Raw genomic sequence first — 72,089 nt, forward strand, 5'->3', positions numbered from 1 at the left:
CAAAGCCTTCTTGGTTTTAATTGTCAATTTATTCATTCTTGCACATTCTAATATTTATTCATTTTCATATCTTTGTTTTTTCCACTGTTGTGCAAACACAATTCCAACAGCTGTTAACATGTGTAAAATTAAATATGTATTTATTTCCTTTGAAATGCAAGTAGTAAGTAGTAAGCTACTTACCTTCTGTAAGTATCTCTTTTATTGTTTTGTGTACTTATTTTAATCTTATTTAAGTAGTAAGTGCACAAAATAATAAATTTCCTTTTTGATATCTTCTTTTTGTAGATCATTCATTGGGGCAAAAAATTCAGTGACATTGTCTTGGCCACTCCCATCCGGTCACATGACTGCCAAGCCACTCCCACCCGGTCACATGGCCGGCAAGCCACTCCCACCCGGTCACATGGCCGGCAAGCCACTCCCACCAGGTCACATGGCTGGCAAGCCACTCCCACAAAGGAGGCCACACCCACAGAGTAGGTTCCAAAAATTTTTGAAACCCACCACTGTTCCTGACTCTAGGGGGTGGTGCTCATCTCCGTTTCAAAGCCGAAGAGCCAGCGCTGTCTGAAGATGTCTCTGTGGTCAGGTGGCCGGCAGGACTAAACACCAAAGGCATACAGAATGCTGTTACCTTCCCACTAAAGTTGGTTCCTATTTTTCTACTTGCATTTTTACGTGCTTTCGAACTGCTAGGTTGGCAGAAGCTGGGACAAGTAATGGGAGCTCTAAGGATTCGAACCTCCGAACTGCCAATCTTTCTGATTGATGAGCTCAGCGTCATAGCCATCGAGTCACCGTGCCCCTATAAATATGTATATGTATGTATGTATAAATATGCATATATATACAGAGAGAGGGAGGGAGGGAGGGAGGGAGGGACAGAGAGACAGACAGACAAATAGGACATTGAAGGGAAGGATGTTTTATTCTGTCCTCTCCAAAAATCTTTTCAATTGCCTTTGAACATATATGATTGACAACTGCCAAGTCCCAAACGAAGTCAGCAATTATTTCACTTCCTAAGAGACACTCCTATTTTTCTCTTTTCTTTTTTTAGATCCTGACATTTTACCCTGGAGTTCAGGGTTTGGATATAAGCAAATAATAAGAAAATGGATGGGACCTGACTCCCATGTTGCAGCATTCCCGCGCTAACCCTGAAAGGAAGGGCTGGGTACAGAATGAGCATCACACCAGCATTACTTTGTGGCTCACAAAACATCTTACAAAGTGGGGAAAGCAAAATATCTGGATCCCTTTAACATGAAAAAACGAGGACTTTTGAAAGATTCTAAACATGATTTCCTGAACTTCAAAAGGAGGCATGAACCATCATCATCATCTTCTTCTTTAGATGACCCCATAATCCCTTGTGGGGTAGAGTCTGGGCGCCTGAATGGAGCTAGCAGAGTGTTAACTGGCTGGATGCCTTGCCTGTCACCAATGCGGAATTTTGTTCAGCAGATAAATTCTCAGTGTGCCCTGAGAGAGAAATATTTGCCTCTACTTAGGATTCGAACTCACAGCCTCCTGATTGTCAGGGGAGAGCTCCACTTCTAGGCCACTGCACCACTCCAAATGGAGGCATGAATGCTATGATAAAATATTATTATTACCTTTATTAAAAAGCCCAAAATGTAGCCTAACATTCCTGTTAATAGCAAATAAAAGATGCATCTCCCTGGAGAGACACAACAGGAGATTCTTATTTCCCTATTGTGACCAGTCATGTCATAGTGTTGGGATTTGATTGTGATGCATTCATGTTTGCTGTGCAGGGGAGAACTAAAAATCATGCCATTAAAAAAGGAAGGAAGGAAGGAAGGAAGGAAGGAAGGAAGGAAGGAAGGAAGGAGGAAAGAAAGAAAGAAAGAAAGAAAGAAAGAAAATAAAAGGAAAGACTATAAAGGACTCAGCTGCCTCTGTCTCATTCAACATCTCCTGGGACCTCATGAACAAATATTTTATGCCATTAAATTCTTTTTCAAAGAGAAGAGCTCCAATCGTTGATAAGGGTGCCATTTGGAAGAGAAAAATTGCAAATTGCAGATAGGAGAGACTAGCACTCTTTCACTCAATTTTGGGAGATAAATGTAACCCTTTGGGACCAGCCGTTACCTCCCTAATGCCCTACAATTGTTGATGTCCATCCTACTCAACATGTACAATATTTCATCGCAGTGTATTATTTTTCGATAGGTTTCTTGATAAGCAGATCTACTCATCATTATATTCTGCTCTGCATCTTGGCAACTGTTTCTCTTTTGCTTTGTTACATTTACACCTGGGGTTTAATTTGAAAATGAACTCACAAGGAGTCTAAATCCAGAACATATTTGACAGTGCCAGGAAGAAACTGTCCAGATTTGTGTAAAGTGATCAAGAAAAGAGCCCCCATGCATGCATAGCTATATTTTGCTCAAGCATGTGAACAGGAATCCAGAATGAAAGGTCTACCTAAACTGCATCATCTATGAATGATGATTGGTTGCATAGCAAATGTCAAAATGTGTTGGCTCCTTATTATTCTGAGTAAAAACATTTCCCTTTCTTTTTTAACTCATGCACAAATCTATTCAGCAAATGCCTGAGCATATCCATATTGTCTTTGGGGAAACTTTCTACCATATTTCCTATTAGACCCAGTTGAGTTTAAGAAAACTTTCCAAATACAATGTTGATGACTTGCAAGTTTATAACCATGCCACACTATCATTGGCTGACTTCTCTGTGCTTAGATAGTCCAGTTATTACTAATGGTGCTCTCCATGAACTCTAAACCTGCAAGCAGGTGACAATGCCCTATAAATGAGAGGATAAAGCCATAGGTTGCTAGAAATGAATTTCCTGAGAAAGTTAGTGGGGAGGGTGTCACTACGTTATTTTGGTTTGTCTACTTGAGCCTCTATTATGAGTTGGAGAAGTTATAAGTTAGAAAACTTCTGTAGAGAAGTTTTTCTTATCTGACAATGATTTACTGCGCATGCTTCTTAACACGTTTCTTAATACGTCACAATTTCTTGAACTTTCCTTCTGATCTTCGTCTGCCTACTGAAGAAGGTGGGCAGTAATTGCTCTTGCCAGAATGTAAGAATTTAGATAGATGTTTTATTTTATTTTTCATATTAAAGTTTGTTTTTCATTAGAGCATGTTATCGGGTTTTATTTCTTATCAAGAGATAAGCTTCTTGGAAGGGCTGGCGATCCGCACCTCAATCAAAGGTGGAAGGGAAACTTTCCATTCCTTCACAGAGGGAGGGTTGTGAGAACGCATACAAGGACTAACAAAACCTCAGAGTTTGTATAGTATTTACAATAATGAAAAATGCATTCCATGTGGCATGCTGCTACTCATGATCAATATAATCAGAGTGTATTAAGGGTGATTTGCATCAAATTGGGCCTAATCCGATTGCGGCATTGGGAAATGCTTTTCATCTTAACCAAGTGACAATTCACAGGACTCTAAAGGACATAGCTAAATGTCTGTGGAATTCTCAGTCATCCAGGTCATGGTTGTCAGCTCTGAAGAAGCTTCTTGGATGAAAAGAGAAAAGTCTTCAAAGAAAAAACAGGGAAAAAACACCTTTGGGACTCTAAAGGACATTTCAGGGATGCTTCTGAACCTGTCCAACCTCCTTTTCGACTGTTGTCCCATTCTTCTCCTTGCTTCATTCACCAAGGATAGTAATTCCTTTTTTAGTAAATTTGTTGCTTGAATTGCACGCCCGCAACTTGTGGATTTCTACTTGCTGACCATTTCCTCAAGGGAGCTGTCAGTCATTATTTCATTCAGACTGATTGATTGGTTATTTTTATGCTACTGTTTGTAACTGTCTCCAAATTTGTAATGTGAAGCCATCCATCTCTTTTCTCCTACTTTTTCTCAATGTCCAGCTTTCAGAGACTTATCTTAGCACTAGGAAAAATACATTGCTCTTCTGATCTCTGTTGTTATAGAAATATCCTTATCCTTCATGATCTTGTCAAAGTTTGTCATGACCTTCCAGTGTAGGATTAATCTTTTCTTTACGTCTCTAGTGTGCTGTCCATCTTTATATTTCTAGAGCCCTCTCCAAATGATCACCTTTATGCTGGTTGACATACTTCTGATCCTCTAGTCATCTCATCTTTCTTTTTTCATAGATGGCCTTTTTCTTCTCAATAGATTTTTTCGACAGAACTTTGTTTACATGAGGAATTGGTAAAATTGACAATCTGCATGTATCTCCTTCAACATAAGTACAACTGCATTCGAATATTTAGCGACCCCTGCTCAAATGGTATGATTCAATGAATTCCCAAGAGAAGATAGGTAATCCTCGACTTGTGACCATAATTGACCTTAAAATTTCTGCTGCTAAGACAAGATAGTGGTCAAGTGAATCTTGTCCCATTTTACAACCTTTCTTGCCCCAGTTTGTTAACTGCATCATGCAGTTGTTAAGCTAGTAACATGGTTGTTATGTGAATCTGACTTCTCCATTGACTTTTCTTGTCAGAAGGTTGCAGAAAGTGATCACATCACCCTGGGACACTGCAACTGTCAACTTCATGCCAGTATTGTGATCTTCCAGTGGCCAGCAGAGCTGGTGGCAGTCCCAGACAGTGAGGAGGTTGGGGAGGAACACAGACCTTTCCTGGAGTCTGGGGAAGGCTCTAAGGAGGGCTCTGCATCAAAGGCAGAAATGGGGCCAGGGCTATCTTTGGAGTTGGATATCAGTGGAGCAGAAGAACAGCTGGAGCCTGTTCCCGATGTGCACATGCAAAGAGCTGCCAGGAGGCAGGAACAAGGGCCGACTCAGGAGTTAAGGCACAGGTGGACCATGAATGGCCCCTCCCATAGGGAATAAAGAGGGGAGGGGAGTTTGCAGGCGACAATTAGTTCTATTCATTAGGGTGAAGATCTGCTCCTCACTTCTTGCCAAGTAATTGCTACAGCATGGCATTTGGAAGATATTAGCCTGGCAGCTCTCCAAGCCTGATAAAGGTCTGTTGTTGTGAAATCTCTTGAAAGACTTTTGGCTGGGACTTTGCTGGAGAGGAATTCCCTTTAACCTAGATAAAAGAGGTTTTATCAGGATGAGGAGTCTGCTTCATGATCTTGGGAAGCCTAGGTCAGAACAGGCAGTTGCCAGGAGTCCAAATTTTCATCCTCTGACTACGGGGATGCTACAATCATCATAAACGTGGAAAATGGTTACTGTCAGCTCCGGTCAGCCCAGAGGCCTGGAGCTGCCATTCAGGAAGAATACAAACTGCATTTACAAACCGTTTCTGTGTTTCTGGAATGTGGAAAATGGTTACTTTTTTATAGTACTATTGTGAATTCGAACGGTCAACAAACAAATGATGGCAAGTCAAGGATACCTGTAGAAGTGGACACATCTGCTACATGGCACAGAGTAATCTGAAGGAAACATACTTAGGTGTACAATGTACAGTTGATTCAAAATAAGAAAATTATATCTAGAAAGTGTTCTTCATCTGCCACTCAGATGTGGATAAATGTTTCAGCTACATTCTGTAGGGGTTGTTTTGGAAACAGTACAAAGGTGGAGTTCTTTCTTGTAGATGATCTTTTCTGGTCTGACCCCCATATGGATTCTTCCTAGCTTAGAATAGAATAGAATAACAGAGTTGGAAGGGATCTTGGAGGTCTTCTAGCCCAACCCCCTGCCTAGGCAGGAAACCCTATACTACTTCAGACAAATGGTTATCCAACATCTTAAAAACTTCCAGTGTTGGAGCACCCACAACTTCTGGAGGCAAGTTGTTCCACTGATAATTGTTCCAACTGTCAGGAAATGTCTCCTCAGTTCTAAGTTGCTTCTCTCCTTGATTAGTTTCCACCCATTGCTTCTTGTTTTACCCTCAGATGCTTTGGAGAATAGTTTGATTCCCTCTTCTTTGTGGCAACCCCCGAGGTATTGGAACACTGCTATCTTGTCTCCCCTAGTCCTTCTTTCTCTTAAGCTAAACATACCCAGTTCCTGCAACCGTTCTTCATATGTTTTAGTCTCCAGTCCCCTAATCATCTTTGTTGCTCTTCTCTGCACTCTTTCTAGAGTCTCAACATCATTTTTACACCATGGTGACCAAAACTGAATGCAGTATTCCAAGTGTGGCCTTACCAAGGCATTATAAAGTGGTATTAACACTTCATGTGATCTTGATTCTATCCCTCTGTTGATGCAGCCTAGAACTGTGTTGGCTTTTTTGACAGCTGCTGCACACTGCTGGCTCATATTTAAATGGTTGTCCACTAGGATTTCAAGATCCCTCTCATGGTTACTACTATTGAGCAAAGTACCACATATAGTGTACATTTTGTTTCATTCTTCCTCTTTGACTTAGTGAGGTTAACTCTAGCAAAAGCTTCTATGTCTGCCAGTATCACTCTTAGGTTTCAATGGATTTGACTTCTTTTGAATAAGAGTGAGAGAGGGGGGGGGAATAGGGTTCATCCTCATGTACTGTGGCCACAGCAGGAAGATGTTTTGTTATTTTTTTTGGGAGCCTCACCAAGTTGCCTTCATGTCATCACCAGCCCACCAGTCCTCCCAGGACAAATCTGACTGAATGAGTTACCTGCAACATTTATTAGCACATTGGTGATGACATGTGTTAGATATTAACATATATCGGAGGAAGTCTCCTCTCTGGTCCGCTGCTACAGCGGGAAACAGGTATTACTCTGATTGGTCGAGAGGCGTACCCGAGTACTATAAAAGGGGAACCCTCCGGCCACAGAGCAAGCTGGATCACTACTACTATTAATAAAGAGCTGTTAAGTCACTTCGTGTCTGCAGTCTGTCTCTCGTTGCCCAGATCTAACATTGGCGACGAGGGTGGGATCGAGAGGCAGATAGGACGAAGAACGCTACTTCAGAATCTCAGGATTCTATCCAGCCCAGGGTTTCGGCAGAAATTCCGGCAGCCATCTCGGGTCACCGCAGCGCGGCAAATTCAAACAAGAGAAGATGGCGATGCACACTCCCCCCGCTCCATTCGACCCAGCGAACAACGAGTGGGAAGCCTTCATGATTCGATTCGAGTGTTTTCTCGAAGCGAACGAGTACACGGGGATCACTGATGCCCGGAAGAAAAACATTTTCCTTGGCTACTGCGGAAAAGAAGTCTTCAACACGGCCAGAGACCTCACCGCGCCTACTCCGATACAGGCAGTATCATGGACGGCGTTGCAACAGGCGCTACAGACTCATTACGCGCCAAAACCTTCCCGCCATGTTTACCGCAAGGAATTCAACACGCGGAACCAGAGAGCGGGAGAATCAATCAATCAATATGTTGCAGCCCTGCGTAAAGCAGCAACTCACTGCGAGTTCAGGCATCTGGACGAGCATATCTTAGCGCAGCTTATCTGTGGGTTAAGAGACATTTCACTACAAAAGAAGCTGTTGGCAAACCCAAATTTAACCCTACAGATAGCGCTAAACGAAGCAAGAGCGTCAGAGTCAGCGGAGAAATCATTGGTAACCATACAACGCGGTTTCAGCGTAAACCAACCAGGACCAAGGCAAACCAGAGTTCACTACGAGGACACAAGCCCTGACTACGAGGATCCCGAGTTCGAGGACAGTCACCGGATGCGGAGCAGTCACGTGAGGCCTGGGGGGAAACCTGGATTCAGTTTGCCGCCCTGCGCAAGCTGCGGAGGGAATCACCCCAGGTCTACCTGTAGGTTCAGGAACGTTGTTTGTTCACACTGCAACAAATTTGGGCACATCGCACGAGTGTGCCGGAGCGAAGTCCCTGCCTCACGGCAGCCACCCATGTACCGCCAACAGAAGCCCAACCCAGGGGCTTGGCGAAATCAAAAAGGGCGCCCAGAGAGAAATCCACAAGTGTTTACCCAGAGAGAAAATGCACAAAGAGCTGAGCGAGCGTATTCCCAGAGAGATTACACACAAGGAGCTGAGCGAGCGTATTCCCAGAGAGACTACACACAAAGAGCTGAAAGAGCGTTCTATCAAGACGCTCAACAAGAGTATTTTCAGGATACAGATCCTGAGATAGAGTTGACCCAGAGAGAGGAATTGCGAACGTATCTCACAACAATAAGCCAGGTGCGCACCAAGCGGCCTAAAAAGCTGAAAGTCACAGTCCTCTTGGAGGGCTCACCTTGCGAGCTGGAAGTTGACACAGGATCGTCCTTGACGATCATTTCATGGGCGTCCATGAAACAGGCTATCTCTAGCCTCAAAAAGAGCCAACTACGCACTCCAGACATCCTGCTACGAGACTACCAGGGGAACCGAGTCCCCATCGTGGGCCAAGGCACGTTCCAGATCCGGTTCAAGGACATCGCAGCCCAGCTGCCCGTGACCATCGACAGCGCACCATTACAAAACCTCCTAGGACTGGATTGGTTTGAATCCTTGGGGCTAGAGGTCACCGGAATCAACGCTGTGGAAAACAGCAGTGCTGAACAGATTTTTAAGGAGTTCGAGGATGTGTTCAACCCCGGTCTTGGTAAGTATGTGGGTAAACCGATCTCATTCAATTTAGACCCCAAAGTGGCGCCAATCCGACTTAAACCGAGACGAGTGCCTTTTGCACTCCGCCCAAAAATAGATAAGGAAATAGATAAGTTAGTGGAGCAAGGAATCCTTGAGCCGGTGGATCACGCGTGCTGGGAAACGCCCATTGTGACCCCAGTCAAACCAGACGGATCAGTCCGCATCTGCGCGGACTATAAATGCACAATTAATGTCGTGCTACAACAAAGCGCATATCCTGTGCCTGTAGTACAGCACTTATTGCACTCGTTGGGACCAGGAAAGGTATTTGCTAAATTAGACATGGCAGAAGCTTACCAGCAGTTGCCCGTAGATAGCGCCACAGCGGAGGCCCAAACTATAGTGACGCATAGAGGAGCATTCAAATGCAACCGGCTACAATTCGGCGTGAGTATTGCTCCAGGATTGTTCCAGAGCGTCATGGAACGACTTTTGCAAGGGATACCGGGAGTCGTCCCCTATTTTGACGACATCTTGGTGTCCGCTGCAAACGAGGAGCAATTAAATAAAAGAGTCAGAACTGTTTTGGCCAGAATCAGAGAGAAGGGCCTCCGCCTGAAAAAGGAAAAATGCCAAATTAACGTGCCGAGGGTAGAATTCCTGGGTTATAGAATTGATGGTCAGGGAATACACCCCACTTCAAAGAAAATTAAGGCGATCCAGGATGCCCCCACACCACGGAATCAGACCGAGTTGCAGGCCTTCCTCGGACTACTTAATTTCTACAGCGTTTTTCTGAGACAGAAGGCGACCGTTGCTGAGCCATTACACCGTCTACTCCAGAGGAACGCACCATGGAAATGGGGACGATCCGAAGCAGCAGCTTTCGCCGGAGTAAAACGCCTGCTCACCACTGACTCGCTGTTAGTCCAATACAGCCAGATACTACCGCTGGTATTGACCTGCGACGCATCACCTTTTGGAGTCGGCGCAGTCCTCAGCCACCGGATGCCAGACGGGAAAGAAGCACCCATCGCCTTCTACTCCAGGACTCTTTCATCGGCCGAGAGAAATTACAGCCAGATGGACAGGGAAGCGTTAGCTGCTGTAGCTGGAGTAAAACGTTTCCACGAATACCTCTACGGCCGCGACTTTGAACTGATTACAGATCACAAACCGCTGTTGGGACTTTTGGCGGGAAACCGCCCCACTCCAGTCTCCCTTTCTCCACGCATGACCAGGTGGACTGTTTTCCTGGCTGCGTACTCATACAAGTTAATTCATCGACCGGGCTCCACTCTAGGACACGCAGACGCACTCAGCCGTTGCCCACTACTGGACCTTTTGCCAGACCCCACTCCCGAAGTGCCGGTGCTGCTCATTGATTGTTTGGACTCAGGACCGGTTTCTTCCTACGATGTTGCAAGGTTCTCTTCTAAAGACAATTTAATAAAGCAAGTTCAAACTTGGGTTTGGAGGGGGTGGCCGAAGGGAAACGTGGGCCCGGAATTCAAAGTGTTTTGGTCAAAACGGGACGAACTCTCAGTGTTACAAGGTTGTTTATTGTGGGGGGATCGAGTTGTTATTCCGTATGCTTTACGTAGGAATGTATTAGATGCTTTACATGTTGGTCATCCGGGGATTGTTAGGATGAAGGCGTTAGCAAGAAGTTACGTTTGGTGGCCAAACATGGACAAAGAGATAGAGGAATGGGTGGCCATTTGCGACCCATGCCAGGAATCGAGACCAGCACCCCCGGAAGCGCCCGCCACAGAATGGGAGAAGCCTAAAGCACCCTGGTCGCGAATACACATCGACTTCGCAGGGCCATTCCAAGGTCAGATTTTCCTTATAGTTGTGGATGCATACTCGAAATGGCTAGAAGTAGTCCTAATGACTTCAACCACGGCAGAGGCAGTCATTAAGGTTCTACGGCGACTTTTCGCCACTCATGGCCTGCCCGACCTCCTGGTCTCCAATAACGGGCCCCAATTCACGGCCATGCAATTTGAGACATATCTAGCAGGTCAGGGAATTCGGCACACCCTCGTTGCGCCATTCCATCCGGCATCAAATGGACAGGCGGAAAGAATGGTGCGATTCGCAAAAGAGGCCCTCGCTAGGATGGGTCCAGGTGATTGGCAAACACGCATTGACCATTACCTATTGATCCAACACATTACTCCCAGCGCAACGACGGGTAGGAGCCCCGCTGAGCTACTCATGGGCCGCCGTCTACGGTCTCACCTGGACCGTCTTCACCCAAATTACTCTGCCACAGCACCCCCAGACTCCACAAGCAAAATTCGGAGTTTTAGCATAGGGGATTCAGTATACGCCCACAACTATGCAGGGGGGACATTGTGGATGCCGGCAAGGGTCATTGGCATCACGGGTCCACGATCATATCTGTTGGAACTGGAAGATGGGCGGAACTGGAAAAGGCACATTGATCAACTTCGGGGTCGTCTAGCACACTCAGACCTACGAACTGAAGAAGAGAGCTACCAACCAACGCAAAGCCAGCCACTCGAGAGCCCCAACACAGAGAACTACGACACCTACGAGCCCAGGTCAGAACAAGGGACCGAGCACGAAGCAGAGCAAAACCCAAGCAACGTCAGCGAGCAGACCCCGGAACGCCCAAGCAAAGAAAACGCGAAACCCCCTGAACGCGAAGCAGAGAAAGCAACTGATCCTGCAACTACTCCTAACCAACCCGAACTGCGACGCTCCTCCCGAGTAAGACAAACACCAACGTACCTAAAGGACTATGTTACTAACCGCAACGTTCCGTCTAGGAGGGGAGGGGTGTTAGATATTAACATGTATCGGAGGAAGTCTCCTCTCTGGTCCGCTGCTACAGCGGGAAACAGGTATTACTCTGATTGGTCGAGAGGCGTACCCGAGTACTATAAAAGGGGAACCCTCCGGCCACAGAGCAAGCTGGATCACTACTACTATTAATAAAGAGCTGTTAAGTCACTTCATGTCCGCAGTCTGTCTCTCGTTGCCCAGATCCAACAACATGTTAGGACTTAAGTTCTATTCAATTCCTACTGGCCATTTGTGGCTGCTATAGACAACTTTCCTTTCCTTTCATCTCTGGGCACTGCCCTTCATGGGCATTTTGAATTGGATTGTAGTTAAAGCAGGATTCCTGGCTTCTGCAGAGGTATCTACCCCACATGTGTCTGATGGGACATTCTGCAGTTCTTGCCAGATCTTACTTAAACTCCTTATCTACACAGAGTGAACATTGCTTTGAAAGTACTAGACTGTTTATTAAACAAAGGTTTAGTAGTATTTGAAAGCCTGCTGGACTTATACCTTTTTTAAAAAAAGCATTAATGCTCCCTAGTGTGATTGCTAATCTGGGAGGCCCATTTAAAACCGGAAAGATAACCAGCTGTGAAAAGCTGATTATCTCTCAAATGAATGAAATTTCAGGTTCTCCATTGCCTCTGCTAAGAACGAATGTTGTGTGGCTGTGCTGTCTACTGATTTTCTTATTCTTGAGTATGACAGTATCAGAAGTTACTTCTGAAAGCTACCAATCAACACATATTGATTTGGGATATATTGAAAGCAGGATAAATTTGACGAATGATGAACAGTTGCAGGAACTGGATATATCTAATCTAAAGAAGAGAAGGACGAGGGAGGACAAGCAGTGAAGACTTAAAAGACCGGTAAGGAGCTTGTGGGTGGGTGGGCCCTCCGGAGCACCGTTCCGGAATGGTATCCTGTACTCTGGGCAGGCTCCGGTACGCACATACTGGGGTGTATTGCCTGCAACCCACCACTGTATTGCAATCTAACCACTGCGCCCCCCTGGCTCATGGTATAAGTTTTCTACTTGAGTAGGGTGTTATTCTAGAAGACCTCCAAAGTCCCTTTCAACTCTATTATTCTGTATTCTATTGGCTTCTCTTGTTAACTAGGCTCTTTTTGGATAAGGTTTTAGCATTCTTTCAGAAGACCAAAAGACCCATGTTCAGAAATAGCTTCACTGACAAGTCATTGGCATTAGACAGCACTCTGGCTGGAAACATGTCATAGGTAACTTGTAAAGTATCTGACACCCCTGTCCAAACAGCTACTGTTAAAGGATGACAGTGATTTGTGTTTTCTTCTTCTGTCAACACAAGATAGTTTGTGTTAGGGAAAGTAGCTGTAGATATCGACCAATTGTTATCCTTTGTCAAGGGTGGGCTTCAAAAGTTTCAGCAAAGGGTTCTCTGCCCTGTTGCTGGGTGGGTGTGGCTATGGTGGGTTTGGCCTAGTCAGCCTCCACCACCCCATGGTGGGTGTGGGGGGGTTTTCACATTCCCTAGGCTTTCTTTAAGCCTCTGGGAGGGCAAAACCTCTTTCCCCCGGGCTCTGGAGACACCCAGGAGGCCAGAAGGGGGCCCATTTCCAGCTTTCCGGAACTTCTAGGAGGCTCATTTCCCCCACTCCCCAAGCCTCCACATGGGCCCTGCACTTACCTTGTATCCAAAATGGGCCACGTGGAGACTCCTGGGAGGGAAGGAGTAGGGTGGGAGGGGCAGGGCGTGGTGGGCGGGACCAGCCAGGGGTGGGATTTGGAGATTCTCTGAAATGGCCATAACGTTAGCTACTGGTTCTCCCAAACCTGGGCGAACCCATAACAGCTCACCCCTGCCCTTTGTATTATTCTGCGTTAAAAGTGGAAAGACACCTGCCTATCAGCAAAGGAGGTTAAGGCTGGGGTGTCTGGACAGTGCAAGACCTGTCAACATACTTTTCTGCCAGGGCAAGGACTACAGGCCGGTATGTTAGCATAACTGCGTGAGAGAAAGCCCTTAGGCTATTCCTGCGGTCTTGCTCCATATACGAAAGGGGCTTGACTCTTCTCTAACACATAGTTTTACAGCTAAGGAGAGAGATATTTTGGGTGGGAAAATTCTATGAATATTATTTTGGGGTGGTCTCATATAGAAATAATATATAGCCCACCTTTAAATAAAATAACATAGATTTCCCCTACCCCCTGCCACATTTTTTTCCAAGCAGTATCTTGGTTGACCCTAGCAGCCAGTTTCTGAAAAACAAAATGCCCTTGGAAATAACAACATGCTATTGCGATGTTCTGCTTTTGTTGAGAAAAACACAGGAAATAAATAAATAAGTGGCAGGGTGAATTCAGACTGGCCATTACTGTTTCTACAGGCTTAATCTAAATTAACTGCTTGGGTTTTTAAAAAATTCAAAGTTTGCATATATCCGTTATATTCTCCGCCCCTTTCCCCCAATTAAGTTTCTTCTCTTAAAATATGGACCTCTTGAAATAATTTTAATCAATGATAGAAGGCAAAAGATGAATTTCATAAGAAGATATCCCACCGAGCTTCACTTCCAGGAATACTTCTGAGGATTTTATTTTCATCCTGTTAGCTGAAGTGCAGGCCTTAAAAGTCAACAGAAGCTCAGAAAATAATTAAGGATGCACCATGAGAAGTCTAGTCTTTCTTGGTTATTAAAATGATGTGAGGACGAGATATTTGCCTTTACCCATTGTTAGCTGTTTAGCTGGGGACATTGTGTTCAGTAGGAGGAGGAATGAAAAGTCCACATGAAAGGAAAGGAGAATTGTCCTAGCCCCATGGCTACGATGCTTGCGTTGTAAGTTTTAAATTCATTGGGTGACCTTAAGAAAGCCACTGTATTCTTTTACCTCTTTTTAAATTGAAAAAACCTTGTTGGAAAAAAAAAAACCCTGGTCATGGTGCCTTCATGGTTTACCGAGATCTAAGCTTATTGGAGGTAGTGCTATATCTTTCTTAAATTTATCCACCTGGCATGGAGGAGCAGTTTGTGTAACCAAACTTTAATTTCTGGCACTTACATTTCAGAGGCAAATTATATTTTTTTGGCTGAGGGGAGACATCCTTATTTTTATTTACCATATTTTTCGGATTATAAGACGCACCTTTTTCCCTCAGAAGAGAGCCTGAAAATCTGGGTGCATCTAATACACTGAATACAGCATTTTTTTTGCCTACTGAAACCCCGCCCCATCACCAAAATGGCCGTGCATAGCTCGTAGGAGGCTTTCAGAGAGCTCCTAGGGACTGGGGAGGACAGAAATGAGCAAAACACGGGCCATTGTTCAAATTTTCCCCCCAGCCCCCAGGAGCACTCTATAAGTTTCCTAATTCCATTTTTTTGGACAAAAAACAGGCCCCTTTTGCTCATTTTTGCCCCCCCCCCTCCCCGGAACACTCTACAAGCCTCCTAAGGACTATTCATGCCCTTTTTGTAAAAGAAATGGGCCAATTTTCGCAAAAATCGAGCCGTTTTTGGGAGGTTTGCAGAGTGCAATTTTTTTTAAAAAATTTGCCTCTTAAAATCTTGGTGGGTCTTATACTCCGGTGTGTTTTATACTCTGAAAAATACTGTATTTAATGTTTTCAAAGTCTGCAGAGAAGAGAGATGGAGATTTTTAGCCTGGAGAATGGGTGTGGGTTTAAGGGAATTCAAAACAAAAACGTAATGTCTATTACAAATTTAATGTTTCTCTTTCGGATTTGCTTTTTTTTAAAAGAGAGAAATAACAGCATAATTTTTAAAAAATCCCACGGTTTTGCTTCTGCATTAATGGTAGAAATGTTTCAGAGGACTCTGAACCAGGAGCATCTGGACACACATGTGTCAAAAAAAATCAAGATAGCAATTGGAACTGCACAATTGTTTTGCTTCTCTCTTCTTATGTACATAAAAAGGGGACAACTTTGATTGCACAGTTATGGCAACTGCTTTTGACTTTTTTTGACACTTCTCCCAATGGATGCCCTCCTCTGAGGACCACAAAAATGAGTGTGAGGGTGGCATATGAAGTGTAGGTTGCCCGCTTCTGCTTCCCACACAGTGGGTAACAATTTCCCTTGTTTGCCTTTTGTAGTTCAGTTTGTAACGTGCATCAGAATGTAAAAGGTAAAGATTCCCCTTGCACATATGTGCTAGTCGTCCCTGACTCTGAGGGTGGTGCTCATCTCTGTTTCAAAGCCAAAGAGCCAGCACTGTCTGGAGATGTCTCCATGGTCATGTGACCGGCATGACTAAACACCAAAGGCGTACGGAACACTGTTACCTTCCCATCAAAGTGGTACCTGTTTTTCTACTTGCATTTTTACATGCTTTTGAACTGCTAGGATGGCAGTATTGGGAGCTCACTCTGTTACACGGCACTAGGGATTTGAACCACTGAACTGCCGACCTTCTGATCGAGAAGCTCAGCGTACTTAGCGACCATCAGAATGTACTGTAGGTTAAAGAAAGGCCCATAAAAATGCAGAAGCAAATAGTTCTGGGCTACATAAAGAAGTACCCTGACTTCACGTCACACTGGAACGGAGCTTGATTCTTGGTAACTATATCAACACAACTATGTAGTTTTCTTGCCAATGATATAGACGTGGCTTGCTTCTTTGGGGATGATTTTTAACTTCCCAGGCTATAACACTGGCATTTCTGGTGGCCTCCTATCAAATATTTGTTTGATTACTTATGCACATTCCTATATTATCCTTCTTCTAGGGCAATGTTGGTGAAACTTTTTTGCACTGAGTGCCGAAACAGGGGCATGTGTGTATGCGCATGCTGGAAACCAGAAGAGCAGCAACCCAGGGCACATGAGTGCACAAGGAAGACGATCTTCTGGTTTATGCGCACTGGCCAGCTGGCATTTGCATGCACTTGTATGCCAGAAACTGGAAGACCAGGTGGCCAGTGTGCATGTGCATGCTGGAAACTGGAAGATAATCTTCCTGGTGTACACATGTGCACCGGGTATGTGAAGACCAGCTGGCCAGCGTGCTGGAGCTTGGAAGAGCAACAGGCGATGGTTCGCATGCCTGGAGAGACAACTCTGTGTGCCACTTCTGGCACGTGTGCCATAGGTTCGCCATCATGGTTCTAGGGGATCAAAGATTGACATAGAGTTCTCTAGCCTATCTCTATAATAATTCTGATCTCTCTCTCCCTCCCCCTCCCCCCCTCTCTCCATGGTTTAAAAAAAGAGAAGATGGTTTAAAAAAGACAAGACTACAACCATGCATTGCACATTAAAAGCTAACTGGAATTTCATTTACATTATCACAGCCATCATTGGGATGTTTTTCACCACCATATGTTTTGTTTGTTTGTTTGTTTGTTTAATTTGTCAGGTTATAAGTATGAACATAAAGATGAACACAGTAAATGGGTACGAATAAATGGAGACATTAGGACAGGGACGGTAGGCACACTTATGCAGGCTCCTTACAGACCTCTAATGAATGGGGTAAGGTCAACAGTAGACAGACTAGGGTTAAAGTTTTGAGAGTTTGGGGATGTAACAACAGAGTCAGGTAGTGCATTCCAGGCATTGACCATTCTGTTACTGAAGTCATATTTTCTGCACTCGAGTTCGGAGTGTTTACCTTGAGTTTCTATCTATTGTGTATTTGTGTATTATTGTGGTTGAAGCTGGAGTAGTCATTGACTGGTAGGATGTTGTAGCAGATAATTTTGTGTACACACTTAGGTCAGACCATAGGCGGTGTACTTCTAGGTTGTCCAAGCCAAAAATGTCAAGCCTGGTGACATAAGGTATTCTGTTGTGATCAAAGGAATGGAGTACTCTTCTTGTGATTTACCTCTGGATTCTCTCAATTGTATTAATATCTTATATACCGTGCGGATTCCAGGCAGACGTGCTGTATTTGAGAACTGGTCTAGCAAAGGTTTTGTATGCCCCTAGTTTGCAGTACAGTATTACCAGAGAAGAAGCTTTGCAAGATTAGGTTGACAACTTCTTAATGCCTTTTTGGAAATGCTGTTACAGTGAGCTCTGGGGCTTAGATCTTTTGAGATGAGTACTCCAAGGTCCTTGACAGAGTGAGGGTCATCTACGAGGTTGTATCCATCCAGCTTGTATTTGGTGTTCTGATTTATTTATTTTTTTGCCAATATGTAAGACAGAGCATTAAAACTACATCTCTGTTGTAGTTCAGTGTTTAAACCCCTTCACCAAATTGGCTTTCCTGGTTCTTATTCAAAACTAAGCAGCTTTACAGGAGATAGCCAAAATGATATGCAATTGTAAGTAAGTTTGTTTGGTTCCAAAAGTTTGATAGCTAGGTGAGAGAAGATCGGAACTTCAATAAGTCTGATTTCTCTGGCAATCAAAATAAAACCTTTCTTCCCTTAATTATCAAAGGATGACTTTCATTGAATAAGAAACCCCTTGAGAATAAAGACAGTTAGAATTCCAGTGAGGGTCGTTCTCCTTGCCCCCTTTCATGATGAAAAGTTGAGTGAACTTGGCAGCTTACTTCAAACCACCCACCAGAGAGGCAAAATTGATTCTCCATGATTAAGTATAATAAAAATGCCTTCTTAATTTTTTCTATCCACAGAGAATGAACAAAGACCTACTCCCTCCCCCTCCCTCTCTCTTCATTTCGGAGAGGGGGGGGTGTCTTCAATATGTTCCCCTTTCCCTGAGAGTGCCCATCATTCATCATAATGGCTGGCCTGTTACTGGTTAATAATAAATGTTCCCTCTTTTTCTTCTTTAATTCATATGTTACTTGCTTTGCTGGAGGCAAGCACACTGCTGCAGTTATTACAGCTCCCTTTAAATCTCAGAAGGAAGCCAGTTCAAATGTGAAACCTTTATTGACGAGGCAGGATACTGGCGGGGTGAATCCAGCAATTCTGATGTCAGTGGATCTATTAGGATTTCACCCACGCCATCTGCTTGACTGCAAGCCTTCTCCTTCCCCAGAACAGCAGGGGAGGTCTAGACAGAATCTGCTGGTTTTATTTATTGCCTTGCCAGGTTCTCGCAGGAAAGTTACACAGAGCAAGCTTAGCTTTTCTGTCTCTCTTTTATTTCAGCCCTGGCAGCCAATATCTTTTCTCTGCATTGCTGAACCCTTTTCAATGCAGGCAGGTTGAGCTTCCCTAAGAAGATAGCTTAGACTGAGGGAAGGAAAGGAGATGTTGCTGGGAAAGGTAGAACAAAACCCTTCCAATTTTCAAAATGTAATTTCATTTGAATTCATACAGTAAAGCACATTAAGCATATTAATCTTTTCATTTCAATGTTAGGGTGGATGGCAATGGGTTTAGATTTAAATTAGAAATAAAAGTTTAGGGGACTGATGGACCAAGCATGTAGACTGGACAAATGTAGCTTGGCTAATTTGTGATGCAAGTTTTTTTTTTCTTATTCTAGGATACTATTTAATTGTTCTATACGTTCTCCATTTCTCTCTTTCTCTTTGCTATATCGTCCATGTGGATAAATAAAGCTGTGTTGGGGTTCTTTTTAGACCGCTAGTAACTTGGTTCTATTGAGTTAATTAAAAATTATTCATATGCAGAAAACAATTTTGGTCTTTGTAGCACCTCGCAAGGAAAGAAAAATAGGTGTGGAGCGTTCCCCTCAAATACCTATATGACGGAAGTTAACCTAAGATGAAACCTCTCGTCTTCAGGGAAATAGGGTAGGAGAATTCAGCCCATACTCTATATCAGTGATGGCTAACCTTTTTCTACATGGGTGCCAAAATTGTGTATGCACATGCTATCATGCACACATATGTGCCCACCCACCTGTGCATGCATGCACCTGTGCATGCAACTCTCCTGTGCATGTGCGTGAAACTCCCTGCACGGGGGGGGGGGGAGTTTTCACCATCCCCAGTCTCCAGGGGCTTTCTGGAGGGCTGGGGGCCCTTTTCAGGAAAGCCTCCGGAGCCTGGGGTGGGCGAAAAACAGCCCAATGGGCAAACTGGAAGTTCATTCTGTTTTTCGCCCCTCCCCCCCGGCTCCAGAGGCTTTCCTGAAAAGGGGGAAATGCCCCCCCCCAGTCCTTCGGAAGGCCGAAAATCAGCTGGCTGGTGCGCGCAAGTGCCCCGCAGCTGAGGGCTGCCGTGCTGGCAAATATGGCTCATGCATGCCACAGGTTCACCATCACGGCTCTATATAATCCCCCCTCCCATTTTCCCACAGTAGAAAATGTGGCAGGCCTGAAGGCCCAAATGTAAAAGATGGCTTCCAGGACAACAATGGTATGAACACGATCTATCTAAATTAGTATGTAAGTGTAAGTTGGTCATCCATCCATCCCCTCCTCCCATTTCTTTCTTCTGTTGCATTTCCATTGCATTGATTCACCAATGCAGCCTTAAGTCATCTTTAGCTGTCTGTTGTTAAAATAGCATTTTCTTATTTATTCCTATAGAGTTCAAGACCAATTTCAAGGTATATAATACCTGTTTGCCTTTGTCATTCATTACCTGGAGGATGTTGGGAAATTATACTCTCAGTAATTTCCAGTTTAATCTCCAGTCAGTTCCTATATTCAGATCAAAATAAGTGCACATGCTACTCAGTTCAGCAAGGGAAAAAATATAACTTGTTAAACATTCCTAAATGTCTTTAGACATTTCTTAAAGTTGCCAAATCTGGAGACTCCTGATGTAGATAGGCAGCAACAGAATAGTAGGACATCAGGTGATACCTCTTCTCTTCTCTTCAATTGTGGGGGGGAATCAATGGATTGGGGAGAATATATAAAATAGAGGGAAGTCAGGTGACTGCAGGTCTTGAGATTAAGACAGTTAGTGTCACAATAGGGATCAGCAATGAGAACAATCAACTTCCTGAGAATGTTTGGGGAAGTATTTCAACCAGTGAGGGAGTCAAAAACACCTAAATGGTGCCACAATTATGAGATTAAAGCTGTCCCTCAAGTGTTCTGGCTGCCATCTTGAGTTTTTGACCTCCTCCCTTTGGATAACCCTGACTCCAATTCCACAAGGGAAAGAAGGGTCCTTCGGAATCATTCTTGCGCAAAGAGATATGCATCTGTAGGGTTGAATTAAATGATAAACAACAACAACAACATATTGTATTTATAGAAGGCCTGACTCCCAGTGCCTCTGTACTTTGTGCTGCTATGGGCATGATATTTGCTTCTGTAAGCAACAATAATACAATCTGCTGATATTCCGTGTTTTATCAGATTTGAGGTAACAGACTGCTGAAAATAACAAATTATGTTCTTTTTTCCCATCTTTCTTTTGAAGAAAAGCATCAGAAGAAGGTAACAGCTCCCTTGTGGGAGTGCTGCTCCACATCCCAAATATGTAGTTGTGATGTTCAGTTTTATTTTCAACTTTTCTTTTTGGGGAGGGGGGAGATGAAGAAGAATGGCTTGGGGCGGGTGGCATGGAAAGAACACAACAAGAACCAAAGTAGAAATTGGCAGTTGCATTGTCATTATGGTCACAAGTACATCAGAAAGCTCTTTAGCACTGCGCCTGATTTCACATAACATGTTTGAGTTGCGTACTGAATCAATCCATTTTTAGGTTTACACAGTCCACTGAACCACCAATTAATCAAAATGGCTGAGTTCACACAACATGCTAGACCACATACTCAGAAAAACCCAAACTAGTTCTAAACTGAGCTTAGCAGGTTGTGCAAATGTACCTGTTCAGTCTTTCCCTGTGACCCCGCAAGCATACTCTGTGAACATAATAGTCGGGACTACCAACTATCCCTGCTAGAGCAACATAACAGGAAGACAAGTTCCCAAAGAGGTTTATTCCAGTTTTAACTTAATGACATTGTAATTTGGACACTGTAGTGACCTTCACTCTTGATTTAGGTCATCCATAATTCAATGTCAATCATCCCCTGAAAAAGATTCCTTAGAAGGAAGGTAGCTTATTTCTTGCTAAATACATTTGCAGAGTCATCAGGAATGGACTTACAGTATGGTCAAAAAGTAGCAGCTTCAAGGATATGATTGAGATTCTGCCTGTTTTTATATGCAGTGCAACACAATTTTTAATGTGCATGTCACAGTTGCTGTCGTGACTTTCTGACTCTCTCTGCCATGGGTATCTTGGCAGAAAACTGAAATTGGTTGACCAATGCCTTCTTCAAGTAATTTTTTCCTAGCTCTTTTTTTCTACCATCTTGGTAGATTCCCACCCCTTGTACTAATCAGATCCAAAATTTCTTTTTTCCACATTAGCCACAGTTGGCTAGATATTGCCATTTAGCTCATCCTTTGGTAAAAGGGCTATATATCCTAATTTTTAGAACTGTCAAAGGGTGCTTGTTGGAAGTTATTTGTATCGGAAGTGCTGACTCATCCAAACGCTCAAATCAGCTCTTGTATAATTGTTTGGGAATGAATATATGGAGAACTGTCTTGAATAGGTGCACGGATCACGGTTCATAATCTTCCAGACTATGTAGAGGCATACTGAATTTCAATTTAATTTGCAAAACGTATAAAGTACATATCGACTTATACATAACCAATTTTTACTCAAATAGGTGCCCTTCATCTTATCTTCCTTTTCTGGGTCTTGGATCTCTGACTACCTATCCCCAAATCTTCTGAGGAAACCAGAGGGATGACTACTGCATTTAAAACAGTATGTCATTGACATGACAATGGCACAAGGCATCACTCTTGCCCCATCGGAAGATGCCTATCAAACTGCTGGTTGTTGGGGCTGGGGGATCTGCCTGGTAGATCCAAGAGTGTCTCCTGCTTTTGCCCTGTCCTTACAGAGTGCCTACAACCGTGATGGTGAACCTATGGCACGTGTGCCCCAGGTGGCACATGGAGCCATATCTGCTGGCACGTGAGCCGTCAGCTCCAGCGCGCATGCGTGGGCTGCCAGCTGATATTCAGCCTTCCGGAGGCCATTCTCGCCCTCCTCAGGCTTCAGGAAAGTCTACGGAGCCTGGGGAGGTTGAACAAAGGGCCCAATGGGCAACCTGGAAGTTTGTTTCCATGCCCGCGGGGTGGTAGTGGTTGCATGCATAGGTGGGTGGGGTGCATTGCATTGTGGGTGTAAGACACGCGTGCGTGTGCTATTGTGTTCTATTGTGTACAATTTTGGCATGTGAGGACAAAAAGGTTCACCATCCCTGACAGGGCGTGGTGAGCGGGACCAGCCAGGGGTGGGATTTGGAGATTCTCTGAAACGGCCATAACGTTAGCTACGGGTTGTCCCAAACCTGGGCGGAGCCATAGCAGCTCACCCCTGCCCTTTGTATTATTCTGTGTTAAAAGTGGAAAGACACCTGCCTATCAGCAAAGGAGGTTAAGGCTGGGGTGTCTGGACAATGCAACACCTGTCAACATACTTTTCTGCCAGGGCAAGGACTACAGGCCGGTATGTTAACATAACCGTGTGAGAGAAAGCCCTTAGGCTATTCCCGCGGTCTTGCTCCATATACGAAAGGGGCTTGACTCTTCTCTAACACATAGTTTTACAGCTAAGGAGAGAGATATTTTGGGTGGGAAAATTCTATGAATATTATTTTGGGTGGTCTCATATAGAAATAATATATAGCCCATCTTTAAATAAAATAACATAGATTTCCCCTACCCCCTGCCACATTTTTTTCCAAGCAGTATCTTGGTTGACCCTAGCAGCCGGTCTATGTTTCTGAAAAACAAAATGCCCTTGGAAATAACAACATGCTATTGCGATGTTCTGCTTTTGTTGAGAAAAACACAGGAAATAAATAAATAACTGGCATGCATAGGTGGGTGGGGTGCATTCAGACTGGCCATTACTGTTTCTACAGGCTTAATCTAAATTAACTGCTTGTATTTTTTAAAAAAATTCAAAGTTTGCATATATCCATTATATTCTCCGCCCCTTTCCCCCAATTAAGTTTCTTCTCTTAGAATATGGACCTCTTGAAATAATTTTAACCAATGATAGAAGATGAATTTCATAAGAAGATATCCCACCGAGCTTCTCTTCCAGGAATACTTATGAGGATTTTATTTTCATTCTATTAGCTGAAGTGCAGGCCTTAAAAGTCAACAGAAGCTCAGAAAATAATTAAGGATGCACCATGAGAAGTCTAGTCTTTCTTGGTTATTAAAATGATGTGAGGACGAGATATTTGCCTTTACCCATTGTTAGCTGTTTAGCTGGGGACATTGTGTTCAGTAGGAGGAGGAATGAAAAGTCCACGTGAAAGGAAAGGAGAATTGTCCTAGCGCCATGGCTACGATGCTTGCGTTGCAAGTTTTGAAATCATTGGGTGACCTTAAGAAAGCCACTGTATCCATTTACCTCTTTTTAAATTGAAAAACCTTTGTTGAAAAAAAAAAACCCTGGTCATGAGGCCTTCATGGTTTACCGAGATCTAGGCTTATTGGAGGTAGTGCTATATCTTTCTTAAATTTATCCACTAGACATGGAGGAACAATTTGTGTAACCAAACTTTAATTTCTGGAACTTACATGTCAGAGGCAAATTATATTTTTTTGGCTGAGGGGAGGCATCCTTTTTTTTATTTACCATATTTTTCGGAGTTTTTGCCTACTGAAACCCCGCCCGATCACCAATATGGCTGTGCATAGCTCGTAGGAGGCTTTCAGAGAGCTCGTAGGGGCTGGGGAGGGCAGAAATGAGCAAAAAATGGGCCATTATTTCCTCAAATGTCCCCCCCAGTCCCTGGGAACACTCTATAAGCTTCCTAATGCCCTCTTTGTGGACAAAACACAGGCCCTTTTTGTGAAAAACAGGCTGTTTTTTGCTCCTTTTTGCCCCCTCCCTCCCCGGAACACTCTACAAGCCTCCTAAGGACTATTCATGCCCTTTTTTAAAGAAAAATGGCCCCATTTTTGCAAAAATCGAGCCGTTTTTGGAAGGTTTCCAGAGTGCAAAAACTTTTTTTTAAAATTTGCGTCTTAAAACCTTGGTGCGTCTTATACTCCGGTGTGTTTTATATTCTGAAAAATACTGTATTTAATGTTTTCAAAGTCTGCAGAGAAGAGAGATGGAGATTTTTAGCCTAGAGAATGGGTGTGGGTTTAAGGGAATTCAAAACAAAAACGTAATGCCTATTACAAATTTAATGTTTCTCTTTCGGATTTGCTTTTTTTTAAAAGAGAGAAATAACAGCATAATTTTAAAAAAATCCCACGGTTTTGCTTCTGCATTAATGGTAGAAATATTTCAGAGGACTCTGACCCAGGAGCATCTGGACAGACACGTGTCAACAGAATCAAGATAGCAATTGGAACTGCACAATTGTTTTGCTTCTCTCTTCTTATGTACATAAAAAGGGGACAACTTTGATTGCACAGTTATGGCAACTGCTTTGACTTTTTTTTTGACACCTCTCCCAATGGATGCCCTCCTCTGAGGACCACAAAAATGAGTGTGAGGGTGGCATATGAACTGTAGGTTGCCCGCTTCTGCTTCCCACACAGTGGGTAACAATTTCCCTTGTTTGCCTTTTGTAGTTCAGTTAGTAACGTGCATCAGAATGTAAAAGGTAAAGATTCCCCTCGCACATATGTGCTAGTCATCCCCGACTCTGAGGGTGGTGCTCATCTCTGTTTCAAAGCCGAAGAGCCAGCACTGTCCGGAGATGTCTCCATGGTCATGTGACTGGCATGACTAAACGCCAAAGGCGTACGGAACACTGTTATCTTCCCATCGAAGTGGTACCTGTTTTTCTACTTGCATTTGTACATGCTTTCGACCTGCTAGGATGGCAGTATTGGGAGCTCACTCTGTTACACGGCACTAGGGATTTGAACCACTGAACTGCCGACCTTCTGATCGAGAAGCTCAGCGTACTTAGCGACCATCAGAATGTACTGTAGGTTAAAGAAAGGCCCATAAAAATGCAGAAGCAAATAGTTCTGGGCTACATAAAGAAGTACCCTGACTTCACGTCACACTGGAACGGAGCTTGATTCTTGGTAACTATATCAACACAACTATGCAGTTTTCCCAGGCTATAATACTGGCATTTCTGGTGGCCTCCTATAAAATATTTGTACTTATGCAAATTCCTATATTATCCTTCTTTTAGGGCAATGTTGGTGAACCTTTTTTGCCTACTCCATAGTATACTGAGGATCTACTCCATAGAATACTGAGGATCTACTCCATAGAATACTGAGGATCTACTCCATAGAATACTGAGGATTACTCCATAGAATACTGAGGATCCAGTGGCAGGCCAAGGTGCCAGATACAGAAGTCCTCTCCAGAGCAGGCCTGCCATCAGTTCACACCCTGCTAATGAAAGCCCAGACGTGCTGGGCAGGCCATTTTGCAAGGATGCCAGACCATTGCATCCCCAAACAACTCCTCTATGGCGAGTTGTTTCAAGGAAAGTGATCACACAGTGAACAAAGGAAGCGATACAAAGACACGTTGAAAGCCTCCTTCAAGTCCCTGGATATTGATACCACCTCCTGGGAAACCCTGGCACAAGATTGATCAACGTAGCACACGCTGATCCACCAAGGCTGCCAGACATCCAAGGACAGAAGAACAACCATGGCACAAGAGAAGCGAGCACTCTGCAAAGCCAGAGATGCAAATGCCGCAACACTGGTGCCCACACATGTCTGCCCGACATGTGGCAGAACATTTCATGCCTGTATAGGCCTTACCAGCCACCTGCAGACACATCGTGGACAGCCCACAACCTGTTAGATGTCAAGGTCCTCTTCAAACACGATGGACGAACATCAAATTACAGAACACCTACCAGAAGTCTTAGGGAAATACTAGCCTCTTTACTGCAGATCTAAGCCATCTGTCAAAACCAATCGCCAGTGACAGCAGTGTTGCGATTAGCAGATGGTGGCCCACTGGCTGGTGACATTAAGAAAGAGGGTAGAGCAAAGTCAAAGAATTTAACCAATGGCTTGGCTTGGCTTCATACTTCCTGCACCTTGGAAATCAAGACACCACCATCTGGCAGGAAGCCAGCCCACTGACAATGAGGATAGCAAAGTCAAGGCTGTTGTTACAGTATTCTCCTGGCTTAAAGAAATGGGGTTAGCACTTTAACTGAGCTGGGGAGAAAGAGCCTCTGTCTGTTTTGTCAACATTGCTTTCCATCCTGCTGCATTCAACTTGTTTCAGTCAGATGTAACTCGGTTGGAAGCAGCTGCTATTGTTCAGATGAATCTTTGATATTCTGTTTTCAGGGTTTACCAAAGTCAAATATCATAATAATGCGTGGAAACAAATTCGCTGCTGGAAACATGGACAAATAAATATTCCCACACTGCGCTACATTATAATGAAAATACAGTTCGTTCGTTCCTTCCTTCCTTCCTCCCTCCCTCCCCTTCCCTTCCCTTCCCTTCCCAATCACTTATTTCATCTCTTCTCTGTAAATCTGTAAGAATTGTTAATTATTATAATCCAGCAGCGTTGCAAAGCGAGTGCAGAGATGTTCTTCTGTTATCCGGTCCATCTGGGAATGCAAAAACAAATCTCTTGGCAGGCTACTTTAGATAGTGGCATGCTCTGGATAGGTCAGAAAACTGACAATTTCCAGGTGTATGAACTTCGAATCCCAGAATCCCATAACTAGCATGGCCATTGATTTGAGAATTTAGGAACTAAAGTTCACAAACTTGGAATTTACCAAGGTTGGGCAACATTGTGAAGAGCATGCATTTAATATAGTTAATACAACTATATTCCCTGTTTACTAATATGAGTGGGTATGGGCTAGCCAGATGTTTCAATCCAAAGCTATGCAGTTCATCTTCCCCTTGTGCTGACCGATTCTTGCCCTTTTCTTCACCATTTCTGCTGCTTATGGAGATTCTCAGTCATCCAGGTCATGGTTGTCTCAAAGGTGCTTTTTCAAGAAGCAACTGGACTTTCTGGTTTTTATTTGAAGATTTTTCACTTCTCATTCAAGAAGCTTCTTCAGCCCAGAGCTAAAGAAATTTCTTAGAAGAGAAGTGAAAACATCTTCAAAGAAAAACCAGAAAGTCCAGTTGCCTCTTGAAAAAAGCACCTTTGGGACATTTCGGCTATTATTATAAGTCTATAATTTAAACTTTTATTCCCCTATCCACCTCCTTTATCCAGGCTTTATTTTATTATTATTATTAGCTTCAGGAATTGATAAGATGAATTATTTTTTTCTCAGCGTCCCTTCTATCCTGCTGGTTTGCATCCTGCAGGATTTTGGGGACACTTTGATGATGCTGTATTTCTTTGATTTCAATTTAGAACCGCTCTGAGAGTTTCGTGGTAAGGCTGTAATAGAGTGAAGAAAGCTAAAAGTGAATGCTAAATTTGCTAAAACTCCTACTCCTGCATCACCTACATTTTACTCCAGATATTTGGGACTATGTGGAGTCTGAGTAAGAAATCCTCCTACTTGTATTTAGCTGATGTCCCCTTTCTTTCACATTGAAATTATTACAAAATATGTCTCTTTTTCTCTCTCTGTGTTCAAATGTTTATCATATGGCTCAAGTCGCTTTGAGCTGACTCCAAACTCAGATTAGAAAAGTGCATAAGATTAAAGTCTCCAGTCAGCTCCAATTTTTTTCTGAACTATTATGTTGAGGGATCCCTGCGAGTCCCTTGGACTGCAAAGTGATCAAACTGGTCAGTCCTAGAGGAGATCAACCCTGACTGCTCTTTAGAAGGCCAGATTCTGAAAATGAAACTCAAATACTTTGGCCACCTAATGAGAAGGGAGGACTCACTGGAGAAGAGCCTAAGGCTGGGAAAGATTGAGGGCAAAAGAAGAAGGGGACGACAGAGAATGAGGTGACTGGATGGAGTCACTGAAGCAGTAGCCATGAACTTAAATGGACTCCAGAGGATGGTAGAGGACAGGAAGGCCTGAAGGAACATTGTCCATGGGGTTGTGATGTGTCATTTATGACTTCGCAACTAACAACAACAACAATTATGTTGAGATAGAGACTGTGTCACCAATATAGCATATTTTGAATTACAAACTTTAAGGAAGGCACTGATTTGAAGTATATTTGTGGCCTTTTTTTTTTCTGTCATGGAGCTGGAATAATTTCGCAGCAGTCTGTAGTGCTAGCTGGGAGCTTCATGGCTTTAAACCATACCACACAGTCTTTACAATGAACTGGGGTTTTTCTTTTTTCTTTTACATTAGGAATTGGGCACTGTTCACCATTGATTTACATCTGCAGCTCTAATCAAGCCATGAAATGTAACAGCTTGTCATATCTGCTTGATATATAGAAAATACTCTTTTAAAAAAAAGAGAAAACAAAGGAGGAATAGGGAAATGGGTGGTGGAAGAGAGAACTGACAAAAATGTGTTTTGCTTGGCAGGGAAAGCTTCACCTACATGCAACAGCTTTTGCTTGGTTTTTGAAAAATGTTCTATCCTTGGCATGTGATAAAACTTTTTAAGTTAAAACTACAGAAGCAGACAAAATATTCAAGTTGAGATATTTGTGTTGAGAAATTTGGTTTATCTTATGTTCCACCCACTTCTTTGAATATTCTTTGAAGTTCTTAAGTGCTCACCCAAGTTTGGTTGCCACGGTTGATGGATATTTTGTTAAGACTGACACATGGATGTTGTAGAAGTAGTTTGAAAGGACAGAATGGGGTGGAGACGCGTGGTGAAGATTTAATTATATTTCCTTTTAATATTTTTTATTTTATACTTTAATTTTTCGGCCTACTGGCTGTTATTTGATTTGCTTTGCATAATACGAAATGGGATTGTGTGATGGGTATCATTGCACTTCTGTGGCATTTCTACTGGTTCTGTGATCTTTAATAGCATTTTTATCCTTCAGTAGTTGACCAGACTTCATTTTTGTCCCCTGCAGTTGTGATATCAATGTCTTTTTAATCACAGAACCTTCATCTGTGTCCCTCACTAGAGAATTTGCATTTGGTTAAGCAAACATTTGCCGCACAAATATCATTAATTTAATCTCAGTTGGAACTTGTACATCCAAGAATTCATTCTCGTAGTTCTTGCAAAGTTATTGGAAAGATCGTGATTAAATATAGTAGAATTCTTGAAGTTTTCCTATTATTTCAATCCTAGTCAAATGCCAATCAAGTTTGATGAGCAGAAAACAGGAAAGGAGCAGATCTGTCCTTTGTTCAGCCTATTTTCTTCCCTGGCATCCCTCAAGGATTGGCCAAAGACATCTTGCTGTGAACAAATTATCCTTGACATCTGCCCCACAAATCAAACTACTCAATGTACAGAGACGGGCAAATTATATATTATGACACATGAGGTACCAGTTGCTTCTCTTCATCCCTAGCAGTCATCATTATTGTTATCATCACCAACATCCCTAATCATTTGCTGCTATTCTGTGACTTCTCTGCCTGACATATCATTCTGTCTTAACAGGCAAATTTATGACTCAGGATGAGATGCAGATACTTGGACCAGCCTGCTCAATCTGATGTCCTCCAGATATATTAGATTTCAGAGTCACACAAACAGCATGTTGCTAGGAACCAAAGTTGAACACAGCTTAAAAGGAACAGACTGGTGGAAGCTGGCCCAAGGCACTGCACAGGTAGTCTTGATGCTCAGGTCCTAACCATGAACCCTTCTACACAATTCATTCACACTGCAATCCGGGGTCTCAAAACACTATAGACAGGATCCACATTCACTTCATCAACTGCAGACTGCAAACATCTTCAGCAGCTTATTACTACCAGTTGAGAGAATATGAAATACAAGTTAGGAGGCCGGGATGGAGAGAAGAGAAATGCCCTTGAATGCATATACTATTTGAAATGGATTGATAGGAAAGAGGGGGTGAGGAAGGGAACTAGCTCCCCAAGGTTGCAGGCAGATGAATTTTTTTGCTGTTTTCAATGGCACATCGCTGGTTTGCAGTCAGCCCTGGGTGATTGATGGGAGTGTGTCTAGGAGCAGATGGGAGAAAAAGTCTTGTGTGGTTGGACACTCTATCTGGGATTTTAAGCTGTATTTAACACTATCCTATCCCACTGCAATTTCACAGGGATTTTGAAGAAACCATCGTATTTTCTTCAGGAAGTTGGCATTTGCTCCTTCTTTTCTTTTAGCTAAAACGAACCTCTGACTTGATACATACTTGTATGGGGTAAATGGGCTAATTTAAAGTCTGGCATTTCTAACATGGCTGAAAACAAACAAATAAACACAACAAACAAACAAAGGCTAAAATCCTTGGGAAGGTTGTTACTGCTCCATAATCACTAGTGTTGATTAGTGTGAACCAAGCACTAATGTTCACAGAGGGACGAATGGTTACAGGGGTTGTTGTGAGAATGTGTACGACAAACTTTTTGCAGCCCATTTTCATCCCCGGGAGCATTGCAAAAATCTAACAATGACAGCATCCTTTCATATTAAAAAATCTGGTCACCAACAGAGGAAGGGACAGATCCTTTGAAGTTACAAGTTTTATTGTTTAATAATGACCTTAACTGGCAAGGAAGTGTAATAATCTATAACTGGGCTGCTTGTCTCTGGAAATTATCTTCCAAATGGCAGGCTTTCCAAGTCTGGAAAGTGTTTTTGTTTTTATCAGTTTTGCAGATCATCTTGGAAAATGTCCTCCTTGGATAGATGTCATAATGGCCACTGAGGTCAGAGTGCTAAAAAGAAAATAAAGCATTTCTCATTGGAAACTCTTTTGTAACGTTCTTGGATATTTGAGTATCAAATCAAATAACTTCATTACGGTCTTTGACCAGCCTTTGATAGCTGAGTAATATTGCTCAGTATAGAAACAGTACTTTGGTCTGGGTTCTGTAAATATTTCCTACGTAAGAGATCAAAAACAAAAGTTCTAAAAGTGAAGTTAAAAGACCCAGGCTTGCTTACAAAAACACTCTGCCTGTAGGAAGAGAAGTAAAAGTCCCTTGACTTTCCATGAGGAGTTGCAATCATCAAGATTGTGCCTCCCAGGTAGGTAGCTAAAGGTAAAGGTTCCCCTCACACATATGTGCTAGTGGTTCCAAACTCTGGGGGGCGGTGCTCATCTCCGTTTCAAAGCCGAAGAGCCAGTGCTGTCCGAAGACATCTCCGTGGTCATGTGGCTGGCATGACTAAATACCGAAGGCGCACAGAACGCTGTTACCTTCCCACCAAAGGTGGTTCGTATTTTTCTACTTGCATTTTTACATGTTTTCGAACTGCTAGGTTGGCAGAAGCTGGGACAAGTAATGGCAGCTCACTCCGTTACGCGACACTAGGGATTCGAACGGCTGACCTGCTGACCTTTCTGATCGACAAGCTCAGCAACTTAGCCACTGAGCCACTGCATCCCTTCAGGTAGGTAGACAGCCATTCAAAAGTTATCTCTGGTTATTCCTAAGCGCCCCCATTCAAATCCTGGGGGTGAGGGCTGTCAAAGAGCCAGCTCTGGCAGCAAACACAGCAGATTGTGGATAAGAGAAAGAAAAACTCTTTCCCTTCAGTTGCCATTTTGGGAAGGAGTCCAACATTTTCTACTTCAGTGTCCATCATGATGAGCCAATATAACCTCTGAGAAGGAATTGTGAAAATTGAAGTTCAAGACTCTTAGATAGGCAGTGCCCTGCATAATCAACCCTTAGGTGAGTGTTATGGAAATAAACATACATTCTTCCTCTTCTAATCATAGGGTCTCTTTTCGTTTGGTTGGATTATAGATTATAAGGTGTTGGGAAGCAAGAATTCATCTTCTTGTGGCTTACAAACTTCTATGAATCCAAAATGATTGACTAGATAATTGGCTAGTATGCCTGTTCTACTTGTTTCTGCTAGCTTATCCAGGGTGGGAAAGCTGTCATGCATGTAATATCATATCAGATTAAGTTCTTATAGACGAAGTTCTTATCAGAGTAAATTCTTATACTCAGTTCAGCATCTTCTTACCCATGGTTGACTAGATTTCTCTGGAGATTCCTTCTCAAGTCTTGTTCCCCAGCAAACGATATTTGAAAAGGTACATCTTTCAAATCAGAAACTACCTCATAGCTGCCATGACCAATTAGCAGTAAATAATTGGATGAATAATTCTATAAGACAAATGAACATCACCGCATCCTATACTGAGTCACCCATCATATTTTGTTCAAATTATTGATATGGCAGCCTTCCTTCTGCTTTGAAACACCCTTTATTCTAGAGGTTGTTTTTTTTTGTGGCTATCCATGGGTAGTATTTGGAGTGGAAAAAGTGACCTCCAAAAACCTTTAAAAGGTTGCAAGATCATGAAATCACGTGTAAATTTGCACAACATCCCAGAACTCTCATCAAATATTGTTCAGAAACAGTCCCAAAGAAACCCAAACATATTACACAATATTGCTGAAATTAAACAGTATCCTGAAAATTGTGAAATGTTGGAAACTTTTTTTTTGGGGGGGGGGACACTGAATGAAATTGCCTACAGTTTCAGGTGCCAGAAAAGTTTGATGACCCCTGGTTTATTTACAGTCTGGTCTGGTTTAAATCTAATTTAAAGATAAGAATCTATGTGTTGTTTTTGTCCATTTATAATTAGCATCTGAGCAAGAGATGCACAAACACACAGGTCCACTGCATAGTGGCGTAGAACTATAAGCGACATTCACACGACACACAGAAGCCCCTCGGTTTTTGCCTTAAACGATTATAGAAAGCCAGACCACATACAGTAGTTGCTTTATGGTTCATTGTGCAGAGGTGGTATTTAGCCAGTTCTCTCCAGTTTGGATGAACTGGTAGTGGAGGCTGCGGGAGGCTCCCCCCACCTGCCCCCAATGTAATGCATGAGCACTGCACATGCACAGAAGGTGGTGCGCATGCACAGAGGAGACGTGGGCGATCGAAGTGTGCGCAAGCACGCTCGCATTTGCGAACCGGTAGGGAAGGTAAGTGAGTCCCACCTCTGATTGTGTTCAGTGATCACAAAAAATTGGATTAATTGTGCAGATAGTACTTAAGTTAGTTATGGATACGTACATCGTGAAAGCAGTCATAAATTAGGATGCATTTTCTTTTATTTTTAGGGTTCTGGGAAGACAATGTTTCTCTTTCCCTTTTTTAAATAATAAAAAAGAAGGGAAGTCAGCTATTAAATCTTTAGGGAATGCTACTAAATCCAAAGCCCTTGCTCCTTGCCTCTTCCTCCTTCACTTGACACATCTGTATTATTTACACAGTCATTTCACAGCTCATTTGTTCTTTCTGGTTTGATGGTCTATAAAATATTTCTATTGCTAGTTTCAGTCTCCGAAACATCTCTGATTACAGCCCATAATGACACACCAGGACAGTCAGTCTGTACTTGCTTAAATCTCTACCTTCAGGTAAGGCTAGTGTGCCCTTCTTCCTCCCCTTCACCAGTTTTTTATTCTGGCACATTAGAAGCTTAAACTCCATGCAAGGAAATTTTCTTTGACAATCTGAATATTTCTCAATGTTATATTTTTAGCACACAAGGTTGCTTGCTACAGTCCTACACAAACTTACTTTTGGCATGATTGTTCCACCCCATTCTTTTCCAAAAAAGAAACAAACTATATTTATCTCTGTCACAGACTATTCTCCTTGATTTCATGAACAGGATGAATGGTTCTTTCCAAGTCTTTAGACAGCACTCAGAAGTGAATTTCTCCTTAATTCTTCTTGCAGCAAAATCCAGATGTGAAGCTTAATCTGGGATGTTTTGCAAACTTTACCAAGATTCTGGAAGATGTACATGAGGAGAAGCTGATGTGAACAGTCTCTTTAAGTTTTATCTGGAAGCTTAGTGTTGCTTATGTTGGGATCATAATGATATTATTGAGGTTGCTTCAGTGGTGAAATTTATTTATTTTTACTACCGGTTCTGTGGGCGTGGCTTGGTGGGCATGGCAGGGGAAGGATATTGTAAAATCTCCATTCCCTCCTCACTCCTGGGGCCAGCCAGAGGTGGTATTTGCCAGTTCTCTGAACTACTCAAAATTTCTGCTACCAGTTCTCCAGAACCTGCTGAATTTCACCCCTGGGTTGCATCCTGTTCTCCATGTGCTGGATATTAAGGATTAAATGTCAGCTTCCATTATTCCCCTCTGGCTGAGTGCTAAAATTCTTCATTCTGCCCTTAATGGCCTCAAATACTAAGATGTAAATGGGAGAAGTATGACTTTAACACAGGGGCTGTACATTAGAGGGGCTTTTGCAAAGGTGTAATGTAACTAGATTGTCCCCTAAGGCCTCCCGCAAGTAAAATCAGCCAGGTTTTGGGGGTGGGGGATTTTTAAAGGTGCATGTTGGCCTAAAGCACCTTGGTCTTTTAATTCCCACAAACTAGGGGTGAAATCCAGCAGGTTCTGACAGGTTCTGGGGAACTGATAGCGGAAATTTTGAGTAGTTCAGAGAACCGGCAAATGCCACCTCTGGCTCACCCCAAAGTGGGGAAGGAATGGAGATTTTGCAGTATCCTTCCCCTGCCCCACTCACCAAGCCACGACCTCTAAGCCACACCACGCCCACCAAGCCACGCCCACAGAACCGGTAGTAAAAAAATTGAATTTCACCCCTGTCCCAACACCGTAGAATCTGAAATGTTTAGTTCGACTCATACTAGGGACATAAAACGGTGTTTGAGGGCACATGAAACCTATAGGCCACAAAGTGAGCATCCTATGTTATAACAATAAAATAAGCTGAACATTAATTAGAAGCTAGCTGGATAGGCTCTGAAGAGAGGACATCTAGCAGGGTTACCCTGGGAGGATTTTGAACTTGAATATCCCGAGGAATTGGACAAAGACCTTGGTGACATGAACATTGCCTCCTGTCAGTTTGATCCCTGTTCCCTGTTAACTAAAATGTACTGTCAGAGTAGGGATTAGAAGTTGGGTCCAGTTGGCTATGAATGACTTAGTGCAGAAGAAAGAGATGGCAATCTCCCTGAAGAGACATTGGCGTGATCCTCATTAAGGTGCCATCCTTCACCCCAGCTGTATTTCAAACTTGCCCTTTTTTGGTGAAGGTGAAATGAGGAAGAGGTAAGCTATCAATTCTATAGGGCTTTAGGGGAAAAAATGGATTATCTGGTTCTGTCAACCCTTCGAGATTGATCAGACTAGGAACTCAAATGTCTTGTAGGTGAATACTACTTTTAATGTAAAGCTATAGTAACAGAATCCTGCCAGTCTGAATGCATCCTTCCTCCCCCCACTTAATTTTATGAGAATTAGGGAAGGTCTTGTCTGAGATGTTTATTCCAGTTACTTTACTGCTCTTGAGTCAGTCCTCTTTTATTTGACTGTTGTCTTGGTAGCAGCTCTTTTTCCTGAAATTGCATTGGCTGTTCTCATTGGTGACCTTAGTTTGGCTTAAATGGGAGGGGGGGTCACAACTCTGCTAGATCTTTCAGCAGTCTCCAACACCCACCCCAATTTTTCAGCCGTCATGACAACTGTTGTCAGAAGGCTTCTAAAATATACCATGTTGGGAGAAATTGATTCAAAAATTTCCAAATGAAATAAAATATCAAGTATAAGGCCAGTAGGAAAAAAAAACACCCTAATTTTCTGATTAAGTTGGCAATTGAAGAAAAAACTTCACAAATATATATATATACAGTAGACTTCTATATTCTATAATAGCTGTCAGTGAAAGCAGAAGCCTGTTGTTCTGCATTTCCACATAGGAGTTCTAAGATAAATTGAATGTGAAAATTTTGATTTATAAATTATGGCTTGAAAAACTTTCCACTGTTTTCTCTTGTGTATCTTCAGTTTTATTTAGACTCAACTGTATGTTTGAGTATGAATAATAAGATAGTTGGTTAGACAAAATCCAAATATATATCACTCTTTTGTGAGGTTAGGGGGCATCTTAGTTTAGAACAGTATTTGTTCTGTACAGTCAGGACAGAAAAAACCAGAAGTATTACTTTACACGGTACATAATTAACATGTTGAATTTGCTGCCACAGTATGTGGTTAGGACCACTGGTTTAGATTGTTTTAAGGAGGATTACATACATTTATGCATAAGTAATCAGTGGCTATTAGTCATGATACTTAAATGGCACCTTATCAACATCAACTTCTTTAGTATACACCAGGTGCTATGCAAAAATAGAAAGCACAAGTTTCTGCCTGCAGGCTCACAAACTAAAGCACAAAATGTCTGAGACAAAAGAAGAAGGGGAGGTGGAGGCAGAGCAGAATGTATCATGTCAGTTGGGAGAGAGAGAAAGAGTAAGAAAGAGCATGAAGATGCATTATCATTAACAAGAGAAATATGGAAAATTTAAAAAAAAAATCAAATATCAGAAAGGTTGCTTAGAAAATTGATATCCTGCCTTTCCAGTTCATTTTCTCTGGTTCAGAATGGCTGATGGCAAACAAATAAAGAAAACTGCTTTTACTCAAGAGCTTCATTCTGTCTGTCACCAATTTAACATTTCTCTGCCTCACCTGAACTAGACACAAAAGGCAGATGGAACAGAGAGATGTTGTTATTGGTATACTAATGATATCCTGTTCAAAAACCTTCACTGACTTATAAAAACAGCCCTCCAGTTAGTGATATGAGATGACTACAATCTCGTGAAATTGAATTTCAGTTGGCTATTCTAATCAAGAGAACAGAAAATTGATGATAGAGTCATTCCTTTTGATCCCATTCTAACAGCCAAACCAATTATCTATGTTTCTGGGCCAAAGCTAGCACTGAAACCTGATTAATATGTATTTAGGAAAACAGTTTCCTAAAAAGTAGAAGATCTTACCTAGCAATCATTAACTTGAGGATCTTGCTAAAGAATATGATAATTGGGACTATTGTAATAGGATCATGAAGACTTTTTAAAGGAATGGTCTCACATTGATCATCTTTAGGTCAATGGTAGCTATACCAGCTTGATCTTTACCCTCCTTTCTTGCCTGCATTTCAGTTGTTCTGAATTTTTCTTAAAATGTGGCACTCAGAACTGAAAAATGATTTAGAATCAGAGTAATGCAGAATACAGATGAACTATTACTTCCTGAAATTTGGAAATGATACTTCCAGTAATGTTACCTAAAACCATACTTTTCATTTTAGCAGCAATATCACACTAGTAACTCAAATTCAGTTTATCGTCAACTATAAATTCAATATTTCAATTTCTTATTTACTATTATCTAGCTATGTATATTTAGGTATTTGCTTTCTGTAGCTCCATATGAAAATGTATTAAATTCAATTTCTTAATCCATTTGATACCCGTAGAGTAAAGAAAATGACCTTGATAGAAATGTGCAGGAAGCTTTACTGTCAGGTGCAAAGAAGCAGAATCATGTGTTAAATTGCAATTCCAAAAGAATTTATTGCTCAAGTCTATACACATGAATCAACTAAAGTTGAATACGAATTTAGAGTCAGATACGGGTCAACAGAACTCAAGAGGGATTGGACAGGGACTGTTTGTGGTAACATAACAACTTTAACCCTTAACCACAGATGTACTATTTTGGCTATGCTATTACAGACATGAGGTCATAATGACCTCAGTAGCAAAAAGACATTCGATGTTTTCATGGTTGGATCTAAAAATTGATGTATAGAGCAGTAAACGCAAAAATGTATTGATCTCTATCAAATGCAGATCGCGCAGGTCACTTTTTGTTTCTCCATCCTTGAACTTCAATCTTTCTTCCCTAATTTTTACATTGGTCCACTGAATGCGGTGCTAATAATTTCCTTAGAAAATAACAATTTCCAAATCTCTAGGGAGTAGGTGAATTTCCGAGATTTCTAACTGCTGACCGTAGTCCAAGTAATTGCACAACAATATTGTGACTAGCCGTTCTGGATTAATTGCTTAAAAAAGGTGCAGAAAACTATTTGAATTTGTTCTTGCCATACAAATTATTGCATAACATATATTGTACCTGGTCATCAATTTCATTGGGAGCCTCATCATCACTGATGTCAGAAATGGTGGTAGGTTCCTCAGAGTCCATTACAAAACTTTTGTCACAATCGATTCCACTTCACTCAGATCTCTCTCTGCTTCTCCATACCATTTTAGAACAGTTTCTCTGAAATTTGGATCACCAAATTGCACTCTTTTTGGCAGAAAACTTGGCCCCGACATTATAAAAAAAAATATGTTAACCAAGATCTGTGGTCAAATTGACCGAAACTCAAATTCAAATGCCGCTACAGAAAACACAAAATAACTGATACAAGTGTGATGCTGCATACACTCTTATTGGTGGGAAAACAAAAGCTACCGTATTTTTCGGAGTATAAGACACACCAGAGTATAAGACCCACCAAGATTTTGAAGAGGCAAAAGTTTTGCACTCTGCAGATCTCCCACGGGCCCGTTTTTTGTCAAAAAAAGGGCATGCATAGCCTTTAGGAGGCTTATAGAGTGCTCCTGGTGGCTTGGGGTGGGGGGCAAAAAGAAGCAAAAAGTGGCCCATTTTTCGCTCATGTTTGCCCTCCCCGGCCCCCAGGAGCATTCTGGAAGCCTCCTAAAGGCTATGTATGGCCATTTTTGCAAAGGGGGTGGGGTTTCAGGAGGCCAAAAATACTATATTCAGTGTATAAGATGCACCCAGATTTTCACCCTCTTTTTTGAGGGAAAAGGTTGCGTCTTATAGTCCAAAAAATACAGTATTCGCAACCGGAATGATCCATTTCTATATTTGGAAAACTATTGCGGTCACTATGACCACGGGTCTGTGGTTATGGGTTAATGTGATGATGTGCTTCATTCGACCACTAGCCCCAGCTCTGCCTGCTGTTCTCCTAATTATATAGGCAAAGGGGTTGAAATATTTTTTAGGTTCTTGAACTACATAACATTCGGAAGTGTAGATATCTCTCAAGGCATCCAGAACTATGAGGAGGAGGAGGTGGCACAGCACATGCTTGGAAGATTCTGTTATTTTAGCCAATCTCTATAAAAGTAGTTTTAGCTTTCTATGGAGTTGATTTTAGGGTCTGATCTGCCTACTGTGTCTGACATCAATCTTGCATGTCTGATTGCCATCAGGTATTCCCTATGTGTCTGTTAAGCTGCAGATCAACTGAAAACCTCCTTTTTAAAAAGTGTATGGTGGGACACATTCCATCTTCTCACAGAAGCCTGAGCCAAAAGCTGCACTGAGTAAACTTTTGCCATCTTCAGAGTAGCTGGAATGCTGTTTCTTTTCTCTTCCTATGATTTTGAAGGCATTTACAATGGTTTTTCCCCAGTTGATCTTAAATACCTTTTGCCAACTTTAATGTTCCCCACAAAAACTCTAAAATTATGATCTAAAATTGCATATCATTCTTTGATATTCTTGGGTGATTCTTCCCATCTCCTAGGTGTGCCTTTGTTATCAGGATTTTTGTGAGCAGCACTGCCTTTTTATGCAGTTTCCATTTTTAAAAAATTTCAGTAATTTTTATCATTTCTGTCTTCTCCCTTCTCCTACCCATTTTCTGCTCCATTAGCCTTTTCCTTCTTCCACCCATCCATTAGGTTTTCCGGCAATAGGATCCTATTATCATTTCTCTAAGCTTATTAAAATCTCCTTTCTTGAAGACTATTTTGCTGTTAGTTGCAAAGTCATGTCCGACTCATGGCGACCCCATGGACAACGTTCCTCCAGGCCTTCCTGTTCTCTGCCATCCTCTGGAGTCCATTCAAAATCATGCTTACTGCTTCAATGACTCAATCCAGCCACCTCATTCACTGCCGTCTCCTTCTTCTTTTGCCCTTAATCGTTCCCAGCATTAGGCTCTTCTCCAATGAGTCCTTCCTTCTCATTAGGTGGCCAAAGTCTTTGAGTTTCATCTTCAGGATCTGGCCTTCCAAAGAGCAGTGAGGGTAGTTCTCCTCTAGGACTGACTGGTTTTATCGCCTTGCAGTCCAAGGGACTCACGGGAGTCTTGTCCAACACCAGAGTTCAAAGGCCTCAATTCTTTGGCACTCAGCCTTTCTTATGGTCCAACCTTCACAGTCATACATTGCAACTGAAAAACTATACAAAAACTCTATTCTGGATCTTGACCAAATTTATATATTTCTTAATTAGTTTCTATAACCACCTACCTCACTTCCAAAAGATCATTAAAATCATTAAAAACAATAACAACGTAACCTGCAACAAAGCACTGTAAACTTCCTTGGCATAGCTCAAACGATAGGAAGTTACTTTATATTACACGGTTGAGGTTTTTCCTTTGTGGCTGTTAAAGTCAGAAAGTTCTCTTACCACTGACTTTAGTATCAAAATTATTCTTTAAAGTCACTTTTACTTTGAAAGAACAGGAGGAATACTATTATGATACTGTTAGCGAATCTGAGATTTATACTACTTGCTACCATAGAAAGATGAGATTTATTGAAGCTGGGTTGTGACTATAGTACTCATGGTTTGAAATGAAGAAGTAAATAAATAAATAGCTTGGTAGGAGTCAAATTAAATATACCAGTGTTCCTAATATGAGGCACTCCAGATACATTAGGGCTTCAACTCCAGAGTTCCTTGAAAGACATAATTTTATTTTTCCAGGAAAATTATTCTTGCAATTTTTGTATTCAGTTGTAAATACCCTACCTTATATCTTGCAAATGACATCTCATTCATAAGAGGGAGGTACCAGCTGGCTTTTTGGAGCTCTAAGGTTTATGGCAGGAAGGACCAAAAATCTGTAGAGAAAGATAACTTAAGCTAAATGAGAAGCTCAAAGGATTCTAAACTTATTCAGAAGTATAGATCTGACTCCATAAGGTGCTGTGCCTTAGGGGGGGTATCACTCTGCCTTGAACTGAAGGGTGTCATAGAGTTACATCACTCCACTGTGACAGAGTCAAAGCTGGTGTCAGGCCCAAGGAATCAAGAACGACGTGAGGTTATTTCAGAATAGTTTCTTTATTGTTGCTTGTCTATAATCAGAAATCTTGCCAGGCTAAAAACACTAATCTGCATAACTATTAGATATGCCCTATGAATGGCTAGGGAGGGCCTATCTTTTTCCCATCACAAAGATTCCAAGCTACCTTGTCTTTTTTGCTCCTTGGGAAAGACCCTTTTCCTTCTGTGATTCTGGGCTACATTCACCTACATCTGGGCAACTCATCTAAACTGGCTGCTTTGCTCCTGCTTCTCTAACAGTAGCTGTTGAATACATGCCACTGTAACTAAACCAAGAATCAGTTGCTTTTGCTTCAAGGATGGGTGCTTTGAGATGGAGCATATCATCAAGGTCAGGGGTGGGTTTCAAAAATTGCAGCAACGGGTTCACTGCCTCGTTGCTGAGTGGGTGGGGCCATGGTGGGCATGGCCTAGTTGGCCGCCTGCACCACAGCAGGGAGGGGTGTTTTTCACTCTCCCCAGGCTTTTGTCGAGCCTCCAAGAGGGAGAAAACTGCTTCCCCCGGGTTCTGGAAGCCCTCCAGAGGCTGGAAACAGGCCCATTTCCGGACTTCTGGAACCTCAGGTAGGCCCATTTACCCCCACTCCCTGAGCCTCCGCTTGGGCCCTGCACTTACCTGGCATTATGAACAGGCTATGTGGAGGTTCCTGGAGGGGAGGGGTGGGCGGGGCAGGGTCTGTGTGGACATGGCCAGCAGGAATGGCCTTTGGGGTGTTCGTCAAACTGGGCAGAATCCTAGCCAGAGGATCACCCGAACCCCTGTGAACCTCCAGCAGCCCACCCCTGAAATCACGGGACATGATAGTATCACTCTGTACTGCAGTACAGAGTGGAGTACCCCAAGGCTCTGTTTTAGGCCCAGTACTCTTCAACATCTTCATCAATGATTTGGATGAGGGAATAAATGGGGAACTCATCAAATTTGCAGATGACACCAAGCTGGCAGGAATAGCCAACACTCCAGAAGATAGGCTTAAGATAAAGAAGGATCTTGACAAACTTGAACATTGGGCACTATCTAATAAAATGAAATTCAATGGTGAAAAGAGTAAGGTTCTACATTTAGGCAACAAAAATGGAATGCACAGGTACAGAATAGGTGGTACCTTGCTCAGTAGTAGTAACTGTGAGAGAGATTTTGGAGTCCTAGTGGACAACCATTTAAATATGAGCCAGCAGTGTGCAGCAGCTGCCAAAAAAGCCAACACAGTCCTAGGCTGCATCAACAGAGGGATAGAATCAAGATCACGTGAAGTGTTAATACCACTTTATAATGCCTTGGTAAGGCCACACTTGGAATACTGCATTCAGTTCTGGTCGCCACGATGTAGAAAAGATGTGGAGACTCTAGAAAGAGTGCAGAGAAGAGCAACAAAGATGATTAGGGGACTGGAGACTAAAACATATGAAGAACGGTTGCAGGAACTGGGTATGTTTAGCTTAAGAGAAAGAAGGACTAGGGGAGACATGATAGCATTGTTCCAATATCTCAGCGGTTGCCACAAAGAAGAGGGAGTCAAACTATTCTCCAAGGCACCTGAGGGTAGAACAAGAAGCAATGGGTGGAAACTAATCAAGGAGAGAAGCAACTTAGAACTGAGGAGAAATTTCCTGACAGAACAATTAATCAGTGGAACAGCTTGCCTCCAGAAGTTGTGAATGCCCCAACACTGGAAGTCTTTAAGAAGATGTTGGATCTCTATTTGTCTGAAACGGTATAAGGTTTCCTGCCTAGGCAGGGGGTTGGACTAGAAGACCTCCAAGGTCCCTTCCAACTCTACTATTGTATTGTATTGTATTGTATTGCACTAGTGAGGTCAATACTGTGTCCCGTTCTGGGCAGTCTAGTACACAAAGAAGAGCTGAGGCCCTAGAAATAGTACAGAGATGATAAGGGGCCTGGAGGCTAAGCTATATGATGAATGCCTAAAGGAACAAGCATGTTTATCTTAATAAAAGAAGGCTTAGAAGTGACATGATAGCTGTCTTCTAATATTTGGAGAGTTGTCACAAAGAAGGGAGGGGTCAATTTATTCTCGGTGACACCTGAGGGCAGGACAAGAAGCAACAGGTGGAAGCTCATCAGAAGGAGATTCTGAGATTCAACCTGGAACCAAGGGGGAAACTCCTGAAATAACAATCAATGGAACAGCTTAGCCCCTCAAGGTTGTGGGGTTTTGAAGAAAAGATTGGACACTTTTGTCTGGGATAGTACAAGGACTTCTGCCTTGGGCAGGAGATTGGACTATAAGACCTCCAAAGATCCTTTCCAGCCATATGCTATGATTCCAAGTCCAAGCATCCTTTCATAGATTTATATAGCCATCCTTAGCAAATGCCTCATGACGACTGGCCATGGGAGGGATGGAATGGCATATACTGGAGGAGGGCATCACCGGATGGAGTGTTAAACAGAAGCTCTCTATGCTGCCATGGTTGGTTCTTAGTCTCATTTATTATTATTAGAATGTGAAAATGAATCTGGCCTGGTCACGTTATACTGACTAATGCAATATATTTTAAAACATAACACTGCTGAACAGCTAATAATTATTAACTAGAAAAGAAATGAGATGTTTATTATTGCGTGACTTGTACCATATGTTTGCTAATTAAATGGACACTTCATGCTGAGTAACAGTGAGATGTGAAAACAATGCAGACACACAAACACACACACATATATATTGAAAAGAATCATTTGGTAGAAAACAGAGCCAATGTGTGAATTTGAATAACATTGTTTGGTCTGCAAGAGGGAGAAACGATACAAATCAGTCTGAATTTCTTTAGAGGAAGGCATATTTTCTTGGACTGTAAGATTCTAGGAAAGCCATCACGACACATATTTTCTTTTGTAGGCTTATTTGTGAGAAGAAAAATCTACTGTGTATTGCCTCAGCGGTGCTCCTTTCCTTTCAACTGTTCCAATCTCTAGAGAATCCATCAACAGGGAATTCTAGCAGTTGTAATGCAATACCTCTGGAGGATAGAAGATAGATGGTCTAGATGGAGCCATTTCTGCAGATCAACCAAATATTTAATATTTTATGCATCAACTCCAGTGACAGGAAATGTCAAGCAAACACTAAATGTGATGCAGTGAGCCATTTCCATCACCAGATGACGATTGGTCTTAAGTTCAAAACTCACTGAACAAATTTCTCATCTAGCAACCTACATTTTGGGCTAAATTGTGGTCCTAAGGCAAGGACTACCTGTATATCCCTACACAACCCATCAAGGAACATAATAACCACTTGTCCCATAGGTACTTTTTGTTTTGCCCCACCTCCCGGCTGCTGGATTCCAAGAGTCCTTAATGATGGCCTTAAAAATAAAGAACAGATCCAGTTTTGTGCAGTCGACACAAAGAAAAGGTGCAATTGCCTTGTGTGTCTTCTTAGTAACCCATCAACACTCTAGAGGTGTTCCCCAAAGATGCTTTTTCAAGAGGCAACTGGACTTTCTTGCTTTTTTTTGAAGACAATTCACTTCTCATCCAAGAAGCTTCTTCAGCTCTGAAAGGATAGTGGGGAAGGGAAGGATTTATATTCCTTGCAGACAGCTGGTCATTTGCATGCTTGGAGGTTTCTCTGTATCCTCGGAGTTACCTGAGATCCTGGTTCCTGTAGTTTGCCATTTTTTTCCAGTCTGGAAATCCATTCCAATCCCACACCATTCAAAGAGTGTTCATCCCAAATTGTATAGCTAAAAGTCTGTAGAGCAATTGTTCTCAACCTGTGGGTCGGGACCTCTTTGGGGGTCGAATGACCCTTTCACAGGGGTCGCCTAAGACCATCGGAAAACACATATTTTCGATAGTCTTAGGAACCGAGACACCAATTTTATGGTTGGGGTCACCACAACATGAGGAACTGTATTAAAGGGTTGCGGCATTGGGAAGGTTGAGAACCACTATTGGAGAGAGAGAGAGAGAGAGAGTCTCAGTCATGCAGGACGCAAAAGGATGCAAATGACCAGTTGTCTGCAAGGAATATAAATGCTTCCACTCTCTACTATCCTGTCAGAGCTGAAGAAGCTTCTTGGATGAGAAGCTAAACACCTTCAAAGAAAAAACAAGAAAATGTCCAGGTGCCTCCTGAAAAGCACCTTTCAGACAACCATGAAACCTGAATGACTAAGAATTTCTACAGGTGTGTGTGTGTGTTTGTATGTGTGGCAATCATGACCTGGATGACTGAGAATTTTTAAAAGGTTGTATGTGTGTGTGTGTGTGTGTGCGCGACAACCATGACCTAGATGATTTGAGAATCTCTACAGACTCTAGGGGTGCGTTTGTGTGTGTGTGTGCTTGTATGTGTGTTTGTATGTGTGGCAATCATGGCCTGGATGACTGAGAATTTCTACAGAGGTGTATGTGTGTGTGAGAGAGAATCATGAACTGGATGACTGAGAATCTCTACAGACTCTAGGTGTGTGTGTGTGTGTGTGTGTTTTTGTGTGTGTGTGTGTGTGTGTGTTTTAAACGCTGCTTCGCGGTCCCTCGCAAGCTCATTTACACCAAAGGAGCCTCTCCGCGCAACCCTGGGCGGCCCACCTGGAACAAAAACACTCCAGGATTCTCCAAAGCAGCCAAAGTGCTAATCAAGCGAGGCCGGAGCCGCGTGAGCTTCTGCCGTAGCTGCTTGGCACAGAAGACGCGGCTGTCTGGCCGCAGCTATGAGGTAACGTCTAGCTTTTCTGCCAAGCTGCAGAACTAGTCAGACGCTCCCAGGGAAACGGAGGGGGGGGGGGGAGAGAGAGAGAAGCAGAAAAGTTAGGTGAGGAATCATCTTCTAGAAACGTCCTCCTGTCGGGTTTTTCTCCCGTTCTCTCCCTCTCTCCTCAATTACATAACCTCCGTACTTCGGACGCAAAAGATTTTAATCAGCTGCTTCCGATAGGGACGCGGCGTTTCATACCACTGCTTCTCCCCCTATTCTCGTTTTGGTGCGTGCTCGAGTCCTCTCAGACAGACAAACTGGAAATGCATAAATAAATAATCCGCCCCCACCTCACCCACAATGCAGCTTCAGCTTCAACAGCCTATTTTGGGAAGCGACTGAAATAGGGGATATTGGGGGTGGTGGTGGTGGTGGTCCTCCCTCCCCTTATACTCCTCCAACCTGTATTTGTAGCATCATCGCCACCCTCCCTCATCTCTTTCTCTCACCCCCCCCCCCACAGCCGGCAAGTTAACCAGGTGGAACTATTGTTTAATCAGTGTATCTTTCCAATTCCAGCTAGTTTTTTTCCACAAAGGGAGCAGTTAGTGGGGGGAAGTTTGTCCGTAGCTAACTACTCAGGGTTCAAATTCATACAATCTCCTTCATGGAATAGCAGTGACAGGAGTTGGTTTTATATTTTGAGTGAGGCAAAATGATGTTGAGTAGTACCTAGTTTATTGAAGTATTTTATCTGTATCCTCATTGATGCACTGGGGGCTTTGTTTCTGTTTTCTGCAAGACCAGAAAGCAGATTTGAAGGCGAGACCTCCACGTAAGTGGGAAAGTTACAGTCTTATGAACAAGGTTACTTTTTACAGTTGGTAATTTTATAGGGCTTTTTTAAAAAAAACTATTCTCAAGATTTGGTCAACCAATGAAATGAAGTTTCAGTGAGGTAATGGATGTGGCACAAGGCTTCTGCAAAGATGCAGATGCCAGGTTTTTTTTCTCCTGCTAAACACAGCTTTAGGTAGGAAGTGTGCAACCTGAAAAGCCCATTTCGATTTTCAGGAATACGAACGATATTTGCTCCATTTTTGCAGAAATGTAAATTACAAAATGACTTTTTAGTGTAGTTCTCCAGCAGGCAGTTTGATAGAAAGGAAAAGCAAATGCAAACAGAAATAGTTATAACCAGCCTAGTTGTGCATTATAGAAATTCAAATTTGATGCCCCCAAAATTTTTAATCTACGAAAGAGGACTGGATAGAAACCATGCTGCGCTTTATGAGCTCCAGCTACAACAAAGAGGTTGCGTTCAACACATAAGAAACTATTTCATCTTCTCTGAATGTCAAATCAACAATATTTATTTATTTATTTATTTTTATCCTGTCTTTATTATTTTATAAATAACTCAAGGTGGAAACACATCCTTTCTCTTCTTATTTTGTTCACAACAACCTTCCTGTGAGGCAGTGGCGTAGCGTGGGTTGTCAGCACCCGGGGCAAGGGAAGTAATTTGCGCCCCCTAACCCGTGGATTTTAGCACTCGAGTCTCTTCCACTAGATTAGTTAAAAAACCCTTACCCCCTAAGCACATGTATTGTTTGTTATGAAAATACTGATGTAATTAAAGTAAAATGTATCTAAATACAAATTTATTTTCAAACACTTTATTGAGTGCGAACATGCATTACACATTCTCCACATTTTCAGCAGGTCTATGAATACAAATCTACAAATGTAGTAACCTAGCATGGGCCATGCTATTATATGTCGCCTCACAACCATCGTAAACGACAAAAAATATCAAGAACAAAAACTAAACATCAAAATGGAACCATACCCCGGAGATGATCCAAGACTGGGCTAGTGGAGCCAACTTCCTCAATCCTGTACCTCTAATTGTAATTCTTTAATAGAAGTGCAAGATATCAATCTGTATATACAGATTAATTTAAATTCGCCTGCTTTTAATTAGCGCAAATTTTTCAACAACGGAATTGAAATCTACATTAAAGTCTCTCTCAATGGACAGTATTGCTAGATTACTCAGTCTTTCTTGGCTCATTGTGGATCTCTGATATGTTTTGATTAGTTTAAGTTTTGAGAAACTTCTTTCACAACTCGCTGTAGAAACAGTGATAGTAAGAAAGATTCTTAATGTGACAACAAAGTTAGTTAAACTTTCTTGCAGCTTCCACTTATACACCCAGCGAAGCAAATCTAAAGCTGACCGCTGCTAGAAGGATAACTGGCTTCTAAAAGCCAACATTGTGGAATGAACTAACATGTCTCTGTCCATATCTAAATTGTGGCATATTTAAATATAATCCTATATTTTAAATATAGTTATGAGTGAACAAGATTTTTAAGTGTTTAATTGGTAGCCAATATGTAAATTAGAATTTACTTTCAAATAATAACCAAAGAATATATAATACTGAGAAGGTGACATAGACAAAGAAAATTGCATGACCATAACAGGATGAAAAAAAAGGAATAGCATGGCCATCTTTGCATATTGAGACTAATCTTGGGGCCCAACGTAACTTTTTATCAAGCAGACATCTTTCTTAAATTGGTTTTTAATGCCTTGGGACCTATAGATGGATATAGGTTATGCACATCTGACAAATTATGCTTTATTTATTTTTATGTACCATTGTGGGATTCACTTTTTCAAGCATGGGTAATAAAATGCTTCAAATAAGTACAAAACCTGATATATTTATTACCATTGTATGTAGAAAGCAAGGAACTAACTAGATACCAAAGTGAAAATGCATATAAACAATCTGAAATGTAGTAATTGTTCTTTATAATCATCAATTGAAAATGCTGGTATTTTGGTGTGCAGGGAAGATCAAAAGAAGCAATTCCTATTCCACTGCCCTTTATTCCTCTCAGAATGGAATACCAAAGGAGGAGCAGCCTTCAGTCATATGGGCATGTGCAAATTTTCTACCTGTTGACACACCTCTCTTTGTAAGATGCTTGCTGGAAAGTCAGGCTCCAGAGGAAGTGTGTAGGAAATAAGAGGAAACAGCTTTGAAGAATAACTCTATTCTTCTGTTTGTTTCCCTGCTTTTTACACAATACTGAGGAAAGGACAAGGCTCATCTAGCCTAGCTCCTATTCATATGGAGAAAAGGAAATGGAACAACATTGAAAATCTGTGCCTCCTTCCTACCATGCTACTCCATCACAGAAAGTACATGATCAACTATTTTGGCCCAACACATTTCTGCCGTCTTCTGTTCCTTAAGGTGGGGCAGTCAGAAGTGGAGAATGGTTCGAAATCGGCTGTTTTTATTTAATCCTGGGTGGTCCCATCTTAGCACAACCAGGGGCGGGATTCAATTGGCACCCTTTCGCTGTCTTTTTTGGCTTAACCTTCCAACCTGCGCCTCAAGTTCTTCGCCTCGATTGGTTCAGCTCTCCGGTTCTCTGGAAGGCCTGCACACGTATATTGTACACTCTCTCTCTCTCTCTCTCTCTCTCTCTCTCTCTCTCTCTCTCACACACACACACACACACACACACACACGTTAAATACATAAATAAATACATACCTCACTGCCCTCCCTTCCCCGCTGGAGTGTTTGGGCACGGAAAGTGTGTCCGCAAAAGAAAGATAGGGCGAGCCCCCTTCGTTTACAACCCGAGTCGCGGGAGCCCGAGTTTTTTTGCGCGTAAGTGTGTGCTGGAAGGAGAGATAGACAGAAAGAGAAGGAAAGAAAAAGGGAGAGCGCGGCCGGGAAAACCAGGGGGGGGGGAGAGAGAGAGAGAGAGAGAGAGAGAGAGAGAGAGAGACTCTCAGCGAGCAACTCCTGACAGAGTCTAGCCCGACAGCGCGCCTGAGACTCTTCAACTGGGAGAGCGTGAGAACGCGAAAGCAGTAACAGCCCTTCTCGGCTGCACCAGCTGCTTCTCTTCGCCAGCTGCAAGCGCCCGACTATCGCCGGGAGAGAAAAGGCGGGGAGGGGATTCTGGAGGGGCCACATTCCCTGAATCCAGTTTCACTCTTTCTCTCTCCCTTCCCCAACCCCAACCTCCTCTCTCTCCCCCTCCTCCCCTCCCCGCCTCGCTCTCCCCTCCTTTCTTTCTTCCTCTCGCTTCCCCTCTCTCCTTTCCTCCGCGCCCCCCCCAGATGTTGCGCCCGGTGCGGCTGGCCCCCCCTGCACCCCCCACGCTACGCCACTGCTGTGAGGTGGGTTGGGCTGAGAAAGTGTGACTGGCCCAGTTACCCAACTGGCTTTCATGCCTAAGGCAGATTTAGAATTCAACTTTTTATTAAGCTAATGTGAATTCCTCTCATTCACATCAGAAGAGTTCTGGCAAACAGTCTTTCAAGGGTAAATTCACAACCACAGACCTTATCAGGCTTGGAGAGCTGCCAGGCCGATACCTTCCAAATGCAATGCTGTACAAGAAAAAACTTGGCAAGGAGTCTCTGAGAGTCAGGAACAAATCTTCACACTAATTAAGCAAACAAATTGTCTCCTGCCACTCCCCTTTAACTCCTCTTTATTCCCTATGGGAGGGGCTATTCACCATCCAACTGTGCCTTTTCTCCCAAGTCAGCCCTTGTTCCTTAACAGGTCCTTTCTCCTGGCAGATCTGTGCACACACATGTTAGGAACAGGTTCCAGCTGTTCTTCTGCCCCACTGATCTCTAACTCCAAAGGCAGTTGATAACTGTCAGACAGCCCTGGCCCCATCTCTGCCTCTGATGTAGAGCACTCATCAGAGCCTTCCCCAGACTCCAGGACTGGCCCATGTTCCTCCCCAACCTCCTCACTGTCTGAGTCTGCCACCAGCTCTGCTGGCCACTGGCGGGCCACAACAGGTATGTCAGAAAGTACCGGAAGAGTCACCCAAGCCAAACATGTGTCAACTGAGGAGCCCAACTAAGCATATTCACAAACCCATTAGCCATGATTGAATTGAATTGAATATTTTATTTGGCCGAGTGTGATTATGCACTCAAGGAATTTGTCTCTTCCAATGAGTAGCTCTCAGTATACATGCAAAACAACAGAATCATGATAATCATAATAATAATACTAATAAGACGGGGAGGGGGGAGAAAGAACCATAATAAGAAGGATAACTAATAATAATACTGCAGCCATACTACATGGTAAATACACATAGACATTGGAGAGCACTATGAGGATTAGGTGTTCAGCATAGCAATGGCGCAAGGAAAAAAACTGTCCCTGTGTCTAGTTGATTTTTTTTTTTGCAGTGCTCTGTAGTGCCATCCTGAGGGGAGGAGTTGAAACCATTTATATCCGGGATGTGCAACAAGAAAAAAAGGTATCCCATAACGGATTGGTCGTCGCCTGGGGTTAACAAAGACTATGGCTGTTGCTGTCCCCGGGCAGCTGTTGAAAAGTGAGTTACAGGGTTGGAGAAAAGCCTGGCGACCTACTCTGCCAAGAAAATCCTATGGAAAGGATCTCAAATGTGTCAGATAGGGCACCCACCCATAGGACTATAGGAATCCCAGTTGCTGAAGCAGTCAGTGGCGTAAAGAAATGTTCACGTTGTACAGAGACACATCTCACTTATTTTGGCCATGTCATGCAGGGAAATTCACTTGAGAAAAGCAATTACGGAAGAGTTAGTGATAAAAGGAAACCAGAGTGCCAAAGAACACAGTGGCTGGACACCATCAAAGCTGACCACTAGCCAGAACATAGAACAACTAGCACAAGATCAGAAGATGTGGAGAGACCTGGCCCATAGAATCGCCATGAGTCAGACACGACTGAATGGATAACATCATCAGCAACATACAATCACTGGCAAAGCAAGGCAAGTGGAAGATGGTTGAGGGCATCTGTGGAGGTGATGAGGTATCCCATAAAAAAGGATAGGGCTTCAGTCAAAGGTGGCATTCAGCTGGTTCGGACCGGTTCAGGTGAACCGCTAGCTCCGACAATCAGCTGCCCCTGCCCCCCACCCTTGCTCTATTCTGTCCTTTATTTCCTGCTTCCTAGCTCATCTCAATGCGTGGCACTGCTGATTTCCCCACCCAGCTGTTTTACTTACCATTGCTGACTTGGAAAGTAAGCAGCTGAGCTTCTAAATGCTCCATTTTCAGCACTGCACGCAAAGCACACACTCACAGAACCGGCTGTAAACTGGCAGCATCCCACCAAGGGTTGACATTGCCATATGGTTGGTCTTTTGGTCTTTTGACCAAGCAGCACACAAAAACGACCTCTCAAAGACAGTAATGATACAGATATAGTCCATTTGGAAGACTCTGATCTGAACTTCAACCTCCAAGTCAACTTTTACTAAGCCAACACTTTTCTGTAGCTCACGCAACTTTCTTTTTAAACCCCCCCCCCCACACCACAGGATAGTAAATGCCAATTCAAGTGTTAATTGTATTTTTACATCGGGAGTACAAATGTCTAGCTTGTCGAGAACCTGGGTGTCCTTACAAGAAGGAGTAATGAAAAATTAAAAACAGCCAGCATTCTCAAATCAATTTGCACATTGAGAATTATAAAGCCTCTCCCTGCCATCTCATTTTGTCAGCTTTGTGCCTGTCATGTCCAGAAAGGGAAGTGTGGGGCTTAATAATTTTTAAATCAAAAGGAATAGAAAGGAGGGAGGGGGGGAAACAGCCAGAGCAACCAAAATTAAAAACTCAAGGAACCAGTATTGAACAACGTGGGCTTAGGGAATCACAGGGAGCAGATATCTTTCATTTCACAAGCCACGGGAAGAACTGCAAAGAAGATTCACCCTATAATTGTGTAGATATTATCCTTCTGTGGCTATTAATGGCAGTTGTTTGCAGAGTGTTCATTCCTTATAATTTTCACAGCTTGTTTGTGTCATAAATGAGACACAAATCCTGTGGCAGATGAACACCCTGAAGGTACCATATTTATCATAATATCAGACACTTCTTATCCGGAAATGCTAAAAGAAGAGCATTTGTGTTTATTTATTTATTGGCTTCAATGTAGAATTCCATACGGTCGTCTAAGCAAGTTCATTAAAACTAATGGGCTAAGTTAAAAACTTGCTGACTACAGAATAGAAGTCTCTCTCTCTCAGTCTATCTCCAACCTTTTCTAAGGCGTTCATTTCTAATTCCTAAAAAAAAAAAAGACGAAGAAGAAAAGCTACTGACTTCATATTTTTTAAGCTCCTCCAAACTTGGTCTCAGATCCCAGGGGTCTCTAACCCTCCTTTCTAAACCCCTGGCAGTGCATTTACTTTCTTCTGAGTTAACTACAAGACCTAATTAAACAGCACTGTCTCATCTGAGTGGATGATATTCTTACAGGCTGAATACAAATTAAAATTCTCTTAACATTCAGGTCAGTTAATCAGAATAAACCTCTTTTGAAAAGAAAAAGGGGAAAAAAGATCCTTTTAAAAGACCAAAGTAATTTGAAAGTCAGTCATACTCCTAACTAGTTTTGAAGAAGGTGGATTAGAATATCCTCTGATGTTCTAGATTTGTAAGAAAGATTTTAAGAAAGAATAATGGGTGAAAGTTTTATATACCTAGGCAAAGCAGGATCACAAAAATTGTGCTAAGCAAGGGACATGTTAATACTGGGGACTGGGAGCTGGGAGAATCGATTCAATTAATGGAAGCTGAAAGTTATGGGAACTTTGGAAGAGTTTTTAAGGAGAGATGAACATACTGTACTTAGAGTGGCCCAATTATAATTTCAAAATAAATTCCAAACAGGTTTCTTAGAAAACAATGGCAAACAATTTTCAGGTTCTTACCAAGAGAATCACACAAATGTGTCCCTGTAGTCAGCCATAAGATGTTTTTGAGTTGAGGAAATCTTTATATTTTTTAAACTATAACTAAAGATGGGACACACTTTCCCTTTTCTTTATCAGATAGATAAAATCACAGGAATTAAAAGGGAACAAAGGGGAAGTACCGGGAATTGTAATAAGGCCATTTGGAAGGGAGAGAAGTGTTAAAAGCTGTCTGTGTGCAGCTGTCCTATATAACATCACTTGATATGATCTGGCTTGGATGAGATACTGGAAAAAATCCTCCACTTAGAGCAGCAGAGAAATGGTGATCTTGCTAAGGATTTGGGGAGTTCCCTTTGCACCTTAACACGATCATTTAACTTCCTTAACCTGACTTCCTAAACAATATCATTTTTCCTCATTGTGACAATGCATCCATGTAGCTGTGTGTGTAGAGATCAGTTGCATGTGTGATAATGAGTGTGGGAAAACAGATGTGCTTATTTGAGTGCTTTTACAAACAATGGCCCCATGAAAGCTATGGGTGTGTTATAGACAACAAGTCATTTGTTCTCAGCCCATCTTTAGTTCCAGCATTAATACTGATTTGTATCAATATTTTATGGAAAGGAATGCAAAATAATGTATGAAATGCTTTAAACCCTCATAAGTATTCTATAATACAATAATAGAAACAATAAGATTGTTATTGTCAGCTGCAACCAAATCCACATGTGAAGAGTTCAATTAGCTGTTTTATTGCTCCAGCCTATACGCAGGTATCTTGTCAGATTCACAGTTTGCAACTGGATAAGACTAGGTAAAGTTCAAAGGCATTCAAGGGAGGTCAGATTTCACCTTCTTGTTTGCTCATGTTGGGATTCCAGACTAGTCTCCTGTTTGACTCCTCCCTCTTCATCTCAGCCAGTCTCTTTTCTATAATTATGATGAAAATAAATCAGAAACAAACTTCATATTAATTCATTAAATGGACATCTCGCTTTTCTTCCAAGGAGCTTGGGATAACTTACTGTAAGGCTCAAAACCAAGAATGACATGTGATGTTTCTTCCAAGCTGAGTTCTTTATCTATAGAAAAAAATCTTGCCGGATTGAGGATTCTATTATTTGTATCTACAATATACTCTACATCAGTGTTTCTCAAACTTGGCGACTTTAAGTCCTGTGGACTTCAACTCCCAGAATTCCCCAGCCAGCTATGCTGGCTGGGGGATTCTGGAAGTTGAAGTCCACAGGACTTAAAGTCGCCAAGTTTGAGAAACACTGCTCTACATTTACAATATAGTTTGTGAAGTATTAGGGAGGGGCTGTCTTTTCCCTCTTTTTTTCACACATGAAATCAAGACTGAGTTTTCTCACTCTTCTGAAATGTACCCCCTCTCTCCTAGGAATCCACTTCCTTGCTACATTCCATCATACTTAAAAAGGTTTCCCCACTCCACTGTCTTGATTCAGGTGGTATAACTTGAACAGTAAGGTAAGGCCTTACATATAGTCATTTAATGAGAGTAATGTATTGAAACTTGATTTTTCCTAATCAAGCCTGACACTCAGTTGGGGGTGTCAAACTAGCAGCCTGTGGTCCAGATGCGTCAAATACAGGCCACACTCACCCCAACTCCGCAAAGGGGAAAAATATCGCGATACATCACTTGATGGCAATGTGACACAGTGAGTTTGACACCTGTATTCTACATCATAACCTGATGCCGAAACTTTCTACTAGCTTACTGACTACCTAGGAAGAAACAACATATTTGCATGTCTCAGGTTAGAAGAATTTACTGATAAAGATTCTGCTCTGCGGGAGTAGAAAATTTGTAGGGTGCATGAGTTGCACAGCAATTGTTCTCCCTGAGTCCCCCAGAATGGGTGGTATTAAGCATTAAATGTTTGGGTGGGATTGATGGCTTTCAAAGTCTTAAGTTATCCACTGCAACTCTTCAAAAAGCTTTGACCCTTAACATCATTAAAATCCTCAAATGGGGAAAGGGATTAATAATATTGTTCCTACCACTCTACAAATGTCCAAACCAGGCAAGGCAGAAAGTATAATTCTCACAGGCATTCATGGAAAAAGTGATGAAATTTCTGTTTCCATCTTGTGATGAAAATTTTCCACTTTTCACATTCTTGGGACTGAGATCACAACCCAAATATAAGAGGGCGAGCTTATGTTGGTGATGTCACACAATTTGTTTTGTCAATTTGCCATAATTGTGGCAAATATGACACCTATGCCTCATATGTATAGGGGTAGGGTTGAAAAGGTTTGCCCACCTGGGAGCCTCAGATGTTTTGGGATTGCAACACTCAGAATTCCCAAGATCACTAATGACCATGTTGGCTGAGAATTCTGAGAGTTTTAGCCAAATATATCTTGGGGGCAACAGCTTGGCAAGTCTGTCTTATGCCAATGTGCAAGTTGGCATTTGGCTATTCAACAGATTTCACATTTCCCCAAATGTTGCAGCACATTTCTTGGCAATTTAAACATGTATTTTTGAACTGATGGGTAAAATATGCATTTAATTATGCACCAAAATTATAGACTTTGAATAATAATATGTAATTTGAGCAAGCATTTTTATTTTCTTAATTGAAAACCAATGCAGAAATAGAGCATAATAGAATTAAAGTAAGAACATGGAATAGTGATATGGAAAAGAGATAAGCAGATTCAATGAATGGATTCAAACATTTTTACTACCAGTTCTGTGGGCATGGCTTAGTGGGCGTGGCATGGTGGACATGACAGGGGAAGGATACTGTAAAATCTCCATTCCCACCCCACTCCAGGGGAAAGATACTGTAAAATCTCCATTTCATCCTGATCAGCTGGGACTCAGGAGGCAGACAATAGATGGGGGCGGGGCCAATCAGAGGTATTATTTACCGGCTCTCCAAACTACTCAAAATTTCTGCTACTAGTTCTCCAGAACTGGTCAGAACCTGCTGAATACCACCTCTGAGCAGATTTCTCCACCTCTACACAGACTAGATTTCACATAAAGAAAAAGGAGCTGCCCTGTGCATTGCCCTGTAGATGCAGCTTCATCTATAGTAGGAGCACAATTGATGGACCAGTGTCCATTTTCTGTGTTTGCATAGTACACTATGCCATAAAATTCTGGTCAGAATTAATACTAATCAATCTTAGAAAAGCTGCTATGTCTTTAGCTAACCCGGTTAAGTATGTTACGTGAAGACAGCTTATGGATTGTATGGAGTACCCAAAATGGCCATAAAAACGTTTTTTCCCCATGTATGCTTGGAGATAAGTTGCACCTAAAAACCGTGGCTGATCTTGAAGATGATAATCACGCTCAGTTAATTATTACTTGAATGGGGAACCACCAGAAAATCACAGCCCTATAGATTGGAGTAAATTTTGCAGAGGGAAAGTAACAGAAAATCAGTTCCACATTGTAGCTAAGAAATCATAATGGAATTCAACAGGAGTCATGAATGAAAATGAAGGTGAAACAGGGAAAAAATTTTCTGTACTTGCAGACACATTATAATCCAGTGTCTCTCAACCTCAACAATTTTAAGATGTGTGCACTTCATCTCCCAGAATTCCCCAGCCAGCATGACTGGCTGACTGGGGAATTCTGGGAGTTGAAATCTACACAGCTTAAAAGTTGCCAAGGTTGAGAAACACTGTTCTTAATAATGATTTAATTTCCAGTCTCAGATATAGAGAGAAGACCCTAGAGTAGGGGAAAGAAATAAAAAAAGAAAAGACAGATACTGGAATTTTAAAAAAATGTTTAGTTTTTTTGTTTTGTTTGAATTTATTTTAAATTGCTTGAATTCTAATGTTCAATCAATTTATAATATTGAATTAGCCATACTATTTCAATAAAACTAAGCATACAAAACATGATGAATACCCAAATTAAATGTAATGCAGGAATGAAGGAAAATTTATGTTTGTAAAGACCATTGAGAATTAAGTATTACCTATACTTTAATTGTTCTTCCCTCATGATTTTTTTTCATTACTTCCAAATTTCCAGAATTATGCATCTTTACTGATATGCTATGCTGTACTTAATACAAATATTGGCAATACAGAAAGGTGGGGAACCTCACTGATTTATGCTAGATCAGAACAGCAATTCATATAATGGTATTCTAAATATATTATTTCTACCAATATCTGTAATAACAAGAGGGAAAGGTGACATATTTTTGCTTGGTTTGCTAAAATTTAATTACTAAACTTCAAGCCAGGCTGAAAGGGTAGCACCATTTTCTTATTTGTTTTTCTAAATAAACATGGAACATGATGGATATTCTGTCAGAAGAAATCAAATGGCAAGAGATATAACTTCAAAGAAATAGCTGATAACTCTCCACTGGATGACTAGTAGAAGCCCTTGCAGAAAAATACAAAATTAAAGCTGTTTGTGGGCAAGGCAAGGCACAAGGCAAGGAATTATGTCTCACCTCATTCTTGTCAACCTTCAAAATTCCTCAAGTATTACAAAGTTGTGTATTATTTTTTAAAAAAAACAACAAAAACAAAATAACAACCTCAATTTATCAAGAAAAGATGATGCAAGAATTTTAGTCTTCTCTGCAGTAGCAAACTTCCGTCATCATTGCCAATTGATGGTTTTGGTTATCACCCTTTTAAACATTTATCCTGTTTGAAAAGTTGTTAGTAATAGTATTGTTATTACTGATTCTAGGCTGCTGACTTTAATTTTAGTTTTTAAATTCCAAGTTAATGCTATGTATACATGCAATTAAGTTTTGACAGTTTTAAATGACTGTTGCATTATGGTTTTTCTTATCTTTTGAATGGGTCTCAATAGAAACTCTGTAAACAAATACATATTATAGGGCATTCACTGCAGTGCCTTCCGGATGTATAAATTTCAAATCCTAGAACTTCCCAATTAGCATGGCCGTTTTTCAAAATTTTGTAAAATGAAATTTACATGACTGGAGAAAGTTCAATTGGAGAAAGATGGCTTTATTATTTTTATTATCAGAAATCACACCTTGATTTCATGTGCCTTAAATTAGATTGTGCCTTAAATTAGATTGAAGAAGAGGCGCCCTGTTAGAATATTCAGATCTTGGGAATGTAGATTGTAAACCTTCATTTGAGATTATTTAATCACCATCCAAGTTAAGGAACTCACAGTACTATTTGGATTCAAACTGAAGATTGAAGTTGAAAGTCAAATACTTTTGGTGAGAAACAAAGAAGAGTCCTAAAGCATCCTCAACTGAACACAGAACACCAGGTTAAGAAACTATGAGTCATGTCGTACTCTTTGACCAAAGACAAAAAAAACCTGATTTCAGTCTATCTGTTGTGCTACTTCCCTGCTTTAATGCAGTTAAATACCTATAAGCCTCTTGGCAGTTTCATTTTCCAGGGTCAATCTATTAATCTGCTTCATCTATATTACTTTGTCTCAAGTCGTCATTTGAAACTTACAACTTTGATTTTTGTACTTGGCATTTACTTTTGTAACATCATACGCAGAGATGGCATTCAGCAGGTTCTGACCAGTTCTGGAGAACCGGTAGCAGAAATTTTGAGTAGTCCGGAGAACCAGTAAATACCACTTCTGGCTGGCCCCACCCCATCTATTCTCTGCCCCCCGAGTCCCAGCTGATCAGGAGGAAATGGAGATTTTGCAGTAACCTTCCCCTGTAGTGGGGAAGGAATGGAAATTTTACAGTATCCTTCCTCTGCCACGCCCACCAAGCCACACCCACAGAACTGGTAGTAAAAAAAATTAAATCCCACCACTGAGCATGCGATCATACAGCTGGAAAAGGCCATTTAAGATGAAGCCAATATTCCCAATCAAAGCAGAATCCAAATTAAGGTATCCCATAAACATGGCTTTTTACCCTGCACTTGAATCTTTCATGAAGCCCACCATATCTCTGGATAATTGCTTCCAATGCCACCTTGACTATCTATCTATCTATCTATCTATCTATCTATCTATCTATCTATCTATCTATCTATCTATCTATCATCTATCTATCTATCATCTATCTATCATCTATCTATCTATCTATCTATCTATCTATCTATCTATCTATCTATCTATCTATCTATCATCTTATCTATCTATCTATCTATCTATCTATCTATCTATCTATCTATATCTATCTATCTATCTATCTATCTATCTATCTATCTATCTATCTATCTATCTATCATCTTATCTATCTATCATCTATCTATCTATCATCTATCTATCATCTATCTATCTATCTATCTATCTATCTATCTATCTATCTATCTATCTATCTATCTATCTATCTATCCATCTATCTATCATCTATCATCTTTATTAATTTTACCGATAACTCAATGTAGTGAACATATCCAACACAACTTCCACCTCCTATTTCCCTCACAACAACACCCTGTGAGGTGGGTAGGGTTGAGAGTGTCCGATTCAGTGATGGGTTATGGATCCTGTTGCAACCGGTATGGTGCAACGGGGCCTGGCATCTACCACATAAACGTGCTCAAGACTTGCATGCATTTTTACCTCCTGCGACGCTCCGTGATGCTTCCGTGACACTCCAGCTGCTCAGAGGAGCACCGCGCAGGCGCTGCATGCTCCATGCGTGTGTGTGGAAGTGCTGAAGAGCTCAAATACAGGTAAGGAGGTTGGGTGGGTGGGGCTCCAGAGCACCGTACCGGAACGGTACCCGGTGCTCCTGGCAGGCACCGGTATGCCCATAGGAGGCTGTACCGCCTGCAACCCACTACTGGTCCGATTGGCCTAAAGTCACCAAGCTGGCTTTCATGATTAAGGCAGAGCATGAACTCATAGTCTCCTGCTTTCTCTCCTTGTACCTTAATCCACTAGACCCAAACTGCTCATAGGTGACAGAGTTTTTGTTCTAACGTTCAATTAGAATTTGCCTTCCTATCATTTAAGCATAATTATTTTTCAATTCTTGCCTTCTGGAAGGTGAGAGAACATGTCTTGACCTTTTTATATGACACCTTTCAGTAGCATATCCCCATTCAGCTGCCTTTTCTTAAAGCTGAACATATTGACTAGGGCTGAATAAGTAGTAATAACAATCAAAGAGGAAAAAATGAGGAAATTTGTGGCTGTGCATATCACACCTGTTGGCGCTTCTTAAATCCAATGCTTCTGTAAGGAATTGCTGAAGTTGTAATATGGGCACCCCCTGCATGATCCATATAGGTTTTCCACTTCAAATTTGACACATTGCATGACTGTCATAACCAGTTCCTTCATTTTTTATTTATAGATCTTAGTTTCTAGTCCTTCGATAATCTTCATGGTCCCTTTTTGAAAGTATGGTGCTTAAAATTGGATGATGTACTCAAGGCAGGTCTTGATCAATGGTAGTGTGAAACACACAGCTCCATAAATCACGCTGGCTTTAACTCCCTTATGGTTCCTCTAGTATTTGCAGTTCAGCTCTGATGTTTAATCCATGTTTTATGGACTATAACAATCTCACGTCTCTTTGCTTCATGCACTGTTTTATGCTGCAAGATAGGTGCCTTGGTGTATTCAAAGTTTCTTGCCCCACTTAATATTTTACATTAAAAAATATTTTTTTAAAAAGGAGGAAAAAACCCCATCATATTTATTTTCAAGAAGGTAAAGTTTCCCCTCTCACAATTGTGCTAGTTGTTCCTGACTCTAGGGGGCAGTGCTCATCTCCGTTTCAAAGCCGAAGAGCCAGCCCTGTCCAAAGACGTCTCCGTGGTCATGTGGCCGGCATGACTAAATGTAAATGTACCTTTCTAGCAAAGGTGGTCCCTATTTTTCTACTTGCATTTTTACATGTTTTCGAACTGCTGGATTGGCAGAGGCTGGGACAAGTAACGGGAGCTCGCCCCATTACCTGGTGCTAGGGATTCGAACTGCCGAACTGCCGACCTTTCTGATTGACAAGCTCAGCGTCTTAGCCACTGATCCACCATGTCCCTTATATTTTCAAGAAGCTGAGCCTTAAATAACTGCTGTACTCTTTCTTAGAATATGATGGACAGCTTGTTGCAATGCTGTGAAAATGTACATATTTGCACAGAAAAAAGGCAGAGGTACACAGGATTACTAAGTCATTCTACATGGAACTAGAAAGGAAAACTATTTTTAGGCACTTCCGGCAGCCATTTTGAGAGGATATATTTTGCAGTGTGACTAGCAGCCAAACCGATTGGAGAGTCGTGACACTGTGGCATCTACAACACATAGGGTAAGGACTATGATGATTTCCATGTGAGACAGCCAGGTTGAAGACTAGCAAAGCACATTCATGAACTCCAGATAGTAGTCAGAAGTCATGATAAAAATTCCTTAATCTCACAACACATGGACAACTGGGAAACTCTGAGCATTCTAGACTAAACTAAATTAAAAAAACCTGGGAAATTCCTGGAAGCTTGGCATTCAGACAAATTGGCCATCAATAGACATATAGAAATAAACCGTATTTACACACGATTCAGAAGAGATAATGAAAAAGCCAGGAAGGAAACAAAAAGACCAGAATACATCCTCTCCAGCAGCCTATGCCCAGATAAATAGGGATCAAGGAATTACCAAGAAGAAAACCACACCATCATCAACACTGGAAGGGAAGCCCCAAATGTGTTTTTCTGAAAACATTTTGCTTCTCATCCAAGAAGCTCCAACCCCTCCCCCCTCCCCATGAAATCCAGTTGCCTTTTGGAAAAGCACCTTCTGGACGAGCATAACCTGGATCAGTGACGTGTGGTGAGGTTTACGGCTGGTGAGGCTGGTGACGTCATCAGGAAGGCGGGGAATGGGACCACGTGTGCTGGAGCCTGAGGCTGCCTCAGCCTCAAGCACACGTGATCCAATTCCCCGCCTTCCTGAGCATGCTTCGCCGGCTCACGTTCCGCGATCCCCAACAACAGCTGCTTTTCTGTGCGTCTGGCGTTTAGGACATCCGGCTATCTACCTAAATGCCAGACGCACAGAAAAGGATCGCGGAGCGCTTCGCCGGCTTGCATTCCGCGATCCCCAACATCAGCTGCTTTTCTGTGCGTCTGGCATTTAGGACATCTGGCTATCTACCTAAACGCCAGATGCACAGAAAAGCACTGAAAAGCACTTTGCCTCCAAGCCACTTCGTCTTGATGATGTCGCCAACATCGCTGCTGGGTGCGGCCGGCCGGAGGTAACCAGAGTGGCGCTGAGGGGTCCGGGCGGACGAAAGAGCGAGCGAGCGAGCGATGGAGGATCAGGTAGCCTGATCCTCGGTCGCTCGCCTGCCGGACTGCCTCGGCGCCACTCTCATTACCTCCGTCCGTCCGCGCATGGCAGCTGCGGCAATGTCATCAAGCCCCTGCCACTTCTGGACGTCTATTGGAGTCGCGAGGAGTGCGCAAAGCACAGCGGAGGCAGGAAGGTTATTGGCGCTTCCGAGAACCCTCCTGCCTCCGCCGGTTGCCCAGCTGGCACTGCCCCGCGCGCACTCCTCCTCCTCCCTCCTCTTCCTCTTATATATATGGGTGAGGGGTCTCTACCGGCCGCCTTGAAAGAGGCGGTGGTGAGGCCCCTGCTCAAGAAGCCTTCCCTGGACCCAACGGACCTAGTCAATTATCGTCCAGTCTCCAACCTTCCTTTTTTAGCGAAGGTTGTAGAGAGTGTGGTGGCACAGCAGTTCCCACGTCACCTGGAGGAAAATGATTATCTAGACCCGCGCCAGTCCGGCTTCCGACCCGGGCACAGCACGGAGACGGCCTTGGTCGCATTGGTTGATGATCTCTGGAGGGCCAGAGATAGGGGTTGTTCCTCTATCCTGGTCCTATTAGATCTCTCGGCGGCGTTCGATACCATCGACCATGGTATCCTGTTGCACCGGCTAGAGGGGCTGGGAGTCAGGGGCACCGTTTTACGGTGGTTTGGCTCCTACCTCTCTGACCGGACGCAACGTGTGTTGGCAGGGGAGCAGAGTTCGACCCGGAGGTCACTCACATGTGGAGTGCCACAGGGATCGGTGCTCTCGCCTCTCCTGTTCAACACATACATGAAACCGCTGGGCGAGATCATCCGTGGTTTTGGGGTGGGATATCATCTGTATGCTGATGATACTCAGCTATACATTTCCACCCCGAACCACCCCAATGAGGCCGTCGAAATGATGTCCCGGTGTTTGGAGGCCGTACGGGTCTGGATGGATGGCAACCGACTAAAACTCAACCCTTCCAAGACGGAGTGGCTGTGGCTTCCGGCCCCCCGGTTCAACCAGGTGCTTCCATCTCTGGCCATTGGGGGCGTGCAACTAGCCCCCATGGAACAGGTGCGCAATTTGGGCGTCCTCCTAGATGCCCGGCTGTCCATGGATGACCATGTAACAGCCGTGGCAAGGGGGGCATTCCATCAGGTCTGCCTGATGCGCCAATTGCGCCCCTTATTGGACCGGGATGCCCTACGCACAGTCACCCATGCGCTAGTGACATCTCGCCTGGACTACTGCAATGCTCTCTACATGGGGCTTCCCTTGAGATGCACTCGGAGACTACAGTTGGTCCAGAACGCGGCCGCGCGGGTGATTATGGGGAGGACTAGATACTCCCCTGTAACACCTCTCCTGCGCGAGCTGCACTGGCTTCCTGTGGTCTACCGAGTGCGTTTCAAGGTTTTGATTATGATCTTTAAAGCGCTTCATGGCACAGGACCTAGTTACATGCAGGATCGCATCCTGCCCCACACATCCCTACGACCAATTCGCTCACACAGAGAGGGACTTCTCCGGGTGCCGTCCGCCAAACAGTGTCGGGGGGCGACACCCAGGAGCAGAGCCTTCTCTGTGATGGGCCCAGCCCTGTGGAATGACCTCCCCCGTGACATCAGGATTACTTCCGATCTCCGCTCCTTCCGTGTACAGTTGAAGACCCACCTCTTTCAATTATCTGGCCTGGCTCAACCGTAATTTTTCTTATTCCTCCTGACTGTCTTTTTTAAATTTTAAATTTTAATTGTACATTGGGTTTTTACTATTGGGGTATGTTAATGGTGATTTTTAATTGTCTAAATGTTGTAATTTGTTACCTCCTCCGTACATGTATGTCTTTGTATATATGTATGTTTATGTGTTTGTACACATGTGTTATGTTCTATATGTTCCATTGTACGCCGCCCCGAGTCCTGCCTGGAAAGGGAGCGGCTAATAAATTCAATTTATTATTATTATTTATTATATATGAAACTCCCTTGTGGATATTATTATTATATATTATTATTTCATGATGAGAGGTGAGGCTCTGCCTCCCCTGCCTCCAATGACCGCACGTCCCTGACCTGGATGATTGAGAATCTACATAGACTGGCAGGGAAGCTACTGTGTATAAGCAGGAAACAAAGCCTACTTTCACTCAAACTGATGATGTTATCTAGTTGGGCAATGAAACATCCACAAGCAAACAACCAAACTAGAGAGCACCAAGGGCTCCACAGAAGGTATTTCTTGCTTCATCACTGCCATTGGCCATGATAATTGAGTCAGATGGAGTGCTCCTTACCTGAACTACAAAGTTAGCAAATTGGTATAAAACATTGTTAGATAAAAGGTCATGGAGTCCCATGTGCAAGGAGCTAACTGAAATATAAAGCATCTATGATACCGTAGAAACTGCCAGCACTTTCTCTCATCCCAGACATTGATGAAGATTTCACAGGAACTTTATATCAAGGTATAGCACAGGAAATCACTGTTTCCAGCTCAATTAAAATGAGTTCTACTAAAACTTGTGAATAATATTTCTAAGCCAATAGAAAGTTTATGAAGGTAATAAGTTCCATATACGTGACAGCAAGATTAAAAAAAAATATTCTGTGTAATTGCTGCCTGGCAGTTAAAGCCTAGTTCTATCTAACTAGATGTCAATCAAGATGTAGCCCGCTTCCATTGTGAGTTCAATTTTTCTGCCTAAGATACTTATAAATCTCCCATTCTGAGTGTGAAATCACAGTCTTAAGACGTCTGGATTTTTATAGCTTTCAATAAGGTCTGCCATTGCTTGTTTGCTGATCCAGTGACTCAATTTTTCTATGCAAAAGTTGGTGCTGGAGCATTGCCTTTCAGAGGCGAAAACTGAGCCCAATTACACAAAGGTACCTATCTTGCTTTCTTTTTTTCCCTTGGTCCCTCTTGATCTCCTGTCTATCTCCATATTGGTTTTTTTTTTAAAAAAAACAATTCTTTTGGCCAGAGCAGTCAAGTTCGAAGGAGAAAACTTGACTTAAATTCTCCATTCCAAATTCAGCTTAAATTCGCCATTCCAAATTCAGCTTACCCCAAGTCGTCTCATAATGACTCAAGAATTATCTTTGGGTATATCAATTCTTTCAGCTGCTTCTAAATAAACTGATGTACCCATTTATCTATGACTGTGTCACTTCCCAAGTTTTTTTTTTTTAATTGTACATCACCAAGAGCAGGGGTGATATTCAGCAGGTTCTGACCAGTTCTGGAGAACTGTTAGTGGAAATTTTGAGTAGTTCGGAGAACCAGTAAATACCACCTCTGACTGGCCCCGCCCCCATCTATTCTATGCCTCCCGAATCCCAGCTAATCAGAAGGAAATGGGAATTTTGCAATAACCTTCCCCTGGAGTAGGGAGTGAAAGGAGATTTTACAGTATCCTTCCCCTTGAGTGGAGGAGGGAATGGAGATTTTACAGTATCCTTTGCCTGCCACGCCCACCAAGCCATGCCACGCCCACCAAGCCATGCCCAAAGAACTGGTGGTAAAAATATTGTTAATCCCACCACTGACCTGGAGTCATGTCCATAGACGAATATCTATATAAATTTGATAAATAATGAAGGTCAGGATTGTGCCTATAGTGTGTTTCCAAGGATCTGCTAAGAGCAATAAAGAAGAATTCTCTTGCTTTGAGTTGCTTTGAGTACCTGTTTTGTTATTTCTTCCGAAATTACTTTGAATTGATCCATGTTGTCCCACTCTATGATTTTCACATTCTAAAGAAACCTATTTATTTATCCTCTCAACTCCTGATAGACCACCAGTGTTACTCTTGCATCTCATCTGCTGAATTCTGAATGTCTGCCTTCATTGTTCATGAAGTGTAGATGTAAGCACTGTGTATGTATAACAACTCTTGAGATTAGTATTCTAATCAGGTCCCTGCCTATGAAGAAAAAAATATATCTGTATTTCAACTTTCTATCTAACTTTTCATCTTTCAAAGTGTTATTGCATGCCTCTAAAACTTCTCTCTATTTTTAAGTTTGTTGGATATATGTCTGTCTATGTGTCAGACTTCCTAACAATCTAGATTGGAAGCAGTTATTTTTTAAAAAAACCCACAATTCTCTCAGACCTCTTATGAGGAATATTTGCTAAAAGGAATTTTAAACTTACAACACAACAATTCTAGTGTGTATTCTTCTTTCAACTGAGATCCTATATATAAGCAATCTAACATGACAAAACATGGGTCTATTTTCTCACACTTTCACTCTAAAATGGAGTAGAGATTCCTTTTTCAGGAGATTGAGGCAATCTATACCTGCTGATTGTTTTGGCAACTGCTACTAGACTGCTTATCAGCATGAAAAATTATTCTCACAATATGCAGGTATGCATAAAGCAGTGAAGCAGGATGCATAATAACATCTTTTAAAGTAAAACTTTATTACTGTTTTTTTTCTGTTGATCTGGTAATAACTGGAGGGATATGGGGGTGGTGGCATCCAGGAAGCAGTTGGGACAGATTGTTTATTTTTTCCCTTGAATTGGCATTGCTACTTTACTATCTTTTATGTCCCATTAAACTACCGATTAAAGGAATGACATGAGGGAATTATGCAAACGCTATGACTGATATACTTGCATTAGATGCCATTTGCATGACCTCATGATGCTATGCCATCATTGGAGACACAACTGTGACTTCTAATGAACAGCTGTGATGGGACTCAAAGTACCCTGTTTCCCCGAAAATAAGACCTCCCCGGATAATAAGCCCAATTGGGCTTTTGAGCGCATGCACTAAAATAAGCCCTCCCTCAAAAATAAGCCTTCCCTGAAAATATTGCAACACAGCAGTAGCCATGAGGTGACCACGCTCACCACCTCCTGCACCTCAAAAATAATAAGACCTCCCCGAAAATAAGGCCAAGTGCTTTTTTCAGGGGTCAAAAGAAAATAAGACCCTGTCTTATTTTCGGGGAAACACAGTATTATCTACCAAACATCTTCCTAATGTGAAGCACACATGGAGTCTGATTCTTACAACAGCTAGGAATGAAAGCCAATGGACAGGTGTGGGAGGAGTAGACATTCCTAGTTGTCTTTGATCATTCAACTGCCTACGCTAGGGGTGTCAAACTCGATTTCATTGAGGGCTGCATCAGGGCTGTGTTTGACCTCAGAGATCTGGTGGGAGGGGGTAGGTATGGTCTTGGTGGTCATGGCCAACTCGATGTCACTCCTGTTGGGGCACTTGTGGTGGCCAAGTGCTAAGGCAGGACTTCCCTGGGACCCTCCTTCACTCTCATTATAACCTTCCCTCCTTCCTTCCCTTTCTTTTTCTTCCCTCCTCATTCTCCTTTCTTCTTCCTTCCCCTCTTTCCTTATTTTTCCTTCCTTGCTCTCTTCCCATCTTTCCTTCTTTTTCTTTTTCTTTCCTCTTTCCCTTTCTCCTTTCTTATCCCTTGTTGCATGCTCAAATGCAAAAGGGGAAACATTTGTTTTGTTCTTAATTTGTTTTGCTAGCCCTCTGCCAGAGAAAATGGAGCTCTGGGCAGAGGCACTGCAAGCTGGTCCTGTGCTATTTCCAGGCTAGCCCTGCGGGCCAGAACTAAGCACTCCATGGGCTGGATGCAGGCTGCCGAATGCATGCCTTGAGTTTGACACCCCTGACCTACACTAACCACATGTGATTCCTCAGCTTCTTGTGTCAAGCTTTGTCTTAAAACTGAAAGTATTTTCTAATACTTTCAAATGCACCCAAGCTATATATATAAATATATATAAAAGCCTCACTCATCATGAAATCTCCAGAACCGTAAAGCCTACAAACCTGAAATTTGACACATATGTTCCTCTTGCCTTCTAGATGCTTGCTAAGAAAGGATTTTTTGAAATGACCATCAGATCATTAGTATTTCTTATACAGTAATTAACATGCCCTGATGCTAAGGAGTTCTACAACTAAAACATTTGAAGAACGGTTGCAGGAACTGGGTATGTCTAGTTTAATGAAAAGAAGGACTAGGAGAGACATGATAGCAGTGTTCCAATATCTCAGGGGTTGCCACAAAGAAGAGGGAGTCAAACTATTCTTCAAGGCACCTGAGGGTAGAACAAGAAGCAATGGGTAGAAACTAATCAAGGAGAGAAGCAACTTAGAACTGAGGAGAAACTTCCTAACAGTTAGAACAATTAATCAGTGGAACAGCTTGCCTCCAGAAGTTGTGAATGCCCTGGAAACACTGGAAGTCTTTAAGAAGATGTTGGATAGCCATTTGTCTGAAACGGTATAGGGTTTCCTACCTAGTCAGGGGTTGGACTAGAAGACCTCCAAAGTCCCTTCCAACTCTGCTATTGTATTGTATTGTATTGTATTGTATTGTATTGTATTGTATTGTATTGTATTGTATTGTATTACTCCACCTCCCCACCTGAAAAGAACTCTGTTCCAACTGCCAGTTGCCTCACATTCCGTTACCTCAGTTCAAACTGCCAGATGTTCCACTCCTTCACTCAGGAGCAGTCTGGGGCTCCTTACAGTACTAAATGTCAGTACCTCACCAAAATGTCTACGCCTTCCACCTATGGAACTGCTTCTAGACTTAAGGTGATGGGAGCGATACTCCCTTAGGAGTTTCAATCACCAACCACCACTGAACCAACAGATTGAACCAGAGTGAACCAGAGTGAACCAGACTTCTCCTGCATTGCCTGATCACATAGTTTTGGATGAAGCGGGTATCCAGCTGGTATAACAAATAAGGGCAAAGTCTTTTCTACTTGTTTTTTTTTAAACTGACTTTCTGAGAACCAGAAAACTGGTAGGTCTATTCCCTGATAATGAAGACGCCTGCACATAGCTACTTATACAGCTGTCTCCTGAATCTTTAACAGTCTGGGATGGTTCCAGTTAAATAGGACAGCGAGAGGCTGCAAAGTTCAGCCCCAGCCTCTTTATTTCCAAGAGTGCTTCTTTGAATAACAGATACCTGCCTCAGGCTTTCTGCAAACATGAACATGGTACATGCCTGCAGCCCAATGTTTTGTTTGAAATTGTGGACTCCTGCCTGCCCAGAACATGGAAAAAGTTGGAATCACGAAGTTCATGTTGGGAAAATAGTGATCTTTGTTTTGTTTAGGCCACCAGTTTCCCCTTTGAATAAATGAATATTTTGTGACTGATCACAATAACCATGAATGGCCTTTTGCGGACAAGGCATGTTTCTGTGTGGTAGCTGCTTTGAGAGAGCACTCAAAACCAGCTCCCCAAATGCCAAAAGGTTCTACCAGTTGGCCCCAATGTTCCTAACCTTTGAATGTTCCTATTCTTCCTATTCTTTCTAAGGGACGTGGTGGCTCAGTAGCTAAGACGCTGAGCTTGTCGATCAGAAAGGTCGGCAGTTCGAATCCCTAGTGCCGCGTAATGGAGTGAGCTCCCGTTACTTGTCCCAGCTTCTGCCAACCTAGCAGTTCGAAAGCATGTTAAAAATGCAAATAGAAAAATAGGGACCACTTTTGGTGGAAAGGTAACAGCGTTCCATGCACCTTCGGCATTTAGTCATGCCAGCAGCGGTGGGTTCCTACTGGTTCAGACTGGTTCGGCCATGTGGGTAGTAACTCGGCCGGCCACACCCTCGAATTGATTCTATCGGTGGCGCCATAGGCACCGCTATAGGTGCCACAATCTTGTTTTTTGCTTCTGTGCATGTGCAGAAGCAATTTTTTACCTACTGCACATGCACATGTACAAAGCATGCACATGCCCAAAGTGCCTCCCTGAGCGCACTGGCAGTGGAAGAATCTGAAACCCACCCCTGCATGCCATCCACATGACCATGGAGACGTCTTTGGACAGTGCTGGCTCTTCAGCTTTGAAACGGAGATGAACACCACCCCCTAGAGTCGGGAACGACTAGCACATATGTGTGAGGGGAACCTTTACCTATTCTTCCTATTTCTTCTTCTATTGGAGACAGAGTTCCAGCTGCTCTACTGTTGTTATCTGGTAATTCTAGTAGAAAGGTATTTCAATATTTCAAAAGATCTATTTTGAGACATAATTTGTTTGTCTCCATTCAAATCAGTAATCGCCTGTCTTGTACCTTTGCCATTAGAGTGCATTTTCGAAAGCCAGTGTTCCAAAATAAAGAGAACTTTCAGGGGGTCCCTGACATAATGGGGCGGGGGGAAGTGAAGTTTCTATACTCAGCAGAGTGAGAAATAAACATGATTCATAATGAAAAGCTACTTTTAGAAATACAGTCTGATGTCTAGCCACAATGTAATTAAGGACCTCTGAGCCTTTCAGAAGAGTGGCATTTACTCTGAAATAATCACAATTACAGTACAAAATAATGACAATGAACCGCCACTGCAGCAAAGCAATTGGGGTTGTTTGGTTTTAAAAAAAAAATCCTGAAAGAAATAATTTCCTAACAGATACAAATGCAGTAAGAACTGCTTGGGTGAAGCTGCCATGACAGATTGGTTGACATGCTGTGACATCCCCTGGAACGTTCCTCGGTTGCCATTGGACAAACTCTTCCATAACAGAATGCAGGGCAGCAAGACAAACATACAAAATAGGAAATGGTAATCTGTGCAACAGCAACAACAACAACAAAAAGGATCTGAAAATAACAAGAAGAAAAACAAGAGAGGCTGAAAACCAAAGTTTGGGCATTTAAGGTGCTCTGGACTATTGCAAGGGATGAAAAGAGACTATAGACTAGAGCAGGGATGTCAAACTCACGGCCCACGGGGCAGATGTGTTATGCGCTGGCCACACCCAGTTTAGCAAAGGGGAGGGGGGAAAGTCACGATGTGTCACATGATGCTGCCATGATGCCATCAGTTTGACACCCCTGGACTAGAGAATGAATAGAAAGGAAAGTGGCGATGGCAGATACGGACAGATAGAAGGAATGGAACTGGTATCCAAAATCAAGATGGTGGCTTGCAACCAGACAATTCAAGATCCTTCGCCCCTTTTTTGATGTGTCATAGCAATAGCAATAGCACTTAGACTTATATACAGCTTCACAGTGCTTTCAGCCCTCTCTAAGAGGTTTACAGAGTCATCATAATTGCCTACAACAATTTGGGTCCTCATTTTGCTCCCCTCGGAAGGATGGGAGGCTGAGTCAATCTTGAGCCTGGTGAGATTCGAATTGCCAGATTGCAGGCAGTCAGCAGTCAGCAGCCTGCAGTACTGCA

The sequence above is a fragment of the Natrix helvetica genome (assembly GCF_964273705.1).
Source record: "Natrix helvetica genome assembly, chromosome: 3".
In the NCBI taxonomy this organism is placed as follows: domain Eukaryota; kingdom Metazoa; phylum Chordata; class Lepidosauria; order Squamata; family Natricidae; genus Natrix; species Natrix helvetica.